This window comes from Oncorhynchus masou, chromosome 24 (assembly GCF_036934945.1).
Source record: "Oncorhynchus masou masou isolate Uvic2021 chromosome 24, UVic_Omas_1.1, whole genome shotgun sequence".
Taxonomy (NCBI): Eukaryota; Metazoa; Chordata; class Actinopteri; order Salmoniformes; family Salmonidae; genus Oncorhynchus; species Oncorhynchus masou.
In genome coordinates, this window is record NC_088235.1 from 96472832 (window position 1) to 96544158 (window position 71327).

Sequence of the window (71327 nt, forward strand, 5' to 3'; positions counted from 1 at the left end):
TTGAATTGTGACTCTACTTTGTCTCTATAACGACATTTCGCTTGTTTGATTGCCTTGCGAAGGGAGTCACTACATTGTTTGTATTTGGCCATATTCCTAGTCGCCTTACCAAGGTTAAATGCTGTTGTTCGCGCTTTCAGTTTTGTGCGAATGCCACCATCTATCCACGGTTTCTGGTTAGGGTGGGTTTTAATAGTCACAGTTGGTACAACATCTCCAATACACTTCCTTATAAACTCACTCACCGAATCAGCATATACGTCGATATTATTCTCTGAGGCTACCCGGAACATGTCCCAGTCCACATGATCAAAACAATCTTGAAGCGTGGTTTCAGAACAGCGTTGACTAGGACTAATAGTTTAATAGTCCTTAGCATGGGTACATCCTACACATTTCAGTGTCAATTATAGAGATAAACAGAGGACTCTAGATGTAAATAGCTACTTTTGGTATAGACATTGCCATCGAGGGCTTCCACCATTTAAAAGTAGTCAACTGGGTGGGGATTCCTATGGGTTGGGGTGTGATCAGCCAATCATCAGAGAGCTTTGTCTTCTTCAAATTTGGTTGCCTAATGTTTGTAATTCATAGACTAACATAATATCCATGACCAAGACTAAGATTTATACCATGACATTGGTCCCAAGATCCAGACCCATTGAGTTGAGACCATGACAAGTTAAAGGCAAATTTATGTGGTCATGAATGATGTGCTCCTTTCTTCAATAGTGTCACATCCTGTCTCTTAGATGGTGACAGGCAAGGGAGTCCATGCATTGGCAGTTAAGGAGTAACAAAAAATACTACAAAGGAAATCTAACCTGTGAAGTGTGAAAGTAGGCATGTGAAGAGGGGTAATGGAAATGCATTATCCAAAAAACATAATGTAGTGATTGTTCAACAGACAATATTTTATTTTTACAGATGGAAAAATGTGGAAGAGGCAGGAAGTGTCAACTGCCAAATATCACCTGAGGAACTGGAAGGTGAGTGTACCATTACAACAACAACAACAATAACAACAAACAAACAACAGCAACACATCACCTTAAAATCTCAACAGCCATTAACATGTCTAAAACCTTGTCAATAAAATAATGAAAAGCGGGCAGAGGGTTTGCTTGCTTCCTGACAGCCTGTTTTGTTGTAAAAGACTCCAGCTACCCTGGTCATAGACTGTTCTTTCTGCTACCGCACTACAACTGTACTACTCGACACCTGTGCCCCCACACATTTACTATGTACCAGTACCCCCTGTATATAGTCTCGCTATTGTTATTTATTGCTGCTCTTTAATTATATGTTATTCTTATCCTTTACTTTTTAATTTTTGTATTTTCTTAAAACTGCATTGTTGGGGAAGGGCTTGTAAGCAAGCATTTCACTGTAAGGTGTACTGACACCTGTTGTATTCGGCGCATGTGACAAATAAAATTTGATTTGATTTAACCGTAGCGTAGTCTGTAGTGGTATATGTTTCAGCCTTGCCAGTTTCCACTACACAGCCAATCTGATCTGGGCCTTTGTACTGGCCTGACAGACATACAGCTGCTGCCTCCAGAGAAACTCATTTTATAAGTGCCTTTGAAACATTATCCTCGCTGGGCCCTGGAGGGGTGTCGGCTGTCAATTAAGTAATTAAAGAGGTAGGTGTTGGCCACAGCCGGCCCACAGGCCTGTCAGTGGACTGTCCAGCAAATACTATTTAAAATATGTTTGAGCTGTTGGTTAGCCAACCTGGAGTGCAAAGTGGGCAAGGTTTTCACTTTTAGGACTTTACAATTGGTTCCATTGCAACAGGTAAGCTCAATCAAGTACAGCTGAAGTACTAAAAATAATTTCAAATAGTATTTGAATCCAGGGCTGTTCCAGTGGGCCCTAGGCCTGGTTAGTGAGGCCTGACCAGGGAGGGAGTGTCTCCATGTCAGACTAGGGGGCTGGCGGCTATGTGCTAGAGGTTGGGGGCTTGATGGTGATGGGACAGTAAGGATAGGCATCCGGATCACCTTACCTACAACAGCTTGGAGTCCCACAACCTCACAGGGATTATGTAACGTACAACGACCAAATCAAATGCAAATGGACAACAGGCAGGGCATGCCTTGACAGGGCAGGGGCCACCACCCACCACGGCGTTGTATTCTATAACCAACTCAATTCAATAAGTGGTATTCATTCCCAAGAGCCAATTATTGCTGTGCATACAAGGAGTCAAGAAAACAACAAAATGATGACAGGAGAGATGTGTTTGGTAACCAGCAAAGCAACTTTGTTGTGGTTGTTGCCTGCTGTCATAGAGATAAACATGCCTTCTGTGACTTGCAAGCCAGATAAATCCATATACAATGTATCTCTTTCTCAAAAATGTTAGACTGAGTGTTGGCCTTGCTGTGAGTTGTTTTGCTTGTGGTGACATTACGTTATCACCAGCTGTGGTTGGTATGGCTCACAGGTTTAATATTTTGCGGCCACTGTTTTATCGCTGTTGTTATGTTTACAGAATGATTATGTGTTTATGTTTGTATGTTTATTTATGCTATATTTAATTTGTCTGCTCTATGTGGATTATTTTACAATGTTTATTTATTCAACATCATCTATGTGTCATTTCTATATTTCTCTGCCTTTGTTGAACTTCAATCAGTCAGTTTGTTGAATATTTTGAAATTGCTCTAGTAACTGCAGTAAGTTCTGTAGTGCCTTGTAACCTTGTCTGTCCTATATATGATGCTGTGGATGAATGTGTTGTAATAGGAGTCATAGTTCTAATGATGCAGTATATACTGTATCCCTGCTCCTCTTAATGCTGTGGATGAATGTGTTGTAATGGGTGTAATACTACAGATGTAGGATCTTAATTTGATCACTCTTTTGTTGCTGAGAATTTATAGAGTATTCAATGTTTAAAAATACTATTAAGATGTCAGACTTGATTTGCCCTGTCTGTGGATGAATGTGTTGTAATGGGTGTAGTAATTTTAATGTTGTAGTGAAATGTACTCTCTCCCCAGATGATGCTGTGGGTGGTAGCCTCTCTGCTGACCCTGATAGAGGGGGTGTTCTCTGAGGAGGACCCAAAGGAGGCCCACACTGAGCAGCTCCGAGCCCAGAAGAGGACCACCACCGCTGGGACCTGGCTCCCAGACCACTACCCAGAGGTCCACGAGCTGGAAGAGAAGAGGGGCGGCCATGGCCAGGCCTCCTGGCCTAGTCTTTTCGGTTAGTACTTCCTCAAAACACTCCACGACCTCAGACAGGGGTCAAATACTGGATGCTGTCACACAAACCACATCACATAAAAAGGCAATGGGCCCTGGTCAAAAAGCGTGCACTACAGTAGGGAAAGGGTGTTATTTGGGATGCAGCCAAATTATCTGGAGCAGAGGACTCCCCAGTGCACCATGGGAAAGCATGTAACATTACTGTATATCAAGGTCTCTGATTGCTGTGTGGGAGCCATCTAACAGTACATACCCAGCCCTGCATGTTCATCTCTGTCCAGAGTTTTTATTAGATGGAGAGGCACATTCTTTATCCTATTCTACATCATTCTGTGTACTGTAACCATAATCAAGTCAGTTTTAGAGCTGTCAAGCTGTCTCTCTGAGAACAACAATACATCTGAAGCTAATGCCTTGAAAGGTAATGGCCATAAAACAAGAGAATGTCTGTGTCCCATATGGCACCCAATTCCCTGTATAGTGCAATACTTGTAACCAGAGCCCTGTAGGAATCCCTATGGGCCCTGGTAAAAAATAGTACACTACATAGGGAATAGGGTGCCCTTTGGGAGGCAGTCCATCATTCCCTTATGGCTACTAGAACTTCTGGTAGTTTTCAATGCAGCAGGTTGCTGTACATGTTATGTCCTGGGTCTGTGTGGATGGATCTCCACTGACCTCTGAGTTACCAATCACAGGGCTATCGCAGCCAACCCTGAGGCTACGGCTGAGGACACAAACGCGTACAGCAAATTCCACTACGACCTCTGCAGAGACATCAAACAGGCAAAAGGACCATATTGGAACAAGGTGGAATCCTATAATACCAGCTCCGATGCTTGGCGCATGTGGTAGGGGCTACAGTACATTACGGACTACAAAGGAAGCCCTAGCTGTGATCTGTCCAACTATGCGTTCTACCAGACGAACTCAATGCTTTTTATGCACGCTTCGACAAAAACAACACAGAGCCCTGTGTGAGGGCCCCCGCTAATCCGGAGGACTGGGCAATCTCTCTCGCCAAGGCTGACGTGAGTAAGGTTTTTAAGCGGGTCAACACTCGTAAGGATGCAGGGCCAGACAGTATTCCAGGATGTGTCCTCGAGGCATGTGCAAACCAGCTGGCAGGCATCTTCACTGACATTTTCAACCATCTCCTTGTCCCGGTCTGTAACACTCACATGCTTCAAGCTGACGACCATTATTCCTGTTCCCAAAAACTCTAAGGTCTCCTGCCATAATGATTACCGCCCAGTAGCACTCACATCTCTAATAATGAAGTGCTTTGAAAGGCTGGTCATGGCACACATCAATACCATCATCCCAGACACCTTGAACCCACTCCAATTTGCACACCACCCCAACGAATCCAGACTACCCCATTTCAAATACACTCCACTAGATCCTGGACTTCCTGACAGGCCGACCCCAGGTGGTAAGAGTAGGCAACAACATCTCCTCCACGCTGACCATCAACACTGGGGTCTCTCAGGGGTGTGTGCTTAGTCCCCTCTTGTACTCCTTGGTCACCCCATGACTGCGTGGCAACACACTACTCCAACTCCATCATTAAGTTTGCTGATGACGCGATAGTGGTCGGCCTGATCACCAGCAGTGATGAGACTTGGAAGTGTGGTGCTAGGACAACAACCTCACCCTCAACTTCAGCAAGACCAAGAGTGTGCAAAGCTGTCATCAAGGCAAAGGGTGGCTACTTTGAAGAATCTGAAATATAATTTTTTATTATTTGATTTGTTTAACACTTTTTTGGTTTCTACATGATTCCATATGTGTTATTTCATAGTTTTGATGTCTTCACAATTCTACAATGTAGAAAATAGTAAAATAAAGAAAACCCTGGAATGAGTAGGTGTGTGCAAACTTTTGACTGGTACTGTAAGCATTTCAATGTACTTGTGCACATGTGACAATAAAACTTGAACTCTGCTAAGAATGCACAGGTGTCAGAGGGCAATATAGTATCAAGATATTGTATATGAGTACATATCTTTGGTTTATATTGTTCGTGCTTCTTTATTGACTCTTTGTATACACATTCCCCCCCCCAAAAAAAAACATGCGAAATCACTTGTGAAGCCGATTTTTAGAGAGTCTTTGAAGCAACAGTGTCGGAAGTGGTTCCCTAAAGCTTGTGGAATATTTCTATAATTGTATGAAATTATTTAAAACCCTTGTGGCGTGTTTTAACATGGCTAGACTACCAGCTCCCTTTTTCTTGTTTTGCCGGAGGAACATTTTTATTCAAATTCAAATTTTTCATTTTCGTTATCAACACTACATGACCTGACTTGTGTTATTGTAATTCTCTATGCATCAGCTCATACACTGAAAGAAAACGTTCTCCCCAGAAAACCCATTACCCAAGACATATGAGCGCATTAAGGACTCGGAGTAGACCTACAAAACTTCAACTGTGCAGTGCATAACCATTCTCAGGTCAGAAGAATGTTAAAACAGCTCTAATGCCTGTGCTATGTTACGCCTATGAAGTAAAAACCTTCAATGTGTTCATGCATCATACATACTGATGGGCTTCAGTAAGTTTATGGAAGGTAAATCTCCCTTTGAAATAACTAATAACTAATAACTCACACAGAGCAACATTACTTCTTCTGTTGGAGACCAGCCAGCCGCTCCTACTCTCCCTCCTCTCCTCCGGTGGTAATCACCCTACATTGTTACAGTACACTTTGCACCATTCAGCTGATAACAGGAGGAATTCCACTCCGGTTTCAACACCAGCCGTATCTGCTTTTAATTTAACCACACATGCTCTGTTCTAGCTCCCCCACTAGACTATTCATGTGCACACATGTACACACACACATGTTATGTTCTTCTATCCTGGAGAGGACCTAAACTGTATTTCCATTCAAATACTGTCACGCCCTGACCTGAAAGATCTCTGTTTTATTTACATTTTGTTTAGGTCAGGATGTGATGGGTGGGTACGCTAGTTTTGTATTGTCTAGGGTTTTCGTTTTGTAGGTCTAGGGGTTTTTGTAATTCTGTGTTGGCCTGATATGGTTCCCAATCAGACAGCTGTTTATCGTTGTCTCTGATTGGAGATCATATTTAGGTAGCCATTTCCCTGTGGTGTTTGTGGGATCTTCTCTATGTGTAGTTGCCTGTCAGCACTCGTTTGTATAGCTTCACGGTTTGTTTTGTTATTTTGTTAGTTTGTTCAGTGTTCATTCAGTTAATAAATAAGAATGTATGCATACCACGCTGCGCCTTGGTCGGATCCTTATAACGAACGTGACAGAAGATCCCACCAACAAAGGACCAAGCAGCGTGTTCAGGAGGAATGGACCTGGGAAGAGATCCTGGATGGAGCAGGACCCTGGACGCAGGCGGGGGAGTATCACCGTCCTTAGGAAGAAATTGAGTCAGCGAAAGCGGAACAGCGACATTACGAGGAGTTATACAAATGAGGCAAGCACGAGAGGCAACCCCAATTTTTGGGAGGGGACACTGGGAGATTGGCTGAGTCAGGTTGGAGACCTGAGCCAACTCCTTATGCTTACCGTGGGGAGCGTGTGACTGGTCAGACACCATGTTACGCAGTGGTGCACACGGTGTCTCCAGTTCGCATTCATAGCCCGGTGCGCTCTATTCCAGCTCCTCGCATTTGCCGGGCTAGAATGGGCATCCAGCCAGGACAGATGGTGCTGGCTCCTGGTCTCCAGTACACCTCCTCCACAGTCCAGTAAGTCCTGTGCCTCCTCTCCGCACTCGCCCTGAGGTGCGTGTCATCAGTCCAGAGCTTCCGGCGACAGTTCCCAGTCCAGAGCTTCCGGCGACAGTTCCCAGTCCAGAGCTTCCGGCGACAGTTTCCAGTCCGGAGCTTCCGGCGACGGTCCACAGTTCCCAGTCCAGAGCTTCCGGCGACGGTCCACAGTCCAGAGCTTCCGGCGACAGTTCCCAGTCCAGAGCTTCCGGCGACGGTCCACAGTCCGGAAACTGTTTTTTTTAAATATTTTGGTTAGGTCAGGGTGTGATTAGGGTGGGTATGCTAGTTTTGTATTGTCTAGGGTTTTTGTATTGTCTAGTGTTTTGTAGGTCTAGGGGGTTTTGTAATTCTATGTTGGCCTGATATGGTTCCCAATCAGAGACAGCTGTTTATCGTTGTCTCTGATTGGGGATCATATTTAGGTATCCATTTCCCTTTGGTGTTTGTGGGATCTTGTCTATGTGTAGTTGCCTGTCAGCACTCGTTTGTATAGCTTCACAGTTTGTTTTGCTATTTTGTTAGTTTGTTCAGTGTTCAATCAGTTAACAAATAAGAATGTGCACATACCACGCTGTGCCTTGGTCCAATCCTTATAACGAACGTGACAAATGCGTATTTTTTCCTCATCTTAACCTGTAACCCTAACCTAAACCTAACTCCTAACCCTAACCACTAACCCTTACCTTAAGCCTAATTGTAAGCCCGACCCTAAATCTAACCCCTAAGCTTAAAATAGCCTTTGTCTTCATGGGGGTGTGTGAAATGTCCCCATGTGGGAAAATGTTCCTTGTTTTACTATCCTTGTGGGAACTTTTGGGGATTTTTGGTCCCCACAAGGATACAAGAACCAACACACACACACACACAGACACACACACAACAGGCTGCAGCAGTACCTACCCTACACTGTACTCAGTGGCCCTCAACCAGCGAGACTGTGAGTTCACAGATTATGGTTGCTTTATCCAGGCACCATTTTTTGGATCTACTTGCGGAGTTCACAGGTTTAGAGATATTACTTGCTTTCGGTATTATGTCACTCACCTACACCATACTCTCTCATTGACTTATATTTCCTTAAGTTCTCACACAAGAAACACTTTGTACCTATGAATGTTGTGGAAAAGGTTAGTAATTCAAACAAACTCATAAAGTGCTATATAGAGAGGTCATTGCATCACCATTTCATTCACCTAGCCTCTGTCTCATAATGTGTCTCCTTGTCTCCTGTAGAGAACCCAGGTCTTGAGGGCGACGGAGAGGGCTATCCGAGCAGGTGGCAACGCTCACCTCCAGACCCTGACCCAGACCCCGAACCCTCCCGTAGAGGCTCTCGCAAGAAAAGCAAAAAGCCCAAGAACAGCAGCCGGGACTGCCGCATGGAGAAGAAGGAGATGCGTGTCAGAGACCTGGGCCTGGGCTTTGACTCAGATGAGATCATCCTGTTTAAGTACTGTGTGGGGACGTGCTCGAGCTCCCGTAAGAACTACGACCTGGCCCTTAAGGCCCTGATGGAGAACGAGAGTATCCCCAGCAGGAAGGTGAGTGCCCACCCCTGCTGCCGGCCAACCCGCTACGAGACTGTCTCCTTCATGGATGCCCAGACGATATGGCAGACCATCAAGTGGCTGTCAGCGGCTAACTGTAGCTGTGTGGGGTGACGGCCAGGGAGTAAAAGGAAGTCTACCTGCAGAACACACATGCATAAAGAAACTCCAGGGTGAAGAGAGGAAGTGGCTAAGATGCCTTCACTGTGGGCATGTTGGGCATAAATGGTGGATCAGAGCCTGGACTGAAGCCTTGGCCCAATGGCTGGGTTTCAACCTGACGTGGATCCACTTTGGATTAACCAGTCTTCTCGGGTAGGGAAAGCACGGATGCAAGATAGAGATACAGCCTATCAAATCCCTATGTTTAACAGAGGAGTAACATCCTTGGTCAGAGCCCAGGATTCACGGCTCTGGAGACTGGTGAGGAATGGAGTTCCTGGGCAGGGACTGGGGTGGTTAGGACTGGTTGTCTCCCTCCCTGTGCTGACAGCAAGGTGCCTTTGGTTATATCAAAAAAGAGTAGATGGTGAAGCAAAAGCCTTGGACCATTGGACCTAAACTCTGAACCAGAAGAGGAGCATTTTGGGTTACATGGCACCTGACCGTAAAGAGGGCAAACAGTTTGAAGAACAAATACTTGTGAAGAAATATTAAGAAGTTAAGTTTTTTGGTTTCGAAGGCTCTCCAATAAGACCAAAATAACTATGAGATGTAATGCATTTTTATGTTTCCTTCTTCAATGGCAGCTCATCCACATAGGGATTGGTCATAGCAAGGTAGCTTTGAGCCAACCGTAGTACATCTCCCATCTCCAAGTGTTTCATCATGGCATTCAGTTGATTCCTATCACTAAGCACACATCTACTCTTACTTTAGTAACTCATGCATGCTTTGAGAACAATACCAAAACGGTATCAACTGTACCTACTTAGATTAACTGTAAAGTCTAGCAGAATCTGAAGCACTTGTTTGTAGCTTGGCCCAACTTGTTTACTGTACATGTCTATAAACAGTGTGTTGTAGGATGCCATCACAGGGCCAAGGTCAGTCATGGCCCAGCCATACCTCATGCTGCCTGACACACAGCTTTTATCACATGGTTTATTTTCAGCTCTGAACGTGGCACTTCACCACTGTCAATTTAACTTTTTGGATTACAAAGATAATTGAGCATATTGACAACTGTTATTCAGAATGTGCTTATCATACTTTGTACCATGGTAGTATACTGTAAATATCTCATATTGCATAATTTATCTATGTTATGTTTCTTATGGAAAAACAGAACTCTTCATTGACACCACTCTGTTGCATCTGTGTTGAAGGAACGTTTGAGTGGACCCCATATGTACATAATGTATTCTGATTGGCTGCCTCTCCACACCTGACCATTGAAATGGAGACATACAGCAGAGAGAATAAGACATAATGTACTGTAGATACAGTATATAAAAACAAGGGGAAAGTTTACGAACTAATGTATCCCACATATTGCATTATAGTATATTTATGTATTTATAAAGTATTGTATAAACTGTAGCTCCCTCTCTCTGTGTTCTTTACATTGTTGATGGTTAAGCGACAGTGTAGGTGTTGAGAAACATATATTCATATCAAGTGGTGTTAAGAAAATAAAAGTGAAGCATTATTTTTGTTCAACTGTTGGAGTTTGTACAGTAGATTTTCATAAAGAAATGTTAATCTGTTTGTAGGAGGCTCTGTACATTGTGTACATTGTGTACATTGTGTACATTGTGCCTAGTTCTCAGGATCATGCTGTTATGTTTTACATTCGCTGAAAGACACATCTCCTCAATCTCTTTATAGTTAGATATCATCTGGAGAACTATTGTTTATTATAGAAATGTTATGATCAATCTTTCAAGAAGTGTTTGTATTCACAATAATCAACAATCAAGAGTCTATTGAAAGATGTATCTATACATTGTTATTATATCCATGATGTCATTCATTGTCTCAATCTGTGTTTCCTACCCAGATCCCACCACCAATGGTAGGCCTACTAAAGTTTAACCAAAACATGTACTGAGAGAGGTTTCTATTCCATTTTAACCATGTGCTTCAACCGTAACACATACAGAGATTTTGTGTTTGCTAGTTGTTCACAGAAATATGTTTAGGGACTGGCAAAGTGTGAACACAGATGATAACTGGTCTTTATTCTGCCTTCAGTATATGTACGGTTTGTGGTTATATTAAGCTGCAGCATCTGGTGTGCATTTAATCTGCAAACATGGGGCCTTCACCCATTGTTTAGGTCCAAACTTAACTTCCCTGTTAGATGCCATGCATCTCATCATCGCCGAATTGTACATTAGGGAAAGTATTTATTACATTTAAATTATTTATTTATTGTAATTTTATGTGATACACTTGTTACAAATATCAGATGTTTATAATTTATGAAGTGGCCATGTATGCTTTATTTTCTTTTACTATTGTCTTCTCTGTGGAAAGAGCAAGAATGTTTCCAAGCAACAAGTCTCTGCCTCCCCCCCACCCCCCCCCCCCCACACACAGACAAGGAGGGATTTAACTTTCAAAACAGTGCATGTAGGTATATCCACTACATGTTTATATGAACCAGATACACTGATAGAAAACAATCTAATTTAACCTGGTGTAGCCTCCTCCACTAGCTCTGTCAGTCACATTTGTTGCCAGAGAACCTTGCCAAGGGATGAGTGTCAGTCCCTGGCACCCTGGTATCAGAGACCAAACACCTCTGTTCCCTTTTTAGATGTTGCTCTAAAACCCAATTCATACCCTACACAAGTACACATCCACAATTAGCTATGCAAAATGGCAATCCTGCGTTGTTCTGTTGCAAAAATGTGCAAACGTGTGCAGCCCCGCAATTTGGAACTTGACGCAAGTATTGTATGTAGGATTACCTCTTGCATAGTTAATTGCATTCTTTGTTTACTTGTGTAGGTTATAAATTAGGCTTAAAGGGAATCTTCACAATTTTTCAACTTCGTATTCATCATCTCCAGCATCACCCCAACATCAACATATGTGAAAATGGTGCATTTCTATGTGTTGTAGTAAAAAGCTAGGGGTAGATAAGTGTTTCCAATGACATCATCGGTGTGGATTGTATGATTTTGACCAATTGTGAGTAGGCATTTTCTACTAATTGTCGACGTCATTAGAAACACTTATCTTTCTCCATCTTTTTTTTACTACAAAACATATAAACGCACCATTTTCACATATGTTGATGTTGAGGAGGTGCTGGAGATGATGAGTAAAAAGGGAAAATTCCAAAATGTTCAACTTTAAAGTCAGACACAGCACTAGGCCTACTTCTGTTCATGGGACCTTGTTGTAGTTCCATACATTTACCTGTTATTAAAACAACCTTATTATCCAGTGTTTAACGAAGACAATCAATGTTGGTATTCATATTATAATGACATGGTAGTGCATTGTTATTCTTGTTATTATTGTTATTGTGTTACTGTCATGTCTGAAAGGTCTCATGGATGCTATTGTTGTACTTCTCTTAAAAGAATAAAGCTTCTTTACACATGAAAATGTATCTCCTGTCCTTGTTTTACATACACCCGACTTAACCATACCCTTGATAAAAATGTGCTTTAAGATAGAAATACACAAAGGTCATATATGGTACATCTGCAATAAGCAGAGGTTAATCAAAGAATGTTTGTGACTGTAATCATAACTATGTATAAGTAGTTGTTACTAATGGCTTTTAATTAAGGAACAGTGCAGATGCAAAGTTTGGAAACAGAATGACGGCACAAACAGCACAAACCGTCATTCTGTTACCAAAATGTGCATCTGCACAGTTCTTCAAGTAAATGTTTTTTTGTGAAATATTCAGTGGAAACTGGTAAAAGTAGTCCTTGTGCATAAAGCTGTATGGTTTGTTCAACTTTACAATCATTGGTTTTTGTTTGACATACATTTTAAAGTGAAAAATTCAGCATCACTCTGTGACCATGGAATTGCCCAGGACTGAATGCAGATCTGAGTTCATTCATCAATAACTCTTTGGCTTCTTTGTTTCTCCCATGTATTTGTTAATGGATTGAACAGGAGGCAGGTTCTTCATTCCCAAAACACTGGACTATTTACACCCTGCCTGAGCTCAAGTTGTTTGGCCACCTGCCCTGTGGCTGTGAGATATTATTATTACACTGTGTTCTCTCTTCGGGGGTACAGTAAAGAGATCAGAATGTAGATTTGCACCTCCGAGAGCAGGTCCTCACGCTGACTGTATGTAATCGGTGAGTCATGCAATGTGCTGTAGCATAGACAGATGACAGCACATTGTCATACAGAGTGGGGCATTACTGGGCAACACTGGGGCCTGCCTCATGGTTTAAAAAGGTGTCTTATCTTAACAGTAAAGGTGTTCATGCAAGAGAAAAGGTCTATCAAGAGTTTGATGGTGTTGGATAAGAGAACAAGACTTGCCTTGTGTGGTAGTTTACAGAGACGTGCAGAACGTGGTGTTGGCTCTGTGCTTATTGAAAAAACTCCTGTGGGAACTCCTTTTCCAATTGAGGCCCTGTCACTCAGACCATTGAAGAGCAACCATGGCAGAACGCGGGCAGTAAACTCATACACATACACGCATCAAAGGCCTTTCATATGATTTAACCATTCTGATCACCATTGCATGTCTTCACAATATTGAGACTAAAATGTGTTCTAATCTCGGCCCCAGAACCAAAACAGCTACTTGATTTTGGCACTGTCACAATAGTGTGTTGTAATTAGCTACCAGGGCCAAATCTAACACATAAATTGAAATGCTGCAGACTAGCCTAGTTCAGTCCAGACTCAGTCAGTGATGCGGCAGACTAGCCTAGTTCAGTCCAGACTCAGTCAGTGATGCTGCAGACTAGCCTAGTTTAGTCTAGACTCAGTCAGTGATGCTGCAGACTAGCCTAGTTCAGTCCCAACTTAGTCAGTGATGCTGCAGACTAGCCTAGTTCAGTCCAGACTCAGTCAGTGATGCTGCAGACTAGCCTAGTTTAGTTTAGACTCAGTCAGTGATGCTGCAGACTAGCCTAGTTTAGTCTAGACTCAGTCAGTGATGCTGCAGACTAGCCTAGTTCAGTCCCGACTTAGTCAGTGATGCTGCAGACTAGCCTAGTTCAGTCCAGACTCAGTCAGTGATGCTGCAGACTAGCCTAGTTTAATCTAGACTCAGTCAGTGATGCTGCAGACTAGCCTAGCCTCAGTTTGCTGCAGACTAGTCTAGACTCAGTCAGTGATGCTGCAGACTAGCCTAGTTCAGTCCCGACTTAGTCAGTGATGCTGCAGACTAGCCTAGTTTAGTTTAGACTCAGTCAGTGATGCTGCAGACTAGCCTAGTTCAGTCTAGATTCAGTCAGTGATGCTGCAGATTAGCCTAGTTTAGTCTAGACTCAGTCAGTGATGCTGCAGATCAGCCTAGTTCAGTCTAGATTCAGTCAGTGATGCTGCAGATTAGCCTAGTTTAGTCTAGACTCAGTCAGTGATGTTGCAGATCAGCCTAGTTCAGTCTAGACTCAGTCAGAGATGTCTAAAATAGGAACCTGACCCTGGATCTTATCACCTGTCCTTCCACCTGCCCACGTCCCATATAGCCTTGCATGAGAGAAAGACAGACCACAATAAAACAGAAGCTGATTGGGACACTTGTATCCCATATGGAACCCCATTCCCTACATAGTGCACTACTTTTGACCAGATCCCCATGGACCCTGGTCAAAAGTAGAGCACTAAATAGAGAATGGAGTGCCATTTGGGATGCACACACCGTGGCAGCCAGCCAGGTCAGTGGTTACCTAGACCTCACCTCACCTTACCACACCCAGCTCTGCCCTGCCCCCATGTTCCCTGATCCTGGTTTACAAGGGATAAGGGGAGGCTGTGGAGAAACCTTGCAGAGTTTATGGAAACTCTTATGTTTCTTATCAGACATGTGAATGGGAGATCTGCACTGGCTGTAGGAACATTAACTCCATGTTAACACAGGTGTGGTACAGATGCCCAAACACAGAGATGAATGGTGATGATAAAGATATTTAAGCATTTCACACTTGAAGTAGCATAATCTTTACCTAGCAATGAATTCAGTAAAAGACAGTGTTGGGGAAGCTACTCTGAAAATATAGTTTACCAAGCTACCAATCACTTCACACTGGAAGAAGTTAAGCTACACTACAGCTACCCTTAAGAAACATATTATTTACTTAAGTAAAGTTGCTCTGAAAAAGTAGATCACTACATCCAAACTATTTAGTGAAAAATTGTCATAGACTGCAAATTGCAAGGGCAGATCACGTTTGGGTCATACGTTAACATAGTGTGTAATTTAGCCTATTAAACACCCAAAAACATGTTTCAAGTGAGATTTATGCAGGTCTTATGCAAAAAAAGGAAAAGATTGCCTACCTCACCGGTATTTTCTTTTCAGAAAAAAAGTAGTGTAGTTACAGTAGTTAGCTGACCACTACATGGCAAAAAAGTTATTAAAACTACTGAAAACACTACCTAGATTTGAATTTAGTTCAAATACCACCAAGCTACTGCACAATATAGTTAAATTACCGCAACACTGGTAAAAGGTGAATTCAGTATTTGTTAGGGTTTCCCAGCTCTGTGAATTGTGGTCTATGAGCAGATGTCAACAACATAACATAAAGAAGACACAGCTATACACATGCTTTTAATCATGAAAAAAAAATGGATACTGATGTAACTACTGAATAAAACTGCCATTCAACATTTTAATCTCACATGTGTAATGTGTTGTCAACTGAGTGCTGCATAACTTGTCTCAGTAGGTCCCCTGGTGGCCAATGATGGCCTATGAGCTTTTTCCCACACTGTATTTCCAAAACGATAATTATTTTTTGAGCCTTAACGGTCGCCATATGATTGTGCAACCTGCGCGCGGGATATTTAACAGACGTAAACAAACCACGGAGAAACATGGGAGTTTAGCTAGCTAATCAATTGTTGTAGCAACTGTCATGTATATTTTGTCAACTTAACTATTCATATACAGCAGTTATCATATCCTAACCAGCCCATTGATCACCAGAGACGAGGAAAATGGTAAGTAGTTCGTCGCTAATACGCTTGTTGTCGAAGCAGCAGTTGCTAGCTCGCTAACGTTAGCTAGTTAGCGCAGTGCATAGCCAGAATGTTGAATACAATTCAATTTGATCTCACTCTACCGGTTTCCTTGGTGGTTGGTCCTTATGCAGCGCGGAATTTTAGACACCATATCCACAATAATCCAAACTGCGAACAGACTGGTTTTCTGAATGGTTCTCTATTTCCTCACCTGACAAATCCCTTTTGTCTCTACTTCACCTCATGTCAACAACAAAAGTCCTACATGTGCGCCATATATATGCATGAGGCTTGTGGGGGAAAATTTATTTTGACATAAGGAGGAGCAGAGAGAAAATGATTTGTGACATTAAATGGTCTACTCAAATGTGTATTATGTCATGACAGAGGAGAAGCCTAGCACCAAGCCAGGTTGCCAAAAGGAAGCATGGAGGAGATTCGTCCGAGGATGAGGATTGGAATCCAGAAGAAGATGTATGTTATGTTTGGGTTGATCAGATACTCATCCATTTTGACTATGATGTCCTACTTATATTTCACTGTCAAGCAGATAGGATAACACATGTTGTTTCAGACCAAAATAAGGAAGGGAGGAAATGAAAGCAGAGAAAGCTATATCTCTCCCTTCAGAAAGCCTTTGACACAGTTGACCAACCAGCCTGTATGTGTGGACAGCAATGCACATGTGAGTATGGTCATTTTGAAGCATAAATTAATTTGACAAGTGTGTGGCATGTGCTTACACAAACAATCAGTATAATGCTGCTATAGACATGCCAATCATTTTGAAGTACTTTGTTCATGGATGTATTGTCTTTACAGGAAGCCTTAATTCGAAGTATTCTCTCAAAACCTTTTAAAATACCCATCCCCAATTACACAGGTAAGTAAATATGTCAAATCAATGTTGCTACCCTAGGTCTTCTCCACATGTCTCTATATGACTATCTTTAGGAACAGTCTCAGTATATTATGCTACGTAATGGATCTATATATTACAATGGTATTGTGTTTGTTCTATAGGCTCTTTGGGGATAAGAGCACTAGGACTGAAGCGTGCGGGGGTAAGGAAGTCTCTTCACGACCCATTTGAAAACGGTGCACTGGTCCTCTATGAGCCTCCAGTGCTGAGCGCTCATGAGCTGATAAAAGCAGAGAAGTGAGTTCATCTCAATATTTAGGGAGGGATTAGAAAATGTTGATGTGAAGTCCGTAGCACAATTATGGTAGGGAGAGATTAGGAAAAACATTGTGATGTGAAGTCAATAGCTCAGCTACTGTCTCAGATCGTTATAAAGATCAGACTTTTGGTGATAACTTTGCACAAAATGACATGTTGTAGTAGAAGTTTATTAATATGTCTCTCTGTGTGCAGAGATAAACTGCCTGTACATGTTGTCGTGGATCCAGTCCTTGGAAAGGTCCTCAGACCACATCAGAGAGAGGTACAGTCTCTTTGTAAATCTTGATACTTTTCTGTGTCCCAAATGGCACCTTTTTCCCTATATAGTGCACTAGTTTTGACCAGGGCCCAGAGCACACTTCATTGTATTTGTGTATACGTTTGTTTCTAATAACCAGATTTTGTTGTATTCTGTCAGGGAGTGAAATTCCTGTGGGACTGTGTGACCGGGAGACGTATTGCCGACTCGTATGGCTGCATCATGGCTGATGAGATGGGGCTGGGGAAAACCCTGCAGTGTATTGCCCTCATGTGGACCCTGCTGCGCCAGAGTCCTGATGCCAAGCCTGAGATAGACAAGGCCATTGTTGTTTCACCCTCCAGTTTGGTTCGTAACTGGTACAATGAGGTGGGAAAGTGGCTGGGCGGACGCATCACACCGGTGGCCATCGATGGTGGATCCAAGGAGGAGATAGACAAAAAACTAGGTAGGTTTGTTTTGACCATTAAGCATTATTCCTGTCGTGGCAATACTTTTAGCAGTGGCATGGTTGTTCCCAGGTCTCCCTGGGGAAACGGTGACAATTGTTACTTAGTGGACTATTTAGGCTAAATAAATAAGAATAATGTAAACCCAGTTCAATGTTAACATTTTATGTGCTTGACAGTGAACTGGGTTTATGTGCTTGACAGTGAACTTCATGACCCAGCATGGCTTGAGGGTTCCTACTCCAATCCTGATCATTTCATACGAGACGTTCCGGCTTCATGCTGAAGTTCTACACAAAGGAAAAGTGGGACTTGTCATCTGTGATGAGGTACCGTGACGTGGAGATATAGGCCAATATTCACAATGTGGTGCTGATCTAGGATCAGGTCCCCACTTATTAATTACCGATCCTAGATCAGCACTCCTAATATGTTTTATGAACACAGGTCCTGGTTTTTAGACTTCTGCTTAGGTTTTGGATTGATGTTATCCTCAAATGGACCATATACAAGTAGTAATAGTAGTAATATATTGTGTTCATTTCCAGATTTGATTTAACGTGGTTATGCCAATAACACCTTGTTCCTTGTGCACCCTGTAGGGTCATCGGCTGAAGAACTCGGACAACCAGACGTACCAGGCTCTGAATGCTATGAGTGCCCAGAGGAGGGTGCTTATCTCAGGCACTCCCATTCAGAATGACCTGCTGGAATACTTCAGTCTGGTGCACTTTGTCAACGCTGGCATCCTGGGTAAGCTGACACTACATGGAGGCAAATGGACAAAATACTATAAAAAGTTGATGTGAAAATTTCTAAGGTATGTATGCTTTCTGAATAGACGGAGAGACATGTTAAATGAGGTCGGTTAGATCTCCCCTTCTCTGCCTTCTAACGGTCCTCCTGTGGTTTCTTTCCCTTCTCAGGAACAGCCCAGGAGTTTAAGAAGCGTTTTGAGCTCCCCATCCTGAAGGGTCGTGATGCAGACGCCAGCGACAAAGACAGGCAGGCTGGAGAGGAGAAACTCAAGGAGCTGATCAGCATTGTCAATGGGTAAACCTCACACTTTGCTGAAGACTTAATAGTTTACCTACAACACAATGGACATCTTTATGGTCATGTGTATTTTCAGACTATCTGCCTAATATATCTTAGCTTGGCTGAAGCGCAGACCCACATGGTACACTGTGAGCAAGTCTGTCGCTTTAGTCAGGCAAAACATAACTACTTAATATGTCCGGGACAATACCAGTTCGTGATACTCGTTAGTAATCGTGGCAAGGAAGCAAAACATGAAACTTTAGGAAAACCAAAATCCTTATGTTGTCATCCAGACTCCCATTTTATTTATTTTCTATAGCACACTATATTTTACATACAGTAGGTTTTTAAAGGGCCAGAGAGTTTGGTCTGATTCGTGTTTTCATTTTTACCATGGAAACACTTTTGTGATACTGGTATCGTCACAGCCCTATACTTAATATTTTTCTCTCCTTGGTGGTTTTAGATGCTTGATTCGGAGAACCTCAGACATCCTCTCAAAGTATCTTCCTGTTAAGATCGAGCAGGTCGTCTGTTGCAGGTCACTCTTCCATTTTCATGTATTTTTTCATTTTGAGATTTTATTATATGTATTGATTGCAACTGACCACTGAGAATGGTATTTCTGATGGTAATTAACAGGTGTGTTTAGTGTCACAAATAATGGTGTCGTGGTTCCACTAATTGCAAATGTATACTACCTGAAGTCATTACAGGCGTATAGGGACCCTTGAATATACAAGTTAATTTGTGTTGGACTACTATAGAATAAAAATAAGTTGATGTTGGATAGTAAACACTACCAAAAAAGCCTTGGGCAACCAAACTTCCAGAAGTAATCAAGGCACTCTCATTTAGTGGAAAGATTTAAAAGCCTGTATTGTTCACAGCTTAATATTTGTGTGTTCTCTGCAGGCTGACCCCCCTCCAGTCAGAGCTGTATAAACTGTTCCTGAGGCAGGCTAAGCCCTTACAGACACTGCAGCAGCAGGGCAAGATCAGTGTCTCCTCTCTGTCCTCCATCACCTCTCTCAAGAAGCTCTGTAACCGTAAGTGTCCAAACGACAACAAATCAACTGGTGCTTTCTTATATGTATTGTCTTTATTTTATTATTAGTGACGTCCTCCCATGTACATTTCTGTCCTGACACAACTTGTTTTTGTTGTTGTGTGTGTGGATATCCATTTGTTAGCTGTTTGGTTTTGCGTCAGTGTTTGTTGGTCTGTTGTATTGTGACTTCTTTCTCCTTTGCCTCCCAGACCCGGCTCTCATCTATGATAAGTGTGTGGAGCGAGATGAGGGCTTCGATGGGGCCCTGAATCTCTTCCCTACAGGATACTCCACCAAGGCTGTGGAGCCACAGCTTTCTGGTAAGAACACATTATTTCCATTTTGGAAGGATTAGGGACAGGTAACACTTAGAACTCGCAGATATAATTCATTACATTATCCCCTTATAAATAACAATAAGGCCTGAGGAGTGTGGTATATGGCTAATATTCCACAGCTAAGGGCTGTTCTTACGCACAATGTAACGCGGAGTGCTTGGACACAACCCTTAGCCATGGTACATTGGCCATATACCCCAGAGGTGGCTTATTGCTATTATGAACTGGTTACAAACAAAAAAAGTGTCATGCCAATGGTATACAGTCTGATATACCACGGCTTTCAGCCAATCAGCATTCAGGGCTTGAACCACCTGATTTTATAATGAATTATAATCACTCCATTGTTAATATGGGATGTATAATGACGTTGATCTTTCCTCCAGGTAAAATGCTGGTTCTGGACTATATCCTGGCCATGACCAGAAGCACCACCAGTGACAAAGTGGTGTTGGTCTCCAACTACACACAAACACTGGACCTCTTTGAGAAGCTCTGTCGAACTCGAAGGTAAGAAAGGAACTGACACAGGAGCTGTCACATCCATTGTTTTCAGTTATTCTTGAAAATGAACTTTGAGAATGGAAAGAAACCACTTTCTTCTTTTGATCAGATACCTCTACGTTCGGCTTGATGGCACAATGTCCATCAAGAAGAGAGCAAAGATAGTGGAGAGGTTCAACAGCCCATCTGTAGGTAGTGAACATGTTGTAAATGACATCTTGCTATAAGAGTTTGTTTGATCACAAGTATTTACATGATATCTCTCTCACTCAGAGCCCAGAGTTCATATTTATGCTGAGCAGCAAAGCTGGGGGGTGTGGCCTGAATCTGATTGGTGCTAATCGCCTGGTGATGTTTGACCCTGACTGGAACCCAGCCAATGACGAGCAGGCCATGGCTCGAGTCTGGAGAGACGGACAGAAAAAGACCTGCTACATCTACAGACTGCTTTCAGTGAGTAGAACAGAGAATGACTAGAGTATCATACTGAAAAGTGGTATCAATTCATTCATTTGATTTATATCACTTTTCCAAGTGCTTGGGGAGGGAGGGGAGACTCGCCTCGGTATGGAGCATGGTGGTATTTGCAATTGAACTATCAAAATGGTGTTTTAAGTCACGTGTATGACTGACAGTTGCTCTGTGTGAATGTGTGTTCCTGCAGACAGGGACAATTGAGGAGAAGATCCTTCAGAGGCAGGCCCATAAGAAGGCTCTGAGCAGCTGTGTGGTGGACGAAGAGCAGGATGTGGAGAGACACTTCTCTCTGGGGGAGCTACGAGAACTCTTTCATCTCAGTGAGGAGACCACCAGTGACACGCATGACAGGTACACACACGACCGGTACAAACACAGTTCGCAGCAGTAGGCAGAGCCCATTGACAGTAATTTAAAGATGGTTGCGGTCAATTCTTGGATGTCGTTACATCCTCCCTCTTTGGAAGAGTTCACTAATGTTAACTATTCTGTCTCCTGTGCCCCTGCCAGGTTCCGCTGTCGGCGCTGTGTGAATGGGCGACAGGTGCGGCCCCCTCCTGAGGACTCTGATTGTACCTGTGACCTGTCCCAGTGGCAACACTGCTCTGACAAGAGGGGCCTGAGAGACCCCATACTGCAGGCCTCCTGGGATGCTGCCATCTCCTTTGTCTTCCACCAGCGCTCCCACGAGGACCAGAGAGGGGTCGTGTGACAGCCAGGCGGTCTGAGACAACCAGGAGTCATGAACCAAGGACGGCCAACCAGCACGTAGGCGCAACGTTACTGGACAAGAGGGCCCAGGGCCCTGTGCTGTCTGGAATCCTTGGGATGTCCGTACCCTAAACCGCTACCCCTTTTAAATGTCAATGTGGGAGGGATGTCCCAAGGACCCAGGATTGCACGGACCCTAGGAAAACAGACATGCTATCTTATGATGGGAATACTACTTATCGTGATGGATTCACGGCTGAGTTCCCCCATACTCTTTTATAAGGGTGTGTAACAGAGTAATAACCATATTGAAGACCATTTTCTTCTTATGAAAGGCAATCCTACCTGCAATTGTCCACACCTCTCTTTACAGTCTTTTGGGTTGTACCCACAGTGTAAATGTTATTGTTTTCTGTTAAATCGTATACTTTTTTCCCCTTGATAATGAAAATGTTTTGTAAAGAACTGACAATTTCACTAATGTCAGGATTTATTGAACCAGGACAAGTGTTAGCAATTCAACAAGATATTAATGAAACAATTATTTAAGGGCTGCAGATGCTGCATTAAACATGACAATATGTCAACAATAACATAGATGCTGAGTAAAGGGTAACAAACAAACATTGGTGAGCTGAACAATATAAAGGAAATGGTGCATTTTTGTTTTTCACACAATTAGGATACAAAGTTCATTATTATTTCAGAATTTGAAACGCCAAATAAGGCCACTTAATATTAGTTATTTTTGGCTTCAGGCATGCAACAGTCTTGACTAGGGTTGTAAAGGAAGGGTATACTACTGGATGTATTTCCAGTTTACCAGTGAACTACCAGAATGTTGGAGGATTCTACGTAATCTAATCTATCAAGACAGCGAGTGGCACTTTTGCGTATTTAAGACTTGTACAGGTGCATAATAACCTCTGGCCCTTTGTGTGGCCTTACCACATGTAAAATATTTTATAGAGTGACAGTTGTGAAACATTATCCTAAATATAAACCATTGGTGTTTAATATGAGAGTTTCAGCATTAAATATATATTTCTATATTTACAGTATTTCTTGCCAATGTTTTGGAGTCTAACTGGCGGCAGTTGTTGTGAAGAAAATCAGTGGGAAGAGTTGCAGAGTTAACTGAAAATAATGCCATTGGTGATGAGATGCTTCCCCATCCCCCATTAATTAGGCTTTTCTCTTGAACCATGTGGTCTCTGTACTAGAAACTCATGGGCACATATATATATATATATATATATATATCAGCAAAAAAAGAAACAGTCAACTGTGTTTATTTTCATCAAACTTAATGTGTAAATATTTGTATGAACATAAGATTCAACAACTGAGGCAAACTGAACAAGTTCCACAGACATGTGACTAAAAGAAATTGAATAATATGTCCCTGATCAAAGGGGGGGTCAAAAGTAACAGTATCTGGTGTGGCCACCAGCTGCATTAAGTACTGCAGTGCATCTCCTCATGGACTGCACCAGATTTGCCAGTTCTTGCTGTGAGATGTTACCCCACTCTTCCACCAAGGCACCTGCAAGTTCTCTGACATTTCTGGGGGGAATGGCCCTAGCCCTCACCCTCCGATCCAACAGGTCCCAAACGTGCTCAATGGGATTGAGATCCGGGCTCTTTGCTGGGCATGGCAGAACACTGACATTCCTGTCTTGCAGGAAATCATGCACAGAACGAACAGTATGGCTGATGGCATTGTCATGCTGTAGGGTCATGTTAGGATGAGCCTGCAGGTAGGGTACCACATGAGAGAGGAGGATGTCTTCCCTGTAACGCACAGCGCTGAGATTGCCTGTAATGACAACAAGCTCAGTTCGATGATGCTGTGACACACCTCCCCAGACCATGACGGACCCTCCAAATCAATCCCGCTCCAGAGTACAGGTCCTCAGTATAACGCTCATTCCTTCGACGATAAACGCGAATCCGACCATCATCCCTGGTGAGACAAAACCACAACTTGTCAGTGAAGAGCACTTTTTGCAAGTCCTGTCTGGTCCAGCGTTGGTGGGTTTGTGCCCATAGGTGACGTTGTTGCCGGTGATGTCTGGTGAGGACCTGCCTTACAACAGGCCTACAAGCCCTCAGTTCAGCCTCTCAGGCTTTGCGGACAGTCTGAGCACTGATGAAGGGATAGTGTGTTCCTGTTGTAACCCGTGCAGTTGTTGCCATCCTGTACCTGTCCCGCAGGTGTGATGTTCGGATGTACCGATCCTGTGCAGGTGTTACACGTGGTCTACCACTGCGAGGACGATCTGCTGTCCATCCTGTCTCCCTTTAGCGCTGTCTTAGGCATCTCACAGTACGGACATTGCAATTTATTGCCCTAGCCACATCTGCAGTCCTCATGCCTCCTTGCAGCATGCCTAAGGCATGTTCACACAGATGAGCAGGGAGGGACCCTGGGCATCTTTCTTTTGGTGTTTTTCAGAGTCAGTAGAAAGGCCTCTTTAGTGTCCTAAGTTTTCATAACTGTGACCTTAATTGCCTACCGCCTGTAAACTGTTAGTGTCTTACCGACCATTCCACAGGTGTATGTTCATTAACTGTTTATGGTTCATTGAACATGCATGAGAAACAGTGTTTAAACCCTTTACAATGAATATATCTTTGAAAGACAGGGTCCTGAAAAAGGGATGTTTCTTTTTTTGATGAGTTTATTTATATATACACATAATTTAGTATGATTTAGATTATCCATTGAAAGTAAATGTTAATCCAGGACTAGGCTTAATCTGGGTCTGGGAATCTATAATGAAATGCTAGGTTATCAGTCACCTGAGTGGTGTGTGGGCCGGGGGATGCTTCTCATTGGGACTTTGTGGAACTCTGCTCCAGAGTGCATCTCCATGGAGAATGACCTGAGGGGTTAAGAGGACATAACATTTGGTGCCAGCTGTAATAAAATTAAAATAAAACATAATATATACTACATGGCCAAAAGTATGTAGACAACCCCTTCAAATTAGTGCATTCTACTATTTCAGCCACACAATCTCATAGACAAACATTGGCAGTAGAAGGGCCTTACTGAAGAGCTCAGTGACTTTCAACTCGGCACAGTAATCGAATGCCAACTTTCCAACAAGTCAGTTCGTCAAATGTATGCCCTGCTAGAGCTGCCCTGGTCAACTGTAAGTGCTGTTATTGTGAAGTGGAAATGTCTAGGAGCAACAGAGGCTCAGCCACAAAGTGGTAGGCCACACAAGCTCACAGAACGGGATCGCTGAAGCGCGAGAGTTCCAAACTGCCTCTGGAAGCAACGTCAGCACAAAGACTGTTCGTCGGTAGCTTTATGAAATGGGTTTCCATGGCCGAGCAGCTGTACAAAAGCCAAAGATCACCATACGCAATGTCAAGTGTCGGCTGGAGTTGTGTAAAGCTCGTCACCATTGGTGCAGTGGAAACACTTCTCTGGAGTGATGAATCACGCTCCACCATCTGGCAGTCAGACAGACGAATCTGGGATTAGTGGATGCCAGGAGAACGCTACCTGCCCGAATGCATAGTGCGAACTGTAAAGTTTGGTGAAGGAGGAATAATGGTCTGGGGCTGTTTTTCATGGTTCGGGGTAGGCCCCTTAGTTCGAGTGAAGGGGAAAATGTAACGCTACAGCATACAATGACATCAGATGATTCTGTGCTTCCAACTTTGTGGCAACAGTTTGGGGAAGGCGCTTTTTCCTGTTTCAGGATGACGATGCCCCCGTGTACAAAGCGAGGTCCATACAGAAATGGTTTGTTGAGATCGGTGTGGAAGAACTTGACTGGCCTGCACAGAGCCCTGACCTCAATCCCATCTTACACCTTTGGGATGTTCGGCTGCGAGCCAGGCTAAATCGTACATCAGTGCCCGACCTCACTAATGCTCTTGTGGCTGAATGGAAGCAAGTCCCCGTGACAATATTCCAACATCTAGTAGAAAGCCTTCCCAGAAGAGGAGGCTGTTATAGCAGAAAAGGGGGACCAACTCCATATTAATTCCTATGATTTTGGAATGAGATGTTTGACGAGCAGGTGTCCACATACTTTATAATAATAACAAATTGTTAATTAAGATATTTAGACTTTCATAATTGTATCCTCTTAAGGAATAGTCACTGAGGCTCAGTAAATCTGAATTTCTTCATTGGACCAAGTACAATTAATTGACTAATTAGGGTTGGGTACTAGCCAATTCATGTATTGTAAATGCATTTACAAACACACCACAATTAGCTAAAATTGCTGAGAGACACTTACCAAGAGTTAAATAAAGTTTTAAAAAAAGAAAAAAGCTTTCTTGTCCAGTACATCGTGATGACTGACCGTTGAGGCATATCTTATTCAAGCATAGGTTGGTAGCACCTTATTAAATGGAAAAGTGACCAAGTCGGAACATTTTGGCGAACTCCTGGCAGACTTGATACAAGCTATTATGTAATGATGTAATTTTTCACTGGATCGGTCTGAACCTTTGCACACACTGCTGTCATCTTGTGGACAACACCTAGATTACACCTATAATCCTTTCTCAATGTATGGCTTTTCTCTTGCTTTCTCTCGCAAGATGATGTAACAAAAAAAATAAACACTTTTTTTGTTTGTATTATCTTTAACCAGGTCTAATGTGTGAAATTAATGTAGTTGAATAACATCTCCACAAACTTCAAAGTGTTTCCTTTCAAACGGTATCAAGAATATGCATATCCTGGCTTCAGGTCATGAGCAAGAGGCAGTTCGATTTTGGTATGTCATTTTAGGGGGAAAAAGGTGTCTAGTCCTTGGCAAGGACAGGCTCGTGGTAATGGCTGGAGCAGAGTAGTGGAATGATATCAAACACATGGGTTCAATGAATTTCACCACTGAATACCTCAAAATAGATAACTAGTTTGCCATTTAATTGCAAAATATCTCTTCTTCAAATTGATGTTTTGTGGACGTCCGGTTCGTCCTTTCTGTCCAATCGCACCAACCGCCGGTGTGTAGCTTGAACCGCATGCGCAGATTTGTACCAGTCAAAAATCCTTAGCGGTTTATTTGGCTAACAAGTGAATACTTCCTCGTATTTTAACTTTTCTTAGTGGTTAGAGATGGCCGCTAGATATGATAGAGCTATAACAGTATTTTCCCCCGATGGACACCTGTTTCAAGTGGAATATGCACAAGAGGCTGTGAAAAAAGGCTCTACTGCGGTGAGTGTTATTACTACTAGCTAAGTTAGCTAGCTAGCCAATTTAGCAAGGCTAACGTTGTCTTTAGTTACTTTTCACTCTCTTGCATTTGTCATAACGTTACTTCATTTGCTTTGTGAATTTGCGCTGACAATTGATAGTTGAATTAGCTAGATAAGAGGATTATTCAATATAGCTAACTTGCTAGCAACGAGATACACATTCAGCGGGGACAGCATGACTTGCATGTAATTGCTAACCTACCAACTAGCCCAGCTAGCTAGCAAACATGTTTTGTTCAACGTTGTCTTTATTGCAGTCGCAATGCGCATTTCAGAACATGGTAATATGCTGACTAATCATTGTTATTTTGTGCAGGTGGGCATCAGAGGGAAAGACATTGTCGTTTTGGGTGTTGAGAAAAAGTCTGTAGCTAAACTCCAGGAGGAGAGGACTGTACGCAAGATATGTGCACTTGATGATCATGTCTGTATGGCATTTGCAGGTAAGACGATCCATTTACTCACACACCCAGTCCAAACCACCTGTTATCAGTCTGATTCGCCTAGTTAGCTAGTTTTTATTGAGCCTTTCTGTAGTTCTCACTTGTTTTCAATAAACTTTGATTTGATTTCAGATGCAGAACTGGTTTTGTTAGTTGAAAAGCAGGTATTTTGTGTCAGTTTTCAGTAAAAGGCTTGAAATGTAGAATGTTGTGACTCAGACATTGGCCCTCTCTTCTGTCCTTCCAGGTCTGACGGCCGATGCTCGTATCGTTATCAACAGAGCCAGGGTGGAGTGTCAGAGCCACCGGCTTACTGTAGAGGACCCTGTTACTGTGGAGTATATCACACGCCACATTGCCACACTCAAACAGGTAGACTGCATGCAAAACACACTGGTATGAACATGCTTTACTGCCATAGAAATGAATGTTTCTTGGTAGTGGTAGTCATCCTGGTTTCATTCAGTTTTCTTCCATTGGGTGCCTAATGAACATGATCCAGGCAGTCTCTCACACAGTCAAACCCATTGAGTAAGGGTGTGAGTCTCTTTCTTTATCCCCCCTTCAGCGCTACACACAGAGTAATGGACGCAGACCCTTCGGTATCTCTGCTCTGATCGTGGGCTTCGACAACGATGGAACCCCACGACTCTACCAAACGGACCCATCTGGAACATATCATGCCTGGAAGGTGTGTAACACTGTCCTCTCTTATGTATAGTAGATCACACTCTGCTATCCTGCAAAATGGGTAGAAAACATAACACACAGGCCCGCACACTAATGCTGGCATTATCCAGTCTGTTTGGTAAATTGTTCACTTTGGGGGTGTGGTTTATTCATTTTCTATGTGTAACCTCTCTCGACCTTCTCCCCTGCAGGCCAATTCTATCGGTCGCAGTGCAAAGACTGTCCGGGAGTTTCTGGAGAAGAACTACACAGACGAGGCCATCGCTACTGACAATGAGGCTATAAAGCTGGCCATCAAAGCCCTGTTGGAGGTAGGCTAACATAAGGCACTAACAATTGCTTGATTCACACTAGAAGGCCAACAAGGCAAGCTGTACTAGGCTGGTCTGATTACCCATCTACCATAGTTTCTGGAAATGAAAATATCTGAGCCGGGAACAATATGGTTCATGTTGACCCTATAATGTGAATTGGGCAACTAAGTCACTAATGGGGGTTGATGGTAATGAACATGCTTACCTCCTGAACCTATGCTTACAGGTTGTTCAGTCAGGAGGAAAGAACATTGAGCTGGCAGTGATCAGGAGGAATCAGCCACTGAAGGTACAAACACTAAAAGCAGTTAACTGAACAATTCATTCTCATTTGAAATCATTACTAATTCCCTGTTTTGTACATCTTTATCAGCTTTTGGAGTCTAAAGAAATTGAAACCCTTGTGGCTGAAATCGAGAAGGAGAAAGAGGAAGAGGCAGAGAAAAAGAAGCCGAAAAAATCTACATAAATCAAACTAGTCTGTCGCATGACCTGTTTTCAGTTTGTGTGAGGATAGGCTTCAATAAGGGTGAACACAAACACCCCCTTTATCCTAGACACAGACTCGTCTCCATTTTATATATTTTGTTCTGTAATGCGGCTACTACTGTTGTTTGCACATTATTCTGACCCTGTACTGAAGCATTTGACTCAAATAATGCTTTTATAAATTGAACTTTGAATAATAAAGATTGTGATTTTATTTGTGACTGCTCAAAGGTGTATCATTACCATTTTGTAAAATAACTGTACAATAACTGTTACTCTTAGGCATTGTTGACCTGATGGGATAATGAGATGTGAGTGCAGTGCATTCTTATTTGATAACATAGGAAATATAATAGAACCAAGAGATGCAAATTTTCATTATGGATGATTGCAAATAGTACTGCATTGGGCAATTTCGTTTTGTATTGGGCCAGTAACCGAAAGCAAGGCACATAGCCCTAATTGCTCTGGATAAGAGCATCTTAAATTACTCAAATGTAAATGTGCTGTAGCCTAACTTGTGTGCAAATAATGGGTTTACACAGTATTTCCAGAACTGATGTAGTGAAATTGAGTATAGTTCAAGTGTTCACCTTTGGTGATGCTTGGCTTCCAGGCAGCATTTATTCTCCGGGAAACACCGGTATCGCGTGCAGGTGGCTCATATTTCTGCGTCATCGCGTAAACCAGCCAATGATAGTACAGTATAACGGAATCCCTCGCGCTTTCAGAGAGCAGTGCAGACTCCGCCTGCACGCTCCACATGGCTACAAACTCATGGTCACTTACTGGGCGCGTGGGTTTGAAGAATGAATGAACACGACTAAGGTAAAACCTGCTATTTGTCACGTTTTTCTGTGATTCCTAGACTGGCATTTCCAACAATTCACTAGACCTGTTCCACTTGCTGTTTATTGGTGGTGCTTGTCAGTTGCCCGCTAACTAGCGACAAAAAGCAACTACCAAAGGATTGCTATGGTGAGGTCATCTGAGAGATATCATTGCAAACTAAGTTATTGTATGTTTCAATTTAGATTTCAAAATCATGTCAACCACCGGAAACTCCTCAAATGAAACTCCAAATCAGGCAGAGAAAAGTGCCTCCCCGGCAAACAGTGGCAGTGGAACCGCGAATATCTCGGACACTATTGTGCAGGTGGGAGCGAGTGTCAAAGCCCCGACACCTTCTGCCAGTTGCCCTGCAATACCCGCCTTCATTTCGAAAGGTACAACGAAAGACCCTGCCCAAACCCAGCCACAGAACGCAAATAATGGATCCAGTGCCACCCAGCTTCCGTTCTCCGTGATGCATGTTGCACCTACTACCGCAACCGTGACTGTCGCACCTGTCCAGGCAAGCACTCAACCGGTCACGTCATCCACAACCATAAAGTCTGTCGTGAGCAACCTGCCTCCAACGGTGGTCATGATAACCACGGGACTGAGACCAATTTCTCCAATGGTTGCGGGACCGAGAGTGAGCTCTCCAACGGTGACCATGAGCGCACAGCCACCGGCGCGCATGAGCTCTCCTTTGGGACCAGCGGTGACTCGAGTTGCCACAGCGACCCAGGCACCGGGGAAGGCTGCAGTGATAGCTATACCAAGACCAACAACTTTTCAGCAACCAGCTGCATCGATCAGACCCCCACAGACCACGTCTGTCCAGCTTCCAGCCAACTTTCATATCCCGCCAGGTGAGTGCCTGACCAGGCATCACCTGGAACTGATTGAAAGCAAAATGGAGGGAGGTAGAAGTAGTGATATTGGAGAAAAAAAGTGCACATGAGGTAGTGGATCTTTCTTGATTCATCTTTCCTCAATTCCTCACAACCACTCATCCTCCTTCTCAAACATTATTGGAGAAGTTCCAAGGTCCCTCCCCTTGGACCTTCTCCTCCAATGCATTTTGAGGAGAGAGGACACAGTGAATCAATGAAAGATTAGCTGGCAAAGTGTGTAGAGGTCGTCTTAAGGGGCACTTTTTAACATAGACACTGTTCTGTCGACAGGCATGGTGCTCATCCGTAGTGACAGTGGCCAACTGATGCTGGTGTCCCAACAAGCTTTGGCTGCAGCCCAGGGCCTCGCAGCCAGAACTCCTGGCACTGGGACCTCTCCTAGCCCTAGGCCACCAACCACACAGGTGTGTGTGGGGGGTGGCTGTGTGTGTGTTAACCTGTGACAGGTGTCTTATCATACTATGCACCTACCTGGAAGATGAATGTGTGTGTTAGGGCTGTAATAGTGTGTGTGTGTGTGTGTGTTAGGGCTGTAACTGTGTGTGTGTTAGGGCTGTAACTGTGTGTGTGTGTGTTAGGGCTGTAACTGTGTGTGTGTGTGTGTGTTAGGGCTGTAACTGTGTGTGTGTGTGTGTTAGGGCTGTAACTGTGTGTGTGTGTGTGTGTTAGGGCTGTAACTGTGTGTGTGTGTTAGGGCTGTAACTGTGTGTGTGTGTGTGTGTGTGTGTGTGTTAGGGCTGTAACTGTGTGTGTGTGTGTGTGTGTGTTAGGGCTGTAACTGTGTGTGTGTTAGGGGCTGTAACTGTGTGTGTGTTAGGGCTGTAACTGTGTGTGTGTGTGTGTGTGTGTGTGTAGGGCTGTAACTGTGTGTGTGTGTGTGTGTGTTGTGTTAGGGCTGTAACTGTGTGTGTGTGTGTGTGTGTGTGTGTGTGTGTGTGTGTGTGTGTTAGGGCTGTAACTGTGTGTGTGTGTGTTAGGGCTGTGTGTGTGTGTGTGTGTAGGGCTGTAACTGTGTGTGTTTTAGGGCTGTAACTGTGTGTGTCTGTGTGTGTGTGTGTGTTAGGGCTGTAACTGTGTGTGTTAGGGCTGTAACTGTGTGTGTGTGTTAGGGCTGTGCACTGGATTTCCGCCTTACTGTGGATACAGATTCAGCTGTTATGTCATTAAAGGTGTCTGCAGCGACTGTCGTGAGAAAAGCTGAGAATCCAGGTGTGATCAGAGTGCCTCCTCCTCCTAGCCCCCATGTGACCACAGCACAGAGTACACCCATGGTTAAGGTACGCTGGAACTGTGTGTGTGTGTGTGTGTGTGTGTGTGTTAGGGCTGTAACTGTGTGTGTTAGGGCTGTAACTGTGTGTGTTAGGGCTGTAACTGTGTGTGTTAGGGCTGTAACTGTGTGTGTGTGTGTGTTCGGGCTGTGCACTGGATTTCTGCCTTACTGTGGATACAGATTCAGCTGTTATGTCATTAAAGGTGTCTGCAGCGACTGTCGTGAGAAAAGCTGAGAATCCAGGTGTGATCAGAGTGCCTCCTCCTCCTAGCCCCCATGTGACCACAGCACAGAGTACACCCATGGTTAAGGTACGCTGGTCTCAACCAATGGTCAAGGTCTGGTTTAGTGTGTTATTTAACTACAGATATGGTTTGATTTGTGGATAAAGAGTGGTTAATTTAGTGGGGCAACATTGGACATTACTACTATGACTTTTCAGTTACCATTTTCTGTCTGCATGCGTGTTTTGCTCTGCTTCACTCCAGGTCGTAGGGGCTGCTCCGACCCCTCCTGCAGGCCAGATCCAGATCCCCAGGCCTATGATCCGCCCAGTGGCCCCTGTCACAGTCACCCGTTCTCCTGGCCCTGGTCCTGTCATCATCCCAACCAAACCCACCAACATCCCAACCAAACCCACCAACACCCCCAGGGCCACACCGCCCACCATCACACCTGTGAGTCAGACCGCTGACTGGGATTGGCTAAAGCTATTGTTTAGCATATTATCTCTGGTTCATGTTCATTAGGGTGTAATGCTACAGAAAGTTCAAATAGAAATGTATAGTGTAAAAAAAACGAGGTGGGGAATTTTGTCAACTCTATTCATTGCATTTGTATTGGCACATTTCACTTACCTGGATACACCCAAGGTTAGTTTGTCTTTCTGTTGCTCAGTGTGACCTCTGACATCTCCCATTATGCTCTCTGTTCAGGAGGTCCTGGAGAATGTGAAGAAGTGTAAGAACTTCCTAGTGACGCTGATCAAGCTGGCCTCTAGTGGAACCCACTCTGCTGACATGGCCAAGAACGTCCGAGAACTCGTCAAGAGCCTGCTGGTACACACACACACACACACACACACACAGTATAAAATAAATAATACAAATACCGAGCTATAATGTGCACTACCATTCAAAAGTTTGGCGTCAACTAGAAATGTCCTTGTTTTTGAAAGAAAAGCATTTGTCCATTTAAAATAACATCAAATTGATCAGAAATACAGTGTAGACATTGTTTATATTGTAAACTTTTGAAAGGTAGTGTATGCTCACATTTTTTTGAGAAAATTCAATTATTTTATAATACAATTTGTCAGAAAGTAAAGGTAAAATGAATGTTATGTCCTTAAATAATTTGGGCACTGTGTGCTTAGGGTTGTTGTCCTGTTGGAAGGTGAACCGTCGCACCAGTCTGAGGTCCTGAGGGCTTTGGAGCAGGTTTTCATCAAGGATCTCTGTACTTTGCTCCGTTCATCTTTCCCTCGATTTTGACTAGTCTCCCGGTCCCTGCCGCTGAAAAACATCCCCACAACATGATGCTGCCACCACCATGCTTCACCGTAGGGATGGTGCCAGGTTTCCTCCAGATGTAACGCTTAGCATTGAGGCCAAAGAGTTCAATCTTGGTTTCATCAGACCAGAGAATCTTGTTTTTCATGGTCTGAGTCCTTTAGGTACCTTTTGGCAAACTCCAGCGGGCTGTCGTGCCTTTTACTGAAGAGTGGTTTCCGTCCGACCACTACCATAAATGCCTGATTGGTAGAGTGCAGCAGTTACGGTTGTCCTTCTGGAAGGTTCTCCTATCTCTACAAAAGGAACTCTGAAGCTCTTTCATAAGTGGCATTCAGGTTCTTGCTCACCTCCCTGACCAAGGCCCTTCTCCCCCAATTGCTCAGTTTGGCTGGGCGGCCAGCTCTGGGAAGAGTCTTGGTGGTTCCAAACTTCTTTGATTTAAGAATGATGGAGGCAACTGTGTTCTTGGCAACCTTCAATGCTACAGAAATGTTTTGGTATCCTTCCCCTGATCTGTGCCTTGACACAATCCCGTCTCGGAGCTCTAGGGACAATTCCTTCAACCTCATGGCTTGGTTTTTGCTCTGACATGCACTGTCAATTGTGGGACCTTTTAATATAGACAGGTGTGTTTCTTTCCAAATGATGTCCAATCAATTGAATTTACCACAGGTGGACTCCAATCAAGTGGTAGAAACATCTCAAGGATGATCAATGGGAACAGGATGCACCTGAGCTCAATTTCTAGTCTCATAGCAAAGGGTCTGAATACTTATGTAAATAAGGTATTTTATTTTTAGATTTACATATACGTTTTCGCTTTGTCATTATGGGATATTGTGTGTAGATTGATGAGGGAAAACATTTATTTAATCCATTTTAGAATAAGGTTTTAATGTAACAAAATGTGGAAAAAGGGAAGGTGTCTGAGTACTTTCCAAATGTACTAAATTTACCTGTTAGAAACTATTTGAATTATAATTACACAACCACACACTTACCACACACTTACCATTGTGATGGTAGACATTTTGAAGAAGCAGAACTAAAAAAGGATTAAAAAAGGACAACCCAAAACGTGATCTCATTGAAAAGCCCAACATGTCCTCTAAGGTACAACAGGACCTAACTCAGTGGACTTAAAAATACGGACTAAAAACAGCGTACTGGGTCTCAGGAGGATATACTGTAACATTTTAGAGTAAGACTGAAATACATAAACCATGCCTTCCAATAATGAGAAAGTAAAGTGTGCCATGGCCTTCCTGTGAAGAAAATGTTTAAGTAGGGAGTCAAACCTGTGGCCCAGGATTACAGAGTAAAGAAAAATAGAAGTGAAATTTGAAACACTTATAGGATAACAGCTCAGCATTGTGTACTTAAAATGTAATATGGTCTGTTTGTTAATCGTGAAGTGTGAATGTACAAATTTGATATTTAATAGGGGTTTAACCGGGTTGGTAACCAGGGAAAAGCACGCTCACACTACTTAAATAATCACACGTTCGAATGCTTTCTCATACACACTTTTTCCTCTCTCTCTTTTCTCCTCCAGGATGGGAGACTTGAACCTGAGGAGTTCACTGACCAACTCTACCGTGAGCTCAAGTCTTCTCCCCAGCCCTACCTGGTACCCTTTCTCAAGGTGATGTGATCAGAGAGAAACACCAACACACAAACTGGACATTCTCTTCCTTATTCATCTCCCTCTCATTCTCTCTGTTCTTCACTCACTCTCTCTTTCCTCTTCACTCCTATCTCCATACCTCCAGAAAAGTCTCCCAGCTGTGCGGCAGCTCACCCCCAACCCACAGCTCTTCATCCAGGAGGTTGACCAACCGAAGCCACCGGCTCCAGCCACCTCCAAGGCCCCGGCCTCCAAAGCCCCGGCCCCCACTGCAGGCCGCACCCCTACACTCCTCTCCACCAACTCTAGGCCTGCCCACCTCAGCGCTGCTAGTGGCCAGTCAATCAAATCCACCCAGCTAGTAAGCCAGACTCTCAATGATTACCCAAGCACCAGGCAGAGGTTTCCGTCAGGATATAAGTTATCCCTTTTATTCAACACAAATGCCATACATGCCTATCCTACTGATCACACATATACCTATCACACAAATGCCAAGCGTGATCCCAGGTCAGGGCTCCTATATTCTCCGGTCTATATCCATTCAAAAGTTCTGTGCTTGGCGACTCCAACCCTGTATAATGTACCTGAGGTTTACATAGTAGTCCAGTTAAAGTGTAATATAGATATAGAGTCCCTGTTGTGTAGCAGGCAGCTCACTTCTCAAAGTTCTTCTCTGCACGTTGTCTTCATTCTCTCTCTCCTAACACACGGAGCCCTGAGGTTAGGCCTAATTCTGTTAGAGCCTAGGCTGAGGACTAACTAGGTTACAGCTACTGCTCCCAAAATGAGGATTCTCATCAGTTCTCTTCTGCACACAGACAGACTTCCCTCTGCAGACAGAGACACACAGCTCTCTCACCTTCAGACGGAAAACTTGTGGCAATATTTATTCAGATTTCCTGTAATGTTGATTACGTAATTAACAGTGTGACGAACAGCTCTGTATGAGTGGATGTAGTTGTGTTTGTTTGGAGTTTTAGGAGCATCACACTCAGCATTATTCTTCAATCCCTGAGTAGATCATATACATGTCCAGATGGTCTGGTTTGTGTAATTGTGTTCGTGGCTCAGTCTGAGGTGTGTTTGCCGCACCACAGGTGATCCAGCAGCCTAGAGGTGTGGTGTATAAGCCTGCTGTGACAAACCCCGCCCCGGCCCGTACATACCTGTCTGTTCAGAACAGGAGCCTGGCCAAACCTATGGTCATACAGTCAGGACAGTATTACAACACAGGTAGAACCACACTCACCTGACAGTCTCTCTCACACACACACACACACACACACACACACACACACACACACACACACACACACACACACACACACACACACACACACACACACACAGGTAGAACAACACAGGTAGGACCACACACACACAGCAACACAGGTAGAACAACACAGGTAGGACCACACACACACACAGGTAGAACCACACACACACAGCAACACAGGTAGAACCACACACACACAGCAACACAGGTTGAAACACACACACACAGCACTACAACACAGGTAGAACCACACTCGCCTGACAGTCTCACACACACACAGCACCACAACACAGGTCAACCACACCTTACACGTCAACTGACTATGGCCTTTTTCTCCTCACTACTTTGTGTTCTCATCTTCCTTGTTGTCCCCCTAGGTGCTGTTGTCAGGCGGACTCCATTCCTTGTCCCACCGCCTCCAGCCCAGAGACACGCCTTCAAGGACAGTGTTGGTTCTTTCAGGTAACACATACATTTGTGACCAGAGCCTGTTGTACTGCACCAGAATGTATGGAGGGTCCAAATATTTTATAGCTATTCACTGAACGTTAATTCACTCTAAGCCAGACCCGAGTTATCTTGTTTGTCTGAGGTAGATTTTTTTCTGTTAACTCTGTTTACTTGCTTACCTCAGGGAGGAGGATGACATCAACGATGTGGCCTCCATGGCTGGGGTCAACGTGAGCGAGGAGAATGCTCGTATCCTAGCAACCAACTCTGGGCTCGTGGGCTCTGTGGAGCGATCCTGTCAGGACAAACCCTTCTTGTCCCCAGCCCCGCTGCTCACACACATCCTCCACACTGGTACCCACAATCCTTCTCTCTACCCACAATCCACCTCGCTGCTACTCTCACACGCATCCTCTACACCAGTATCCACAATCGCTCTCTGTTCCCACAATCCTCTACTGCTCACATACATCCTCCACACTGGTAACCAGTAAAGATGTACAACTTCTGCACTCCTTCTGTGCTTTAGATAGGCGTCATGCCTCTGGTCACCTGCAGGGAGCAAAGTTGACTAGAAATGGACCTTTCTTAACCTCAGATACAGAAAACAATTAATCGCTCCTCTCGCCTCAGTGTTTCAGAATTGTAGGAGAAATGAGGAGACTGGAATTAGTGTGGCATAGTGGCGATGTCAAAATGTTCAGAATTAAAGGTTTATATGACTGTAAGGCGTTACAGAGGGTAGTGCGTATGGCCCAGTGTATCACTGAGGCCAAGCTTCCTGCCATACAGGACCTAGATACTAGATGGTGTCAGAGGAAGTCCCAAGTCATAGACTGTTCTCTCTGCTACCGCACGGCATGTGGGACCGGAGCACCAGGTCTAGGTCCAAAAGGCTCATTAACAGCTTCTATCCCCAAGCCATATGACTGCTGAACAATTAATCAGATGGCCACCCGGACTCTCTCGCCTTCTCTCTCCATCGCTCGCTCTCTCAGGTGAGAAGTTTGGAGTGTCCGAGGTGGGGTCAGACGTGGTCAGTCTGGTGTCTCACGCCACACAGGAGCGTCTCAGAGATCTGCTGGAGAAAGTCACAGTGGTGGCACAGCATCGCAAGATTGCCCTCAAGGTGTCCTACCCTGGCATCACTATATTATACACACTACTACAGCCCTACCCTGGCATCACTATATTATACACACTACTACAGCCCTACCCTGGCATCACTATATTATACACACTACAACAGCCCTACCCTGGCATCACTATATTATACACACTACTACAGCCCTACCCTGGCATCACTATATTATACACACTACTACAGCCCTACCCTGGCATCACTATATTATACACACTACAACAGCCCTACCCTGGCATCACTATATTATACACACTACTACAGCCCTACCCTGGCATCACTATATTATTCACACTACAACAGCCCTACACTGGCATCACTATATTAGACACACTACAACAGCCCTACACTGGCATCACTATATTAGACACACTACAACAGCCCTACACTGGCATCACTATATTATACACACTACAACAGCCCTACCCTGGCATCACTATATTATACACACCACAACAGTCCTACACTGGCATCACTATATTAGACACACTACAACAGCCCTACACTGGCATCACTATATTAGACACACTACAACAGCCCTACACTGGCATCACTATATTAGACACACTACAACAGCCCTACACTGGCATCACTATATTATACACACTACAACAGCCCTACACTGGCATCACTATATTATACACACTACAACAGCCCTACACTGGCATCACTATATTATACACACTACAACAGCCCTACACTGGCATCACTATATTATACACACTACTACAGCCCTACCCTGGCATCACTATATTATTCACACTACAACAGCCCTACCCTGGCATCACTATATTATACACACTACAACAGCCCTACCCTGGCATCACTATATTATACACACTACAACAGCCCTACTCTGTCATCACTATATTATACACACTACTACAGCCCTACCCTGGCATCACTATATTATACACACTACAACAGCCCTACCCTGGCATCACTATATTATACACACTACAACAGCCCTACAATGGCATCACTATATTATACACACCACAACAGCCCTACACTGGCATCACTATATTATACACACTACAACAGCCCTACACTGGCATCACTATATTATACACACTACTACAGCCCTACCCTGGCATCACTATATTATTCACACTACAACAGCCCTACCCTGGCATCACTATATTATACACACTACAACAGCCCTAACCTGGCATCACTATATTATACACACTACAACAGCCCTACCCTGGCATCACTATATTATACACACTACAACAGCCCTACCCTGGCATCACTATATTATACACACTACAACAGCCCTACCCTGGCATCACCTATATTATACACACTACAACAGCCCTACACTGGCATCACTATATTATACACACCACAACAGCCCTACACTGGCATCACTATATTATACACACTACAACAGCCCTACCCTGGCATCACTATATTATACACACTACAACAGCCCTAACCTGGCATCACTATATTATACACACTACAACAGCCCTACACTGGCATCACTATATTAGACACACTACAACAGCCCTACACTGGCATCACTATATTAGACACACTACAACAGCCCTACCCTGGCATCACTATATTATACACACTACAACAGCCCTACCCTGGCATCACTATATTATACACACCACAACAGTCCTACACTGGCATCACTATATTATACACACTACAACAGCCCTACCCTGGCATCACTATATTATACACACTACAACAGCCCTACCCTGGCATCACTATATTATACACACCACAACAGTCCTACACTGGCATCACTATATTATACACACTACAACAGCCCTACCCTGGCATCACTATATTATACACACTACAACAGCTCTACACTGGCATCACTATATTATACACAAGCAATACAACAGGGGTCTCCAACTCTGCTTCTGGAGAGCTACTTGGAGTACAGGCTTTTGTTCCAGCCCAGCAGTAACACACCCGATTGGAAAATCCAACTTATCAAGCACTTCTCTCTGCTGGACTGTGATTAGGTGGATCTGGTATGTTAGTGAAGGGCCGGAGTAAAGTCCTGCACACCCAGAAGCTCTCCAGGAGTTTAGGAACCCTGCACTACACCATTATTATCAGTATGACGCCCTCATAATACACATACTACAACTGTAACAGCATTTCACAACTTGTACTACAGATCTTGTAGAATCCTCATGGTCTCTCTGTGTAGGAGGACTACAGTCACGTTCAGACCAGTGATGTGCGTTCCCAGCTCCACTTCCTGGAAGAGCTGGAACGTCTGGAGAAGCAGAGGAGAGACGACGAGGAGAGGGAGACCCTGCTCCGCGTCGCCAGGGTACATGTTGCAGACTAATGGGGTTTCAGTTTTGACAAAGCTGCTCATGATTACTTAAGTTGTCTGATCTAGATGAACCATTGTAGAATCCTGCTGCCTCCAGACGGTCAACATCCGTCTGTTTCTTTTCTGCCTCACAGAGTCGCTGTAACACCGATGACCCAGACCAGCAACTACTGAAACAACGGGCCAAAGAGGTTTGTGTGTTATGTCATTGTGTGTGCGCTTGCTTTACTTGAAATTGCGTCACGTCAGCTGTAACTATTCAATCAGACGGTCATTTCCAAACAGTTTGAGGGAAGCCTGTCCCCAGGGAAGGACAAGTAGAACACACTTCAGCCCATTAAGGCTCTGTGCTGTTACTGGTAGCTGCAAAATGAGCTTCATTTTTAGATTCTTTCTCCTCTTCATAGTTATAGCACAGTGGTGGAGCATTTTCAAAAGGTTTGACCACATCTAACCTAATATATACGTTTTATCAGTAATGTTTGGGAATTCTATAATGCCTGCTAATTCTTAGACTAATTGTTCATTTAGTAAATTAGATTGTGTGTGATGTTTGGCTGAGGGGGTTGTAGGAGCTGAGGCAGTAGCTAGATGACACAGAGCCAGCGGTAGGGTACTGGTAATAAAGAGGGAGGAGAAACTGAGGTGGTTTTCTCTCCGTTGGTGGATTGCTCACGGCAACCATGTTCCCAGAGGTCTCTCCACGGCAACAGCAGAAATCAACAAAATAGTTTCATTTGCATACTCAGCCTGTGTGGGTGTTCAGACTCACCCTACACACCAATGCGCACACACACACACACACACATCCAAGCCCCAGAGAAGGTACAGCTGTAATTGGAGCTAATTTTAATGGAGCCTGTTTCTGGGGCTGGAGTTGAGGCCTGCGGCAGACACAAAGTGGAATCAAATTAGAACACCTACGGTGTGTGTGTGTGTGAGGTTGTCTCTATGTGACCTTGACAACATTATACATTAATTGGTTGAGATTTGGCTAGTGTGATTCTTTATTGGCTCACTGTATATCTCACTGTATATCGTTTTATGGAAATTACCCTAGCTTCAGTGTTTCAGTTATTACTTTATGAGCATTCAACTTCCCATCCTATAGCAGCGTTTCTTTAACTCTGTCTTGGGACCCCAAGGGGTGCACATTTTTTTAGATTAGCACTACATAGCTAACTCAAATATACAAAGATGGATAATGAGTTGGGGGGGAGTTTGGGAATTTGGGAAACCCTGCTTTATAACACCCCCCTCCCTCTCTCTCTCTGTAGCTCCAGCAGTTGGAGCAGGCTCAGCTGCAGCACAGAGAAGCCAACCTCACTGCCCTGGCTGCCATCGGGCCTCGCAGGAAGAGACCACTGGGCTCCAATGGAAACCAGGTATGTACAGTATGCGTGTGTGTTATTATACTGAAGAGAGTGGATGGAGGTTCTCGGTTATCAGTATTTTTATGGTATCTGTGACACATTTTCAATCTATGAAATCAGGTGGGTAGGGGGGTGTACCAGGTGGGTAGGGGGTGTGTACCAGGTGGGTAGGGGGGTGTACCAGGTGGGTAGGGGGTGTACCAGGTGGGTAGGGGGGTGTACCAGGTGGGTAGGGGGTGTACCAGGTGGGTAGAGGGTGTACCAGGTGTGTAGGGGGGTGTACCAGGTGGGTAGGGGGGTGTACCAGGTGGGTAGGGGGGTAGGGGATGTACCAGGTGGGTAGGGGGTGTACCAGGGGGGTAGGGGGTGTACCAGAAGGGTAGGGGATGTACCAGGTGGGTAGGGGATGCGTATATGAGGAACACCTGTGTTAGTGTCACTGATAAGAAACAACATTCAGGGGAGACTAGACCTGTGACGCGAAGGAGCAGACATGCGCAGGACTGTTAGTTTAGGTTAAAGTGTCTAATTGAACGGAGTTTATTTAATTCCCTGACCCTGCAGGCGATGGGTTTAGAGATGAAGCTCTGTAAACTGAACACATTAACCGCTGCCTTTGAACTGTGTTACCCAGAGGACCCTGCAGCCTGAGGAGCTTTCCTCTCCTGCCTCCTCTCCCTTTCCTTTGTAGCGCTACAGGGCCTTCCTTTCTGCTCTCTAAGGCATCGCCTCTGTGTGCCAGAATCTGAAGGAGAGACGGCGGGGGGAGAAGGGAAGCTGTTTGGCATAATGGTAATGTTGAAAAGTTTAGGATGAAAGCTTCATCTGTTGGGCCGTTCATCTTTCTTTTTCTCTCTCTCTTTGTTGGTGTTCACCTCCCCCCCCACCCCACCCTTTCTCTCAGGTGGGGCCAGGTGGCATTATGTCAGTACTACAGAGGGCTGGGGTTCAGAGAGTGACTGGGGTCTCTCTGAGGGACCTACTCTTCTGTCTGGAACAGGACCCTCCTCTACGACACTCTCTCACTCTCTACAAGGGCCTGCTCAGATAGTATCTCTCACACACAAATTATCAGTCTCTCCCCCACTGTTTGTGACAGATTCTGTGTGCCTTACCACTCTTTCAGATGTATATTATATTTATTTTGATATTTTTATTTTATTGATATTTTTGTTATGTATTTTATTTTCTAACAATTTGTAGCACAATCAGCAATGTAACTGAATTCTGCTGATTCATGCTGAGAGAGAAAAGATTGTAGTCCGGTTGGCAGGACCAAACATTTTTATATTACACTTTTTGAGAAGGGCAACTCTGTGAGAGAAGAGGTCATACCAGTAGAAGTCAGCTCTGTTACAGTCTAAAGCAGTGACCCTCTGCCCTAAGTGTGATTCAGAGTGTTCTGTGGTGAGGTCATTGACTCTTCCTTGTTTTTCTGTTTCATGCTAATAATATCATTCTTTACTTTGATGTTTACATGGTTGACCTGATGATTGTAAACCTGTGACAATTTAAAATAAGTTAATAGCAAAGCCTAGTTGAGTGTTGTACTGTGTTCTTTTACAGTCTATCAGGGATTCTTTGTTTATTTCCACATTACTTACACATTTTCATGAAAATGTTATGCTTCATAATTGATACCTTTTTTTAGGTTGTCACTTGGAGGGAAAAATAGTGATCCTTCACGGCGTGTGTGGAAATGTGTCAGAGTTGTGGATGTGTTTGAGATGAATTATTCCGCTATCTCTGAATACAGAAGAGAGGAGCTTTAAGGCACAGAACTACCTTTTGGCAATGAAATACAAAGGGTGGAAAGAATGAAGTGGATCAGAATTCTTTCAGCTGAAAAGGCTGCTGACCAATAACTTAACACTAAGCTCGGCAAACTGACCGTGTGCCAATTAAAGAAGGATCTGATAGTGGAAATCAATGCTGACCCTTCATGTGGAGGTTAGCTACGTAGACTGTTTCATGTAACTGTTCCAGTTATAGCAAATGGTGAGGGAGTATTTTAATTCATGTGATTACTGATTGATTAGGTGATTGCTGAATTATTGATCATCGTCGGCAACGTTAACAAGCTCATCATATGTCCCAATGCTTCCTGTTCCTGTCTCAGATCAAAGACAAGCCCCTCCCTCTGACAGCTTGTCAAATCCAGGAAGACAAAGGCACTTTAGTGTACTTAATATTCATGCACTGCTTATACATATTCATTAACTACTTTCTGCTAAACTCTGAAGCAGGTGGAATATTTACCATGCCACCTAAAATTAATGCAAACCTCTCCCTTAACTTTCCGGTTTCAATTACACGGTGATGTTAGGTTTGTCATCCGATCTGTGATTGCTAGCATAACTAAAATGAACATTTAGTGAATATTCTCATCATTTACAGTTTCCTGAATAATTAATAGACACACACACACATGCAGACTTTTTTTTGTATGAAACATGTTTTTACATCCTTTTGGTACATTCGTTTATGAAATCAAATTTCCTTTAGTGTGACAGACAGTTTTGATACAGATCTCAAGTCCTCTGCTGCACAAATGCTCAGCATAAAACATGCAACAATTCAATCTCTGACAAGACAAATCTCTTTTATCAATGTGATGAATATAAAGTGTAGAATAACCACTTCAGAAGTCCATTGTCATAAGATTAAGACTTAACATGTGAAAACCATATTTTTGGTTTATAAAAAGTTCCTTAAAAAAAAAAAAACTTCCATGAGTTCCTCGTACTAACTTCAGCTTTACAGAACCATATATTTGATCTATTTAGTTTAGGCTGGGTTAGATTTCCCAGACACTTGTGCTTTTTAACATTCAGCTGCATATCTTCCATGTTCATTAGTGTCGTCTCTCCATTTCAGAGTTTCAGTCATGACCTCATCCCATTCTATGATTATTTACATTATTGTAAGAATCTTAATGAATCCACATAGTATTATTATGACACTATAAAACAGAATAATCCTACACAGTAACATGAGTAGTATGATGATAGTGCTAATGTTGCTTCTCTCTATGCTATAGGTCCCTGCTCATGGGGAGAGGGGTCAGTCACTATCTGCGTACCGCCTGGTTAGTGACTTCCATAGTTCATTGCGGTGAAGTCATAGTTCTATTGCTCTCCTTTGGTGTAGGTACAATCACCGTTTCATCATGGCAATACCTATGTCCCCAAAATTCTAAAACAACTATTGGCGTTCCCTTGGAGATGGAGGCGTGGCTTTCTGGTTTCTCCTGGCCAATTATCCCCTGACCTCTGATCTGACCTGGGTCGGGCTTAGTCCAGTGCTTCCTGTTTGATGCGGATGAGGGTGTGGCCACGCTGTCCGTTGCTACTTCCCTCCCTGCGTAGGACGTACTCGCTGAACTGGGAGGAGTCTACTCCCCCGCCACACGCCCCTGCTATCTTGAATCCTCTCTGTTGCAACCTCTCCAACACCTGTCAATCAAACACACACACATGCATTACAGACACCGTACACACACACTTGTGGTCAGAATAACCACTCGGGTAGACACAGACTCAGATCTCAAGTTTTAATCACATTCACAACAATTATTTGGGGTTTGACAAAAAGAGAATAGACGATGAATCAGGTAATTGGTGGTCTAATACAATATGTATGGAAGGTCAGTTGACCGTGGGGCAGAGAAGTGATTTCAGAGAGGGGCTGATTCAGGGTCCAGTCATACCACAGTCATACAGGACTCCAGTTTGTGGAAGAGTACCAATGTGTGAATATGTGCAAATGTGCTACTAACAATAGCACAGACAGTGCCCATAGGGCCCAAGTTCACTCATCTCTCTCTTTAGCAAGACTCAGTCTGACTAAAGAAGAGCCAGCCATCTCACCCTGTCCTTCCTTGACCTAAAAATCAAGTGACAGACAGGCAGATGCCCTCTATCACAACAACTCACACATACAAACAGACGCAAACCCTTTTTCTAGTGCAATATTATGTGCATCCCAAATGGCACCATATTCCCTATGTAGTGCACTATGGGCCCTAGTTAAAAGTAGTGCACTAAATTGTGAATATGGTGACATTTTGTATGCAGACATTCTCTCTAGCTGCATGATGGCATTCCATTAGTATACACTGAAGGAGCATCTGTACCTCTATCCTGTCTGCCTCGCTGTCTCGCTCTGTCGCCCTGTCCTCTCTTTGTTTGTTGCAGGCAGTAGGCTAAATTAGAAACCTCTGTCTGCCTCCATCCCTCTCTCTCTCTGCCTTGAAGGCTCTGCATGGTCAAACCGACATCTGCAGTGGCCGTACAGCATTTACTGTGATGTGGCCTCCGCAGAGATCAGAGCATTCATACTTCTTGCGCTTCACAGAGCAGGCCAGAGCTGTTTTAAAGAAAGTTATCAAGGAAGTGAGTTTGTGATTATACAGGACCTCCCGCCCCCACCTACCGTCAACCAATCATGACAGTGCAGTGCTATAAGGAGCTACTCTACATGATAAAAGGTATGTGGACACCTGCTTGTTGATCATCTCATTCCAAAATCATGGCCATTAATATGGAGTTGGTCCCACCTTTGCTGCTTTAACAGCCTCCACTCTTCTGGGAATGCTTTCTACTAGATGTTGGAATATTTCTGTGGGGACTTGTTTCCATTCAGCCACAAGCATTAGTGGGGTTAGGCACTGATGCTGGGCGATTAGGCCTGGCTCGCAGTCGGTGTTCCAATTCATCCCTAAGGTGTTCGATGGGGTTGGGTCAGGGCTTTGTGCAGGCCAAGTTCTTCCACACCGATCTTGACAAGCCATTTCTGTATGGACCTCGCTTTGTGCACAGGTGCATTGTCATGCTGAAACAGGAAAGAGCCTTCCCCAAACTGTTGCCACAAGTTGGAAGCACAGAATCATTTATAATGTAATTGTATGCTGTAGTGTTATGGTTTCCCTTCACTGGAACTAAGGGGCCTAGCCCGAACTATGAAAAACAGCCCCAAACCATTATTCCTCCTCCATCAAACTTTACAGTTGGCACTATGCATTTGGGCAGGTAGTGTTCTCCTGGCATCCACCAAACCCAGATTCATCTTTCGGACTGCCAAATGGTGAAACGTGATTATCACTCCAGAGAATGTTTCCACTGCTCCAGAGTCCAATGGCAGCGAGCTTTACACCACTACAGCCGACACTTGGTATTGCACATGGTGATCTTAGGCTTGTGTGCGTGCGGCTGCTCGGCCATGGAAACCCATTTAATGAAGCTCCCGATGAACAGTTATTGTGCTGACGACCCTTCCAGAGGCAGTTAGGAACTCTGTCGTGAGTGTTGCAACCAGCAGACGCAGTAGCCGATGGCCACGTTTCATATCTAACCAGGATTAGTCTTTCTTTCTCTGGCTGCTCTGGCCCTCTGAGGTTATACTATGTTTGTGCCATGGGTACTAGTTAGTGGGATGTTACCTATACAGAGTTGAGGTGGGTTAATGTGATGTTATGAGTTGAGGTGACCTTATCTGTTGTGAGTTGTGTTAACTTTGTATTTTGGGTTGTTCTATGCAGTGTAAGGGTAGTGTCTGTCATGTTACCTGTACAGAGTTGAGGTGACAGTATCCGTTGAGTGGGAAGCGTATGACGTGCGTAGAGTCATGATTCCAGCCTGCGTTCAGGGAGTTACACATGACGTCCCCGACCTCTGGAAACACCTCCTCGATCAGAGCCCTGTCCCCACTTAGAGTGATCCTCTCCCCCAGCTCTGGAGCTACACGCACCACCACACACTCACACACACGCCACACCTTCCTGTCCTCGCGCTCACTCCTCCAGCGTTCTAATTCTGCTTGTAGTGGAGATAGCTGGAAGAACCTGGCCTCCTCATAGAGTAGAGAGTACTCCTGTAACATACACACACACACACACAAATGTACACAGACATGCACACAAAAACACAATGATCATCAGATTCTTAAAAAGAAACTGTATCTCACAAAGCTTCACACTATATGTTATAAGTGTGCAATTACAGACAAGGTTTTCCAGGCCTGAGTGCAGGGTCAGATAAACTCACTTTGAAGTCGTCAGGGACGAGCAGTTTTGCCGTCCGCAGGAAGTTGAGGATGTAGCGGAACATGTGACCGTCTCGGTCTATGAAGTAGTGCTGCTTCAGACTGTCCAACACTATGGGCTCTGTCCCGTTGAACAGACGACCAATCCTGGGGGGAAGGGGAAATCATTGAGATCATCATCAGAGTGTACATGTCTGAGGGGATCAGTTTGAGCAAGGCTAAACGTAGCATTGCTAATCTTGATCACATAATGAGTATGTATTTGGGATGCAAGGTCATTTGTAGATCAGTGATTGCATTCCACTTCAATGTAGTCAATCGTAAACACCCTATGTGTGTGCGAGTCTTACCGTGACTCTGGGTACTTGGTCAGTGTCGCCAGGCTGCTGGTGTACATGTGACCTCCTACATCTATGTGTACAGGGGCGTTGGTTTTTGTGAGCTGGGCTGGGGTGGGGATGCCCCCTATACCCCCTATACCCCCTGAGCCCAGCGGAGAGGCAGGGGACTGGGAGACCAGTGGCCGGCTGGCCATGCTGCTATTACGGCTATCCTGGGAGAGAAGAAGAAGAAGAAGATACACAAATGTCCAACTGAAATTTGTCACAAGTATTGTGTGTGAACATAGCACACAGTCATTCCCTGAGTGACTAAGTAGAGACAGGACACTAGTAAAGAGTTGTAGACTGGGACTTCATTCATACTCTGTCAACGTTTTTAGTACAATTAACTCATGATGCACTAAACTACATGATGCAGAGTGGTTTCTGCCCTTGTCAGTGTCTCTGTCTGGCTAACTAAGGACAGTGGAGTGGGCTGGGTGTTGATAATGAAACCCAGAGACAGATATGAGTCTGTCTCATCCTCTGCTATGTGGGTTGCAGGTGAGACAGGTGAGGACATTCCTGGAGAGGAAGGTTTTAAACACCTTACAAATGCTTCAAGTAAGTTTTCACTGCTGAAAAACGGACAAGCTATAAAGTCTACTGGTCAGCATTCACTGTGGTAAGTAAGTGCAGTGAGGGAGAAAGACAGCCATGGCCGAAGGCAGTCTGCCTCTTAAAGCTGAGAAAAGGGTAAATAGTGAGATAGATGGATGTATAGCTGATAAAGCAGAAAACAGATGAGCAGAGCTGTTAGTGCTGCAGCAGACATGTGCATGTCTCTAGGGTCACGACAGGCAGGCTCTTCTGAGAGGAACGACGCAAAAGCATTCAACTCATTATGATACTGGATATACACAAACAGACACACACACTCACCCACACAAACACAATTTTTTTTTCATTAGGGGAAAGAGGCTTGAGACAGCCTGTCGTACTATTGTTCATTATAGTGCCTGTGTCTCAGGAAAATGTGAGCTTTAGGCAAATTGGTATAAAATAAGTGTGTGAGTGAGAGCTTGCACGCTCTGGCACTCCCCCTGCGGGCTCCACTGTGGTGCATGGTGGGTAATTGTGGGCCTGGGGCGCCATCACCCATAGCAACAGACAAAGTCCCAGAGAGAACTCACTCATGTGTCCTCTACTCTGCACTCACAGGCTTGTCCCAAATGGCACCCTAACCTCTATACATACAATAAACTGCTTTTGACCAGTGTCCATAGGGCTCTGGTAAACAAATTGTGCACTATATAAGGGAATAAGGTGCCATTTGGGACTCTAACACAATGTTCCTGACCTCTTTACTAAAGCACCTAGAACACCCAATGACAGAACTCACTCCTCAACAGTACAAACACACACATCATACTGGTCAATACTTCCACAGTAAATGGAAAATTATGTAAATCATTACATTTATGCATAATCTGTGGATGCTTTGGAGACTAGTAAGGTTATTCTACATTAAATTTAGAAGACCGCTGATCAATTAAAAACCTGTGTTGGTGCAGAGTGTGAAACAGTGTTACCTGCGCTGCTACCGCGCCAGCTGGTAAAGGAGCGGGCGGCTGACCGTGGGGCTCCGGGGATCGGGTGTCCACGGGCTCCGTACCGTCCACTATGACCACCGGGGACTCTCCGCGTTCCTCGGAACGCACACAGAGCTTCTTAGGTGACGGAGGTCCAGAGACATCGCCGGGGCAGTGAGAACGAGATTTCCTTGTTCTCTGCGGCTTCAGTTCCACTGCGTCCGTGACCTGTCGGCTATATGGGATCACGAGCTGGAGATAAGACTGTGCGCCACCATTGACCGTTTCCGAGGCAACGTGAAGCGATACTGACTTTGACCCGATACCAGCGATGCTGTTGAGCGTTGCTATGGAGACTGCGCCGATGCAGTGGTTGGTGTAGGTCTTTGAAAGCTTGGCAGCACGCGACAGCATCTGCATCCTCGTGCCCAGCAGGTTTTTACCGATTGCTTTGTTCTCGTACCATGTCATGTCGCTTAAGCAGCAGTGGTCTCGCGGGCGCTGGAAGAACGCTTTGCACAGCGGGTTCCGTTTCGAGACATACTTCACAAAGCTGGCATACGGACAAAACTCCGTGGCCGTCTCATACATGCGCGGCAGAGTATCATCATCCGTGTCTGGTCTTTTTTTAGTCCAGGACGCGGAGCGAGACTTGTGATACGGCCCCAGCGCTTTGAAATAGATAAACTTTCTCCCATCCTCGTCTATGGCTAGCCCGAATGAATCCTCCTCCAGCTCGCGCTGATTCTCTCTCCCCCTCGTGCAGAAATACATACATGTCTCGAACCACACTTTGTTGAGAAGCCCGAACGGCGTATCCGTGTTAAACACACTAGAGGTGTAGAGTTTTCTCAGGTCCGCTCGCGTAATAGCCTGTTTTTGCACAACGGGACCGGCACCTTGCTCCTCCAGCTTTCTGATGACTGCGGCCAGGGTCAGGTTGGCGCTGCGCAGTTCTGGGTCCTTGGTGAGGTCCAGGGTGCGACAGTAAGGCGGCTCATTCAGGTAGCGGTTCAGAGAACTCCGGATGCTGATGAGAGAGGACTTGCTGTAGAGCTGGCCGCTCTTCGATCGCGCCTCGGCGTAGAAGGAGCGCAGGATCGCGCACAGCGCTTCCTTGTCCAGAGTTTCAAAGTCAGGACTTTGGGCTTTCTCACTCAGGTACTCCCGGAAGATCCTGACCGCGTACCTAGTAGCCAGGCGAGTGTTCTCGCTCAGTCTGGAGCGGTCAGACCGCTGCAGGTCTCCCTCCGGATCCGAGTCCAGTCCGGGGATGTGGAAAAGTCTGGGGTCCGCCCCCGCTCCCGGTCCCATCCCGCTGCACTGGTCCGTACTGCCCATACGGACCGATTCTGTCTCCATAACCGAGCAGCTGCCGGGGTCCACACATTCTGCCTCCCACTCCAGCTCGACATCCTCCTCGTACTCCCCCTCCTCCTCGCCGGTGATCTGCACCTCCTGGATCTCATCCTCTTCCGCCTCGTCTCCGCTCCTCTCAGTCTCTGGGCAGCTCATGTGCTCCTCCCGCTCTTTCCCCGCCGTGTCGCTAGAGCAGTCTGCGCTGCCAGGCATTCTCGCCATATTGCAGTCTGTGTAGCAGTCCTCAGGCAGAGCGCATGCGCTATATTGGACCGCAGAGCTAAGAGAGCTTTGTGTTACTGTTTAGTGACCTTCAGCTAGGCACGCGCTCTTAAAGGTGCAGGGAGCGAGCGAGTGGGTAAATGGAGCGCGCTCACAAAAAAGGCTGCAGTATTGGACTGCATATTGGACCAGTCACATGCAGCACGAATATGTAACGGTTTCATGTCTCTCTTTAATTGAAGTAACTGCTGCATTTGATAAGGCAATACCTGACACACACACATACACACAAAAACCTTTCCCTGCACTTGACACAGGCCAGGGTCAGCGAGGTTTCTTGGGAAAAAAGAGAAACTAGGGCTGTCAGAATTAATCAGTCAACTTAATTTTTTTAAATCACAATTAATCCCATTGTCTGGAAGTGTTCAAAATACATATTTTATACAGCTTAACTACAATACAACGTTAAAAAAACAAGTTATCGATGTTAAAGAGAGTGTGCTTTATAAATGTACCAGATTTTGCTTACCTTTTTATTTTGGACAAAATCAATATTCTTGTCAAGCTTTTTGAATAAAAAAATCTTAAATTACAGCTCAATTTGAGCAAATAAGGCGATTTACTCTTACATTTTCTCATTGTTTGACAGTCCTAATATAAACTCTTTAGTGAACATTCAGTACTTTCCTGGTTGTCATACACTGTACTCTATCTGAGCGCTACAGTGCCTTGCAAAACTATTCATCCCCCTTGACATTTTTCCTATTTTATTGCATTACAACTTGTTATTAGATTTTTATTTGGATTTCATGTGATGGACATACACAAAATAGTCTAAATTGGTGAATTGAAATGAAAAAACAACTTGTTTCAAAAAATTCCATAATATTTCAAAAGGAAAAGTGGTGCGTGCATATGTATTCACCCCCTTTGCTATGAAGCCCCTAAATAAGATCTGGTGCAACCAATTACCTTCAGAAGTCACGTAATTAGTTAGATTGCACACAGGTGGACTTTATTTAAGTGTCACACAATCTCAGTACATATACACCTGTTCCCGAAAGACCCCAGAGTCTGCAACACCACTAAGCAAGGGGCACCACCAAGCAAGTGGCACCATGAAGACCAAGGATCTCTCCAAACAGGTCAGAGACAAAGTTGTGGAGAAGTACAGATCCCAGGGGTGGGTTTTAAAATATCTGAAACTTTGAACAATCCACTGAGCACCATTAAATCCATTATAAAAAAATGGAAAGAATATGGCACCACAAATCTGCCAAGAGAGGTCCGCTCACCAAAACTCACGGACCAGGCAAGGAGGACATTAATCAGAGAGGCAACAAAGAGACCAAAGATAACCCTGAAAGAGCTGCAAAGCTCCACAGCAGAGATTGGAGTATCTGTCCATAGGACCACTTTAAGCTGTACACTCCACAGAGCTGGGCTTTACGGAAGAGTGGCCAGAAAAAAGTCATTGCTTAAAGAAAAAAATAAGTAAACATGTTTGGTGTTTGCCAAAAGGCATGTGGGAGACTCCCCAAACATGTGTAAGAAGGTACTCTGGTCAGATGAGACTAAAATTGAGCTTTTTGGCCATCAAGGAAAACGCTATGTCTGTCACAGACCCAACAGCTCTCATCACCCCAAGAATATCATTCCCACAGTGAGGCCTGGTGGTGGCAGCATCATGCTGTGGGGATTGTTTTCATTGACAGGGACTGGGTAACTGGTCAGATTTGAAGGAATGGTGGATGATGCCAAATACAGGGAAATACTTGAGGGAAACCTGTTTCAGTCTTCCAGAGATTTGAGACTGGGACAGTGGTTCATCTTCCAGCAGGACAATGACCCTAAGCAGTCTGCTGAAGCAATACTCGAGTGGTTTAAGGGAATCATTTAAATGTCTTGGAATGGCCTAGTCAAAGTGCAGACCTCAATCCAATGGAGAATCTATGGTATGACTTAAAGATTGCTGTACACACAGCAAGCCACTGTGTGTGAAGTCTGTTGTTAGACTTGTGCATTGATTTGAGCATACATGCCAATGCCTCAGAAGTACAAAGCAATGATATTATATTCCTCTTAATATAGAACCTCATCACCCTGCTGTACCTCCAGGCTAAGAGTACTGCTCCTCCCTTGGGCATCCGTGACCTTGATGCAGCCTTATACAGCCTGATAGGCTACAGGGTGTCCTCCATACGATGCACTGCTCCCATTACAGCTTATAGGGACTGTATGAGCTCTTATAAAGACTCATAGGTTAGCTATGTTTCCCTTGTGAGGGTTCATATACCTCTTATGCTGCTCTTGTGTAGGTTCATAGTTATGCTGCCACCTAAGCTTAGGTTAATTATGTCCTCCATACTATTCTACAATTACAGCTTCTAAGGACTCTACAAACTAAAAACAAGTGGTTCTATATTGTGCCAAATATCAGCATACCTTTCCAACATTTTTGAGGATAATAAAAACAATCACAAATAAATGTTTTGATCCTGTAGCAAAGCTAAATAAAAATCAGTATTCCCCAAGTAAAGATGGCCTTCACTTCAGCAGTGGTGAATTCATGAACTTCTTCGATGAAAAGATCATGATCATTAGAAAACAAATTACGGACACCTCTTTGAATATGCATATTTCTCCAAAGCTCAGTTGTTCTGATTCTGCCCAGAACTGCGAGGACCTTGGCTCAATGTAGACACACAAGTTTTTTATTTTACTTGTATCGCTCAACACATTCACTAAAATAGTTATGGCATCTAAACTTTTCAGCTGTCTACTGGACCCTATTCCAACTAAACTACTGAAAGAGCTACACTATACATTGGGGCAAAAAAGTATTTAGTCAGCCACCAATTGTGCAAGTTCTCCCACTTAAAAAGATGAGAGAGGCCTGTAATTTTCATCATAGGTACACTTCAACTATGACAGACAAAATTAGAAGAAAAAAATACAGAAAATCACATTGTAGGATTTTCAATTAATTTACTTGCAAATTATGGTGGAAAATAAGTATTTGGTCACCTACAAACAAGCAAGATTTCTGGCTCTCACAGACCTGTAACTTCTTCTTCAAGAGGCTTAAGAGGCTCCTCTGTCCTCCACTCATTACCTGTATTAATGGCACCTGTTTGAACTTATCAGTATAAAAGACACCTGTCCACAAGCTCAAACAGTCACACTCCAAACTTCACTATGGCCAAGACCAAAGAGCTGTCAAAGGACACCAGAAACAAAATTGTAGACCTGCACCATGCCGGGAAGACTGAATCTGCAATAGGTAAGCAGCTTGGTTTAAAGAAATCAACTGTGGGAGCAATTATTAGGAAATGGAAGACATACAAGACCACTGATAATCTCCCTCGATCTGGGGCTCCACGCAAGATCTCACCTCATGGGGTCAAAATGATCACAAGAACGGTGAGCTAAAATCCCAGAACCACACAGGGGGACCTAGTGAATGACCTGCAGAGAGCTGGGACCAAAGTAACAAAGCCTACCATCAGTAACACACTTTGCCGCCAGGGACTCAAATACTGCAGTGCCAGACGTGTCCCCCTGCTTAAGCCAGTACATGTCCAAGCCCGTCTGAAGTTTGCTAGAGAGCATTTGGATGATCCAGAAGAAGATTGGGAGAATGTCATATGGTCAGATGAAACCAAAATATAACTTTTTTGGTAAAAACTCAACTCGTCGTGTTTGGAGGACAAAGAATGCTGAGTTGCATCCAAAGAACACCATACCTACTGTGAAGCATGGGGGTGGAAACATCATGCTTTGGGGCTGTTTTTCTGCAAAGGGACCAGGACGACTGATCCGTGTAAAGGAAAGAATGAATGGGGCCATGTATTGTGAGATTTTGAGTGAAAACCTCCTTCCATCAGCAAGGGAATTGAAGATGAAACGTGGCTGGGTCTTTCAGCATGACAATGATCCCAAACACACCGCCCGGGCAACGAAGGAGTGGCTTCGTAAGAAGCATTTCAAGGTCCTGGAGTGGCCTAGCCAGTCCCCAGATCTCAACCCCATAGAAAATCTTTGGAGGGAGTTGAAAGTCTGTGTTGCCCAGCAACAGCCCCAAAACATCACTGCTCTGGAGGAGATCTGCATGGAGGAATGGGCCAAAATACCAGCAACAGTGTGTGAAAACCTTGTGAAGACTGACAGAAAACGTTTGACCTCTGTCATTTCCAACAAAGGGTATATAACAAAGTATTGAGATAAACTTTTGTTATTGACCTAATACTTATTTTCCACCATAATTTGCAAATAAATTCATTAAAAGTCCTACAATGTGATTTTCTGTTTTTTTTACTTTCTCATTTTGTCTGTCATAGTTGATGTGTACCTATGATGAAAATTACAGGCGCCTCATCTTTTTAAGTGGGAGAACTTGCACAATTGGTGGCTGACTAAAAACTTTTTTTGCCCCACTGTATATACAAAAGTATGTGGACACCCCTTCAAATTAGTGAATTTGGCTAATTCAGCCACACCCGTTGCTGACAGGTGTATAAAATTGAGCACACATCCATGCAATCTCCATAGACAAACATTGACAGTAGAAGGGCCTTACTGATGAGCTCAGTGACTTTCAACGTGGCACTGTCATAGAATGCCACCTTTCCAACAAGTCAGTTTGTCAAATTTCTGCCCTGCTAGAGCTGCCCTGGTCAGCTGTAAGTGCTGTTATTGTGAAGTGAAAACATCTAGGACCAACATCGGCTCAGCCGCAAAGTGGTAGGCCACATAAGCTCACAGAACGGGACCGCCGAAGCGTGTAGTGTGTAAAAATCATCTGCCCTCTGTTGCAGCACTCACTACCGAGTTCCAAACTGCCTCTGGAAGCAACGTCAGCACAATAACTGTTTGTTGGGAGTATCATTTAATGGGTTTTCATGGCCGAGAAGCTGCACACAAGCCTAAGATCTGCATGAGCAATGCCAAGCGTCTGCTGGAGTGGTGTAAAGCTTGCCACCATTGGACACTGGAGAAGTGGAAATGCATTCTCTGGATTGATGAATCATGCATCACCATGTGGCAGTCCGATGAACGAATCTGGGTTTTGTGGATGCCAGGCGAACGCTACCTGCCCCAATGCATAGCGCCAACTGTAAAGTGTGGTGGAGGAGGAATAATGGTCTGGGGCTGTTTTTCATGGTTTGGACTAGGCCTCTTATTTCCAGTGAAGGGAAGTCTTAACGCTACAGTATACAATGGCATTCTAGACAATTCTGTGCTAATAGGTCTACGCAGACAAGTTCTTGCCTGGTTTAGATCTCATCTGTTGAAAAGATATCTGTTCGTCTCTGTGGATGGTTTGTCCTCTGACAAATCGATGGTAAGTTTCACTGGTCCTCAAGGTTCTGTTCTGGGACTACTATTGTTCTCACCCTATCTGCTACCTCTTGGTGATGTAATTCTGAAACGCAATGTTTCCGAATGACTCATCTCTTCAGTTGGTCCTATGATTGAGTGTAGTCTGGCCCAGGGGTGCGAAGGTGAATGTCAAGGCACTGGAGTGACGAACCCCCTGCTGTCTCTGCCTGGCTGGCTCCCCTCTCTCCACTGTGATTCTCTGCCTCTGACCCTGTTATGGGGGCTGAGTCACCGGCTTACTCGCTCTGTTATGGGGGCTGAGACACCGGCTTACTCGCGCTCCCCCATGCCATCCTTAGGAAGGGTGCATCACGTCATGCCAGGCTTTTTTACACTATACTTGACTTGAGTGGGTTGAGTCACTGACCTGATCTTTCTGTCTGGTTTTGCACCCCTTCCGGCTCGTGCAGTGAGGGTGATCTTCGTGGGCTATACTCGACCTTGTCTCAGGGTAGTAAGTTAGTGGTCTGTTGATATCCCTTTGGTGGTGTGGGTGCTGTGATTGGGGTTATATCCTGCCTGTTTGGCCCTGTCCGGGTGTTCTCCACCCCCCCTGTCTCAGTCCCTCGTATCTATACTGCAATAGTGTATGTGCCAGGTGGCTATGGCCTTTCCTATCTGGTGTAATTATCCTGTCTTTTCTGGCATCCTATGTGATCTCTCTCTTTCTCTCTTTCTTTTGCACCTGCAGTCTCAACCTCTGAATGCTCGGCTATGAAAAGCCAGCTGACATTAACTACTGTGGTGCTGACCTGTTGTACCCCATATAACCACTGTGATTACTATTGATCTGCTGGTCGTATGTGAATGTTTTGAATATATTGTAGAAGGATCTGGCCTTAATGGCCATGTACCCTTACAATCTCCACCCGGCACAGCCAGAAGAGGACTGGCAACCCCTCGGAGCCTGGTTCCTCTCTAGGTTTCTTCCTAGTTTCCTGCCTTTCTAGGGAGTTTTTCCTAGCTACCGTGCTTCTATATCTGCATTGCTTGCTCTTTGGTGTCTTTGGAGTTTTAGGCTGGGTTTCTGTATAAGCACTTTGTGACATCTGCTGATATAAAAAGAGCTTTATAAATATATTTGATTGCTTGATTGAGTGATTGATTGACTGAAATAAGGATTCTTTGGCTTGTAACCATAGCGGAACCCTTTTTAGTGCTATTGGAACCTTTTTTTGAAGATTCTATAAAGAATCATGTTCCTCAGGTTCTAAATGGAACCTGTATGGTGTTATAAAGAACCCTTTCCTAAGGTTCTATAAAAAAACAACATGAAGCAAGAGTGTGCAAAGCTTTCATTAAGGCAAAAGTTGGCTACTTTGAAGAATCTAAAATCTAAAATATTTTTTGATTTGCTTAACACTTTTTAGGTTACTACATGATTCCATATGTGTTATTTCATAGTTTTGATGTCTTCACTATTATTCTACAATGTAGAAAATAGTAAAAATAAAGAAAAACCCTTGAATAACTTTTTACTGTTACTGTATATACGGTATATCTTTTTTAATTGTGATCTGTCAGGGGGTGATTCAGCACCCCTACTTCCCGCGGCTATGATAACCGGGGAATTTAGCATTGTTGGGGGGTATAATATTCCTGCCTCTGTAACTTTCTCACTCATTTTTATTCACGATTCACTCGGGATGATCTGTAATCATGGCAGCGTCCACATTAATGTAGAAGTGTTGAGAAACATATATTCTATTCGTATTTACAATTAAAACAACTCCAAAATGACACTACATAATTTACCATTAATTTCTATTGGGCACAAAATAATCGGAAACACAACCAAATCAAACAGCAAATACATCCAACAAGCTTAATGTAATCATTGCATGCTATGAATATGGGACAAAATACTACATTTTTGATTACTTTAATACACATTTAAGTAAATTTGTCCCAATACTTTTGGTCTCCTAAAATGGGGGGACTATGTACAAAAAGTGTTGTAATTTCTAAACGGTTTACCCCATAGGGATAAAAATACCCTCAAATGAACAGGCTGCATGTTAACCTCATAGTCATTGTATCATTTCAAGTCCAAAGTGCTGGAGTACAGAGCCAAAACAACAACAAAAAAACGTGTCCCTCTCCCAATGCTTTTGGAGCTCACTGTACTGTATGTTGCCCTTGCGGAAGTTCATAGACTTCTTGTGCTGCCAACTTCGGATTCGTATAGACATACAGTGAACAGTTCCCTGACTTTACCTTAAGGAGATAGATGTAGAGAGTTGTAATGTTGAAGACCCTCTTCTCTAATTTTACTCAGAGTAACAAAACGGGAAGACCTGTGAGAAGCCAAGTGCCTAACAGAGCTGTCATTTAAATTCAAATGTAATATTATGGTGAACAAATGTCAGGCAGTCTGTTTATATTTGCTGCTATATGGCAGTGCTGGATGTCGCGGGTAATGTCACGGGTAATGTCGCGGGTAATGTCGCGGGTAATGTCGCGGGTAATGTCGCGGGTAATGTCGCGGGCAATGTCGCGGGTAATGTCGTGGGTAAGTAGGTGTTGTGCGGCAGTAATGGAAATGGTCTGACAGACCCGACAGTGTGTATCTATGGGGAGTGTGTTAATGACATTCATTACAATGGAAAAAGCACTTCAATCCATCACAGTAGTGCAGAGAGTAGAACATAGCAATATAACCATATTTTCTGAGTGAGTGTGATGTGAATGTGTCAGAATGTTACATATGTGAGGGAATTAATATGAAATACCTTGATCCTAAACCTGCACACATTGAGGGACTGAAAATCACTTTAAATGGACTTTTTCCTTTGAAAATGTGTTTTTTTTTTGGTCGAAGATGAATCTAGGTCCAGTACAGGAAAGAGCAACCAACAAGCAAACACAGCCCTACAGAAACAGCCAAAGTGAAACCTTTCTTTCTGAAACCTCTTTTCTTAACTGAAGCAGTGTCTTTTGTCTCTGACCGTGTCTCAGCCTCCAAGGCATATCACCAGTAAGGAAGGCTGAGACATTTGGAAAAAACACCCACGCTGCGTTTTGCACCTCCGTACCCAATTAGCAATTAGTCAGGCCTTTTAAGTTGAGACCTTTACTGTGGCGTCTGATCCCAGCCTGATTTATATGCCGCTTGTGCAGTTGCTGATAAGAGAAGGGCCCCAGAATACATATTAGAGTTTTACATTTCATTTTATGATGATTTGCATGTCAGGAGAGCCTTGGGGGCTCTGGGATAACGTAGCCGCTCTTCAAAAGGATATCTGTGTGCCGCGTGGCAGCAAAGTGTGTAGGATTGCGCTTTTTTTGTGTGCAGGTAGGTAATTTACTCCCTGACTAATCTGCAGAGATAGGGAGAAGTTGTAGTAGAAAAATCACTTACACAAAGAACAAAGCTCTCTCTCACTCTCTGAGGCACCTTGTCAAAACCTACAAAATGAACTCCATGCATTAGATAGAGATGCTCCCTCAGCATATGGCTGGCATGAAAGAGGGATGTTTGTGTTGACATGTTTGTGTGTGAAGGAGTGTGTGTGTGTGTGTGTGTGTGTGTGTTTGCATGTTCTTATATAAACAGAAAGTGCTCACATTACACCTGCCCTTCACACTCACTATTGACTACAACCAGTCTTCCCAGCAGTAGTCTCTAATGAGATCACAGTCAGGGACAAACGCTCTGTTTAACTGTCTGTCTTGCGGGAGAGACCTGCAACACCATGTAAACATGCCCACTATATCAAACACACTAAACCCACACACATTATTCAGACACTCTATTTGCATACATACAAAGCCTATCAGAGCAATGCTTGTCACAAGAAAGAATGTAGGAAAACCTTGAAGACTAGATTACACAGCCAGTTGTACACCATCCCTTACATACACAATATAAATAACATTATAACAAAAAATACCTACACAACTGCACAATCATTCGCAGTGTAAAAACTTTACAATAGTGTAATAACCACATATGAAGTAGGCCTACACCATAACACCTTTGATGAGATCCCCTGGTACTTTGGTATACTTGTTTAGCCAGTAGTTCTGGAAGCGCTCACAAGCCAAAAGTGATCCCCGGAAATTGCATATTTAAAGTCACAGGTGCAGATATGTTCACCACGTCATTGATCTCTCTCTCTCGCTCTGCTGTGTGTGCATCAGGAGGTTTCAAAAATACTTAGTCGCCAAAGTTCCGGAGCATGTCTTTAATGTCTTACCTACTCTATCAAACTCATATATACTTTCTGATCATATATTTGGTATTTTATCCTCCTAAAACATGTAATTATCCTGAAAAGGTATGAACAGCAGGAGAATATACATGCTTTGGAATGTACATCTTTTAGCATATTTCTCTCCCTGCCAGCCAGCGTAAATAGCAAGCTGTCACTTCAGCTTTAATGAGTTCTAGGATCCATTATTAATGACATGCCAAACAACTGGATGGCTCAGGGCTGACTGCACATCCTATATACTGTGTCTGCTCTACACACACTCACGCATGCAAGTTGCACACAAGTAAGCACAACGCACACACACACACACACACACACACACACACACACACACACACACACACACACACACACACACACACACACACACACACACACACACACACACACACACACACACACACACACACACACACAGTGTCCCAGAGTGTGGGGAAATATGAAACATGTAAGTATGATGAGATTCTTACTGTGAACAATAGAACTGCAGTATAACAACAGAATATTGTCATTAATTTATTTCCATATTCAACTTTGTAATTGAATAAGGTGCATCACCATGAGAGGGCATTCCCGCATTGGGGAACACCTGGGAGCTGTCCATTCAGCACTGCCCTGGTCAGCTACTCCTGACAAGCCATCAACACACTCTACATGTGCAGGACCATGGACAGCGACAACTTCCAAAACTAACAGAGATCAGTATTTCCTCACCACAAGTGATGATTCATTTTAGCAGCAAACTGTAGGCTTGTCCACTATCCTACCCCATGGGCAAAACAGTGCTGCTCCCCTCGCCCATATAAGTTGCACCAACCACCTACACAATCTTTACGAGGAAATTAAAAATGAACCAAATTTCAGACAGTTCTTACCTGAAACATCCAACATCAATCATCGGCTTTTCTCTCTGAAAAACGTTGGTATGCTGCTTCCCCGGCACGCTACAGAGAAATGCATTAGCCTGGCGAGGGACGGAAGACCAGTCGCTCCAAGGCTCCACCAGCCCCTCAGGCTAAGATCAGGAGACAATTATCGTATTCCTGCATCATATCAAATGAACATTATTCTGGATTCCGTTTATACCTTTTCTAATGATCAACTCTATACAATAATTATTATTATATAATACAGCTGGTTTGTTTGGAAAGCCTCCTCGCAATAGAGTTGTGGCTCTCGCACTCCCACCTTTAGCTCGCCTGCGCTACTCCACTCGGAGAGGCTGATGTTATTCGTGATGATTAGTTTTGAGACCTTCCGCGGGCACTTTTCTTCTAATGGATGGAGAGACACTGCTGTGTGCCAGGCAGGGAAACAGCAGATGATGGTGGTTATATCAACTGTAGCTTGTGTCAACTGCCACTATCTATCGAAATCAAATATGTATCCTACTATACATTAGAGAAAGTACACCTCTTGGACACTGTCTGGACCAATGGACCAAGTAACAGTGTGAATCTCAATCAAGAGGAAGAGATAGGAGTCAGACTGTGTTGACTATTCAGAAAGAAATGTGAAGTGTGTCTCCATGTCTAATTTCATTACTGTGTATGTTTTTTTATTTCCATAAAAACGATTTATCTCTCTTTCTATCTTGCTCTCTCTCAGTCAGGTAAATGTTTCAGTTTGAATGCAGCCCAATAAGTCATGCAGCTCATATATCCACAGTAGGTGCTGATCAAAGGGCTGAGAACACAATAGTGACACCATGCCCGTAAGCCACCATTAATTACTTTCTCGTCCTGAAATTGGGAGTCTACTTGGGCTCAGAGAGATGTAAAGGAAGGGCAAACAACAGACACAGGAAAGTGGAGGGAGAGGAAGGGTGAACAACAGACACAGGAAAGTGGAGGGAGAGAGAATGGAGAGGAAGGGCAAACAACAGACACAGGAAAGTGGAGGGAGAGGAAAGGTGAACAACAGACACAGGAAAGTGGAAGGAGAGAGAATGGAGAGGAAGGGTGAACAACAGACACAGGAAAGTGGTGGGAAAGTGGAAGGAGAGGAAGGGTGGACAACAGACACAGGAATGTGGAAGGAGAGGGAATGGAGAGGAAGGGTGAACAACAGACAGGAAAGTGGAAGGAGAGAGAATGGAGAGGAAGGGTGAACAACAGACACAGGAAAGTGGAGGGAAAGTGGAAGGAGAGGAAGGGTGAACAGCAGACACAGGAAAGTGGAAGGAGAGGGAATGGAGAGGAAGGGTGAACAACAGACAGGAAAGTGGAAGGAGAGAGAATGGAGAGGAAGGGTGAACAACAGACACAGGAAAGTAGAAGGAGAGAGTATGGAGAGGAAGGGTGAACAACAGACACAGGAAAGTAGAAGGAGAGAGTATGGAGATGAAGGGTGAACAACAGACACAGGAAAGTGGAAGGAGAGAGAATGGAGAGGAAGGGTGAACAACAGACACAGGAAAGTGGAAGGAGAAAGAATGGAGAGGAAGGGTGAACAACAGACACAGGAAAGTGGAAGGAGAGAGAATGGAGAGGAAGGGTGAACAACAGACACAGGAAAGTGGAAGGAGAAAGAATGAAGAGGAAGGGTGAACAACAGACACAGGAAAGTGGAAGGAGAAAGAATGGAGAGGAAGGCTGAACAACAGACACAGGAAAGTGGAAGGAGAAAGAATGAAGAGGAAGGGTGAACAACAGACACAGGAAAGTGGAAGGAGAGAGAATGGAGAGGAAGGGTGAACAACAGACACAGGAAAGTGGAAGGAGAGAGAATGGAGAGGAAGGGTGAACAACAGACACAGGAAAGTAGAAGGAGAGAGAATGGAGAGGAAGGGTGAACAACAGACACAGGAAAGTGGAAGGAGAGAGAATGGAGAGGACTGGTGAACAACAGACACAGGAAAGTAGAAGGAGAAAGAATGGAGAGGAAGGGTGAACAACAGACACAGGAAAGTAGAAGGAGAAAGAATGGAGAGGAAGGGTGAACAACAGACACAGGAAAGTAGAAGGAGAGAGAATGGAGAGGAAGGGTGAACAACAGACACAGGAAAGTGGAAGGAGAGAGAATGGAGAGGAAGGGTGAACAACAGACACAGGAAAGTGGAAGGAGAGAGAATGGAGAGGAAGGGTGAACAACAGACACAGGAAAGTGGAAGGAGAGAGAATGGAGAGGAAGGGTGAACAACAGACACAGGAAAGTAGAAGGAGAGAGAATGGAGATGAAGGGTGAACAACAGACACAGGAAAGTGGAAGGAGAGAGAATGGAGAGGAAGGGTGAACAACAGACACAGGAAAGTGGAAGGAGAGAGAATGGAGAGGAAGGGTGAACAACAGACACAGGAAAGTAGAAGGAGAGAGAATGGAGAGGACTGGTGAACAACAGACACAGGAAAGTGGAAGGAGAGAGAATGGAGAGGCAGTCAAAGAGCGATAGAGATTGGGAAAGAGCGATAGAGATTGGGAAAGAGCGATAGAGATTGGGAAAAGAGCGAAAGATTGGGAAAGAGAGATAGAGATTGGGAAAACAGATAGAGATTGGGGAAGGATAGAGATTGGGAAAGAGGATAGAGATTGGGAAAGAGACATAGAGATTGGGAAAGAGCGATAGAGATTGGGAAAGAGCGATAGAGATTGGGAAAGAGCACAGATAGAGATTGGGAAAGAGAATAGAGATTGGGAAAGAGCGATAGAGATTGGGAAACAGCGATAGAGATTGGGAAAGAGAATAGAGATTGGGAAAGACGATAGAGATTGAAAAGAAGTGATAGAGATTGGGAAAGAGTGATAGAGATTGGGAAAGAGTGATAGAGATTGGGAAAGAGTGATAGAGATTGGGAACAACAGACACAGATAGAGATTGGAGAAAGAATGGATAGAGATTGGGAAAGAGCGATAGAGATTGGGAAAGAGTGATAGAGATTGGGAAAGAGTGATAGAGATTGGGAAAGAGTGATAGAGATTGGGAAAGAGTGATAGAGATTGGGAAAGAGTGATAGAGATTGGGAAAGAGTGATAGAGATTGGGAAAGAGGATAGAGATTGGGAAAGAATGGATAGAGATTGGGAAAACAGAGATTGGAAAGTGTGATAGAGATTGGGAAAGAGTGATAGAGATTGGGAAAGAGTGATAGAGATTGGGAAAGAGTGATAGAGATTGGGAAAGAGTGATAGAGATTGGGAAAGAGTGATAGAGATTGGGAAAGAGTGATAGAGATTGGGAAAGGTGATAGAGATTGGGAAAGAGTGATAGAGATTGGGAAAGAGTGATAGAGATTGGGAAAGAGCGATAGAGATTGGGAAAGAGCGATAGAGATTGGGAAAAGTGATAGAGATTGGGAAAGAGCGATAGAGATTGGGAAAGAAGCGATAGAGATTGGGAAAGAGTGATAGAGATTGGGAAAGAAGGATAGAGATTGGGAAAAGAGCGATAGAGATTGGGAAAGAGTGATAGAGATTGGGAAAGAGTGATAGAGATTGGGAAAGAGTGATAGAGATTGGGAAACAGTGACAGAGATTGGGAAAGAGTGATAGAGATTGGGAAAAGAGCGATAGAGATTGGGAAAGAGTGATAGAGATTGGGAAAGAGCGATAGAGATTGGGAAAGAGCGATAGAGATTGGGAAAGAGCGATAGAGATTGGGAAAGAGCGCCACAATGTACTATTATCAGCAACTCTATTATGACTGGGTTGTTTTCTTACAGTTGTGTGGTAACAATTCTCCGAGTGAGTTAGCGTCACCTTGGTCACTCAGTCCTATAGTAGTGGTTACTGTCCTAACAACGGTGCACCACCTGTGGATAATTTGGTCCCTGTTACCACTGATTGGAAAATATGGTCCCTAACTACCAGCACACTGATGAGTATGATTGTGTCAACTTTGAGGATCTCTCTGACTTTGTGTTAGTGTTCCAGTGGTTTGGTGATCTGATCTGTTGATGATGAGAAGCCACATACAGGGAGACGGTAGGCTGGGCACACCTTCAGGCATGTCTTGTTTCATTGGTCTCCTGTGGTATTCCACCACAAATTGGTAAATATTAAACACCAGTCAGTCAGTCAGACATCAATAATACTTCATATTTAAACTTCCTCAGTGGAGGTACTCATCAGAACAAGGTTAGCTCATGGCTGTGTGTAATCAGCCTGCCCTGTTTTATTCTCATTCAGGCTTGTCATCTGAATCCTCCCATTCACAGTACAATGAGGCTGTGTGATGTACTTCACATTCTGAGGCTAAACATCTCCCTCATTGCCAGAATGTCCAGCAACAGAACAAGGTATTGACATAGCTAGCACTTTCTATGTCCATGTGTCTACGGTCTGCAATAGCATCGAATAGTCCCCACGATATGCAACTGTTCAGGGAAGTCAGGAACCAATACACACAGTCAGTCAGGAAAGCAAAGGCCAGCTTCTTCAGGCAGAAATTTGCATCCTGTAGCTCTAACTCCAAAACGTTCTGGGACACTGTGAAGTCCATGGAGAACAAGAGCACCTCCTCCCAGCTGCCCACTGCACTGAGGCTAGGCAACACGGTCACCACCGATAAATCCATGATTATCGAAAACTTCAACAAGCATTTCCAATGGCTGGCCACTCCAACCTCGGCCAACAGCTCCGCCCCCCCCCTCGCAGCTACTCGCCCAAGCCTCTCCAGGTTCTCCTTTACCCAAATCCAGATAGCAGATGTTCTGAAAGAGCTGCAAAACCTGGACCCGTACAAATCAGCTGGGCTTGACAATCTGGACCCTCTATTTCTGAAACTATCCGCCGCCATTGTCGCAACCCCTATTACCAGCCTGTTCAACCTCTCTTTCATATCGTCTGAGATCCCCAAGGATTGGAAAGCTGCCGCAGTCATCCCCCTCTTCAAAGGGGGAGACACCCTGGACCTTAACTGTTACAGACCTATATCCATCCTGCCCTGCCTATCTAAGGTCTTCGAAAGCCAAGTCAACAAACAGGTCACTGACCATCTCGAATCCCACCGTACCTTCTCCACTGTGCAATCTGGTTTCCGAGCCGGTCGCGGGTGCACCTCAGCCACGCTCAAGGTACTAAATGATATCATAACCGCCATCGATAAAAGACAGTACTGTGCAGCCGTCTTCATCGACCTTGCCAAGGCTTTTGACTCTGTCAATCACCATATTCTTATCGGCAGACTCAGTAGCCTCGGTTTTTCTGATGACTGCCTTGCCTGGTTCACCAACTACTTTGCAGACAGAGTTCAGTGTGTCAAATCGGAGGGCATGTTGTCCGGTCCTCTGGCAGTCTCTATGGGGGTGCCACAGGGTTCAATTCTCAGGCCGACTCTTTTCTCTGTATATATCAATGATGTTGCTCTTGCTGCGGGCGATTCCCTGATCCACCTCTACGCAGACGACACCATTCTGTATACTTCCGGCCCGTCCTTGGACACTGTGCTATCTAACCTCCAAATGAGCTTCAATGCCATACAAGACTCCTTCCGTGGCCTCCATCTGCTCTTAAACGCTAGTAAAACCAAATGCATGCTTTTCAACCGTTCGCTGCCTGCACCCGCACGCCCGACTAGCATCACCACCCTGGATTTTTCCGACCTAGAATATGTGGACATCTATAAGTACCTAGGTGTCTGGCTAGACTGTAAACTCTCCTTCCAGACTCATATCAAACATCTCCAATCTAAAATCAAATCTCTTTCTATTCCGCAACAAAGCCTCCTTCACTCACACCGCCAAACTTACCCTAGTAAAACTGACTATCCTACCGATCCTCGACTTTGGCGATGTCATCTACAAAATAGCTTCCAACACTCTACTCAGCAAACTGGATGCAGTTTATCACAGTGCCATCCGTTTTGTTACTAAAGCACCTTATACCACCCACCACTGCGACCTGTATGCTCTAGTCGGCTGGCCCTCGCTACATATTCGTCGCCAGACCCACTGGCTCCAGGTCATCTACAAGTCCATGCTAGGTAACGCTCCGCCTTATCTCAGTTCACTGGTCACGATGGCAACACCCACCCGTAGCACGCGCTCCAGCAGGTGTATCTCACTGATCATCCCTAAAGCCAACACCTCATTTGGCCGCCTTTCGTTCCAGTTCTCTGCTGCCTGTGACTGGAACGAATTGCAAAAATCGCTGAAGTTGGAGACTTTTATTTCCCTCACCAACTTCAAACATCTGCTATCTGAGCAGCTAACCGATCGCTGCAGCTGTGCATAGTCTATCGGTAAATAGCCCACCCAATTTTACCTACCTCATCCCCATACTGTTTTTATTTATTTACTTTTCTGCTCTTTTGCACACCAATATCTCTACCTGTACATGACCATCTGATCATTTATCACTCCAGTGTTCATCTGCAACATTGTAATTATTTGCCTACCTCCTCATGCCTTTTGCACTCAACCTATATAGACTCTTTTTTTTCTACTGTGTTATTGACTTGTTAATTGTTTACTCCATGTGTAACTCTGTGTTGTCTGTTCACACTGCTATGCTTTATCTTGGCCAGGCCGCAGTTGCAAATGAGAACTTGTTCTCAACTAGCTTAACTGGTTAAATAAAGGTTCAATAAAAATAAAAAATAAATAAAAATATCCTTGTGATATTTGTGGACAACTACAGTATGTCTGTGTCTTGCTATTCTGGTCAATTAATTTAAATGAGAAGAATTGTGTTTTTTCTCCCTCCAGTTAATTTAAATGGAGCAATTATGTTTAACATTGTAATAGATAGCCACAGGATAGAACACAGAGCTCTTTGAGGAGAGAGGGACTCCACTGTACCAACAGTTTACAAAGCACGGTCCTGGGACTGGCCTACCTTACACTCACATCAATGCACGCACAACACGTGTGCTCACAAACATACATAACACTCATGCATGCACATTGCATGCACATGCTTGTGCTTTCCCAAAAACTTGAAAACCTGTCAAGCCTTTCCTGAGGTCTTTGGTGCCCTCTGCTGTTAGAAAGTGGTAAGTACACCTTAACATTGCTCAAACTTCAGTTCCACTTAGGAGCCTCAAACGCAGGGGATTTGTTTTGGAAAACACTGTATCCGTTAGTGGTGGGTTAGGGAAAGCATACTCTAGATTATGAATCATGTTGCTAAACCAATCATTCAATCAATCAATCAACAATCCAACCAAACCATCGGCCAGTTCACTTTATTCGTGATGAGGTACCTCAGTATACTGCAGCACAGCTCAGTGGAAAGACAACTGATATAAAATTCAAGAGATCTGTCCAACACGAGGTCTTATCCATTACAACAATATTAACTGTATAAAAACAGCACGAAACTGCTTAATCCTTCTGGCTGAGCAATAATCATCATGTGCTCTTTAAACAATCATTTTATCAGTTATAGTATTCACTTAAAACAGAGGAAGATCAGTGTGTGTGTGTTTGTTTGTGTGTGTGATTAAATATGTTTGTGAGAGAGGGATAGGAGGGGAGGACAATAGCAATAATCTAAAGAAAGAGAAACAGTAAAACAGGTGAAATAAACACAGTAGTATAAGAGTAGAATACATCTCTCTAAGCCACTCTGTCACATCCCTGTGTTATTATACACATATTACATGTGAAGTTAGTGACTCAATATCAATAAATGTTATCTAGTGGAGAACCGTTCAGGCCAATAAGAATACAAAGATAAAGAGAGACGCACTCAGCAGAGAGGGTAGAGACTTGACCATGTGCACTGAAAGAAGGACTGGTGCTGTGAGTCTTAGGTCTGTGTCGGGTTCTACAGTGAGCTCCAAAAGTATTGGGTCAGTGACACTCGGTATTCCAGCACTTTGGATTTGAAATGATACAATGACTATGAGCTAAAAGTGCAGACTGTCAGCTTTAATTTGAGGGTATTTTGGATAAACCATTACAGTACTTTTTGTCCCTTCATTTTAGGGGGCCAAAAGTATTAGGGAAAATCCACTTCTATAAATTTGAGTATTTTGTCCCATATTCCAAGCTTGTGACTCTTCAAACTTGTTAGATGTCTTTGCTGTTTGTTTTGCTGTTTGTTTTGGTTGTGTTTCAGATTATTTTGTTCCCAATAGAAATGTATGGTAAATAATGTATGGTGCCACTTTTACTGTGACTCAAAAATAATACAATACATTATTTACCATACAGTTGTATTCACACAATGCATGAAACCACTAAATGATCTGCTTGAGCTCTCTCTTTGTGTGTGTAAACACATAGGGTAATGTGTGCAGTTTATACAGCTTTTGTGTGGTTGTGCATTGCGTCAATGTTTTTGTGGTTGTATGCTGGTTGGGTTTGAGGGATTTCATCAAATTAAATCAAATCAAATTATTTATATAGCCCTTCGTACATCAGCTGATATCTCAAAGTGCTGTACAGAAACCCATCCTAAAACCCCAAACAGCAAGCAATGCAGGTGTAGAAGCAATGCAGGTGTAGAAGTTGACTGATGATTTCACGTGGTTGTGTGTGTTGTGTATGTTTGTAAATGGTTGTATGTGGTTCTGTGTGTTGTGTTTCATTTGTTCACTCTTACCCAGTGGTTCTCCCAGCTCCAGGTGACCATGGCAAGTCCGAATGATCGAGCAAGATTCACACTGGCACCAGTGTAGGGAAGCTAAACAGAGGAGAGATATTACACACATATACTAATTGGGACATTCCAACTGGGAGGGCTTAGGGTAGTGTAGTGATACCTACGGCTAGGGTTAGGTTTAGGGTTAGGGTTAGGTTTAGGGGCTAGAGTTAGTGCTAGGGTTAGGTTTAGGAGCTAGAGTTAGTGCTAGTGTTAGGTTTAGGGGCTAGAGTTAGTGCTAGGGTTAGGTTTAGGGGCTAGAGTTAGTGGTAGTGTTAGGTTTAGGGGCTAGAGTTAGTGCTAGGGTTAGGTTTAGGGGCTAGAGTTAGTGCTAGGGTTAGGTTTAGGGGCTAGAGTTAGTGCTAGGGTTAGGTTTAGGGGCTAGAGTTAGTGGTAGGGTTAGTGTTAGGTTTAGGGGGGTAGAGTTAGTGCTAGTTTAGGGGCTAGAGTTAGTGCTAGGGTTAGGTTTAGGGGCTAGAGTAGGTTAGGTTTAGGGGCTAGTTAGTGCTTTAGGGGGGCTAGAGTTAGTGCTAGGGTTAGGTTTAGGGGCTAGAGTTAGTGCTAGTGTTAGGTTTAGGGGCTAGAGTTAGTGCTAGGGTTAGGTTTAGGGGCTAGAGTTAGTGCTAGGGTTAGGTTTAGGGGCTAGAGTTAGTGCTAGGGTTAGGTTTAGGGGCTAGAGTTAGTGCTAGGGTTAGGTTTAGGGGCTAGAGTTAGTGGTAGTGTTAGGTTTAGGGGCTAGAGTTAGTGCTAGGGTTAGGTTTAGGGGCTAGAGTTAGTGCTAGGGTTAGGTTTAGGGGCTAGGTTAGGTTTAGGGGCTAAGTTAGTGCTAGTTAGGTTTAGGGGCTAGAGTTAGTGCTAGGGTTAGGTTTTTAGGGGCTAGAGTTAGTGCTAGGGTTAGGTTTAGGCTTTTAGTGCTAGGGTTAGGTTTAGGGGCTAGAGTTAGTGCTAGGGTTAGCTAGAGTTAGTGCTAGGTTTTTAGGGGCTAGAGTTAGTGCTAGGGTTAGGTTTAGGGGCTAGTTTAGGTTTAGGTTTAGGGGCTAGAGTTAGTGCTAGGGTTAGGTTTAGGGGCTAGAGTTAGTGGGGTTAGGTTTAGGGGCTAGTTAGTGCTAGGGTTAG

At 44.1% G+C, this 71327-nt stretch overlaps 4 protein-coding genes across 4 annotated transcripts; 3 read left to right on the top strand and 1 right to left on the bottom strand.

The window, feature by feature from the left end:
- Positions 1-15467: 15467 nt before the first annotated feature.
- On the top strand, positions 15468-22718 carry rad54l (RAD54 like). The gene is made up of 18 exons (XM_064935778.1): positions 15468-15632; positions 16041-16127; positions 16228-16338; positions 16476-16536; positions 16677-16812; positions 17029-17098; positions 17255-17543; positions 17749-17873; positions 18147-18297; positions 18471-18597; positions 19052-19126; positions 19501-19634; positions 19846-19956; positions 20361-20484; positions 20588-20666; positions 20752-20931; positions 21143-21306; positions 21466-22718. Exons 1-18 carry the CDS (start codon positions 15630-15632, stop codon positions 21665-21667), a joined length of 2229 nt encoding a protein of 742 aa, XP_064791850.1. The 5' UTR covers positions 15468-15629; the 3' UTR covers positions 21668-22718.
- A 3913-nt stretch (positions 22719-26631) lies between these two features.
- LOC135513085 (proteasome subunit alpha type-7-like) lies at positions 26632-29057 on the top strand. The gene is made up of 7 exons (XM_064935779.1): positions 26632-26866; positions 27224-27350; positions 27598-27722; positions 27919-28041; positions 28232-28351; positions 28581-28643; positions 28728-29057. Exons 1-7 carry the CDS (start codon positions 26765-26767, stop codon positions 28821-28823), a joined length of 756 nt encoding a protein of 251 aa, XP_064791851.1. The 5' UTR covers positions 26632-26764; the 3' UTR covers positions 28824-29057.
- Positions 29058-29888: 831 nt separating this feature from the next.
- Positions 29889-43022, top strand: taf4b (TAF4B RNA polymerase II, TATA box binding protein (TBP)-associated factor). Its single transcript, XM_064932979.1, has 15 exons — positions 29889-30540; positions 30856-30989; positions 31755-31862; positions 32344-32532; positions 32791-32913; positions 34925-35014; positions 35142-35357; positions 36097-36230; positions 36642-36737; positions 36910-37079; positions 37724-37854; positions 40049-40174; positions 40315-40371; positions 41458-41565; positions 42458-43022. The coding sequence occupies exons 1-15, from the start codon at positions 29889-29891 to the stop codon at positions 42602-42604; spliced, it is 2481 nt and encodes an 826-aa protein (XP_064789051.1). The 3' UTR covers positions 42605-43022.
- A 964-nt stretch (positions 43023-43986) lies between these two features.
- Positions 43987-51088, bottom strand: LOC135511489 (uncharacterized). The gene is made up of 5 exons (XM_064932981.1): positions 49508-51088; positions 47946-48148; positions 47598-47742; positions 47119-47424; positions 43987-45008 (listed from the first exon to the last, which is right to left on the bottom strand). Exons 1-5 carry the CDS (start codon positions 51086-51088, stop codon positions 44847-44849), a joined length of 2397 nt encoding a protein of 798 aa, XP_064789053.1. The 3' UTR covers positions 43987-44846.
- Positions 51089-71327: the final 20239 nt, after the last annotated feature.

What these genes read in the sequence shown, in the direction of transcription:
- LOC135513085 (XM_064935779.1), top strand. Translation starts at nt 26,765, where the DNA reads ATGGCCGCTAGATATGATAGAGCTATAACAGTATTTTCCCCCGATGGA. An exon ending in TGTCTGTATGGCATTTGCAG is followed by an intron (nt 27,351 to 27,597) that starts GTAAGACGATCC and finishes CTGTCCTTCCAG; the next exon opens with GTCTGACGGCCGATGCTCGT. An exon ending in ACATTGCCACACTCAAACAG is followed by an intron (nt 27,723 to 27,918) that starts GTAGACTGCATG and finishes TCCCCCCTTCAG; the next exon opens with CGCTACACACAGAGTAATGG.
- taf4b (XM_064932979.1), top strand. Translation starts at nt 29,889, where the DNA reads ATGTCAACCACCGGAAACTCCTCAAATGAAACTCCAAATCAGGCAGAG. An exon ending in AGAGTACACCCATGGTTAAG is followed by an intron (nt 31,863 to 32,343) that starts GTACGCTGGAAC and finishes GCTTCACTCCAG; the next exon opens with GTCGTAGGGGCTGCTCCGAC. An exon ending in TCAGGACAGTATTACAACAC is followed by an intron (nt 36,231 to 36,641) that starts AGGTAGAACCAC and finishes CATCTTCCTTGT; the next exon opens with TGTCCCCCTAGGTGCTGTTG.
- LOC135511489 (XM_064932981.1), bottom strand. Translation starts at nt 51,088, where the DNA reads ATGGCGAGAATGCCTGGCAGCGCAGACTGCTCTAGCGACACGGCGGGG. An exon ending in CTGGCGCGGTAGCAGCGCAG is followed by an intron (nt 48,149 to 49,507) that starts GTAACACTGTTT and finishes CTTCTCTCCCAG; the next exon opens with GATAGCCGTAATAGCAGCAT. An exon ending in TCGTCCCTGACGACTTCAAA is followed by an intron (nt 47,425 to 47,597) that starts GTGAGTTTATCT and finishes TGTATGTTACAG; the next exon opens with GAGTACTCTCTACTCTATGA.
- rad54l (XM_064935778.1), top strand. An exon ending in GTGTGGACAGCAATGCACAT is followed by an intron (nt 16,339 to 16,475) that starts GTGAGTATGGTC and finishes TTGTCTTTACAG; the next exon opens with GAAGCCTTAATTCGAAGTAT. An exon ending in TGTGGAGCCACAGCTTTCTG is followed by an intron (nt 19,957 to 20,360) that starts GTAAGAACACAT and finishes TCTTTCCTCCAG; the next exon opens with GTAAAATGCTGGTTCTGGAC.